Here is a 72,089-nt window from a genome sequence, read left to right as displayed (position 1 = left end):
AGGAATTTGAAGCTGTAAAGCTGTAAAAATTGGGGGTTGGGGTAAAAGATAATCTAAGAATGGGCCAAAAAACGAAATGAAAACTTTGCTTCAGTTTTTAGTCAGCACAGTGACATGCCAAGATGGTGTGACTCAGGTGAATGAGGGAGCATCTGGAGCAGAAAAAAATCTAAGGGCTTAACAATTTCGGACAAAGAAATCCCATCTCTATCCAAAACCTTGACACAACTAACACAGAAACCTGCCCAAACTAGTAAATTGATGTGTTACTTCAGGAAGAGATGCTGGGAGAAAAACAAGAGTATCCTCTATACTTTAGAAAGCATGAAAAATTTTGATCTAGCTAAACACCAACTGTTATTTTCATTTCAACAGCTGGCAGAGATAGACAAAAGAGTACAGTTTAGCACAGCTCAATCCAAGGTAGGTCTCTAACCTGCTCTATCTCTAATAAGCTTAATGGATTCTTAGCAGAGAAAATCCCCAATGTTTTTCTCATCCTAAGTAAAGTATTTCATACGACGTCGCCTTAGAAACAACTAAATGAGGAATATGTCAAAGGCAGGTGAAGAAATGGCTAACATGGAAATAGGAGCTAAAAAAATGATTGGGATAGAAGACAACAATTTAGGGTGCTACTAAAAAACGCATCTTGGAATCAACTATTTTTTGTTTATTAGTGAGCTCAACAAAAACATGACAGTTGTCACTGACAAAGACAGAAGAATCAAAATGCAGCTCAGAAAAACCAGAAGGGCTTTCAGGATTATAAAAATAAGTAAATGATGGAGTTTCAAGGACAGAGCCATGCAGTAATTTTTTTTTTCTGGTTCTGCTGTAAACTTGGAATTAATCTATCGGTGGGGAAGAAACTTTAGTGGATTAGCTGACCACTGGTGCCTTTAAGCCAGGTAACTATGGTGAAGAAAAATGTAAACTTGGTGTTTTCAACCTTAGATTTCTCTAATAGCCAGTGACAAGAAATGAGACACTGCGACTTCCTATTATAAAATGAGAATGACTGTATATGGAACTGACCTTAAACTTAGACTACAAAATTTGAATGTCTAAAGTTAGATTAGATTAACATCCCCAAGAAATATTTGGCATGAAAATCCTGCTTCATGCAGTATTTCATCCTGTGTGGTGTTGTTGACTTTTTCTTGAAGGAAGGCATGGGAGGTAAGCAAGGCTATAAAAGCCAGACACCTAAAGTTTCAATTATTTTTAAAGGATTGAGTGTCTCAACCCTGTCTTTGAAACACTTCTGCTGCCTGCCTTTTGAAACCAGTGGTGGTGGTGAGCTCAGCCCCAGCAAAGTGCTGCTATGGGTGGGGGCCCTCCTACAGGAACATTCCCTAGGTAAGAGTGATGGATTCATGCCATGAACAGCAGCTGAATGCTCGGCAGAGACGTGGAGCCACACCACCAAGGTTTGGGGTCATGTTTCTATGCAGCTGGTGACCCCTATTGATGGCTGATTTGCAAAGATGAAGGTGCTGGACGTAGATGAGGTCCAAGGAGGAGGGTCGGACACGAGCAGAAATTCTCTCAGTTCATATTGCATCGTCTTTTCCTAGAGAAGACCACGGCAAAGAGGATGCAAAATGGAGCTGCTGCCAGCATCCCTTATCCCCATGCAATGGGGCCCGCTGGGTGCTGGGAAGTCAGTTCAGGTTGCAGGAAAAACTGGGGTACATCACCCTCCTCTGCCATTAGCAAAGATTCTGGAGCCACCAGAGGAAAGGTCTGGGCACTACTGCAAAACAAAAAAATTCATTTCCAGGAGAAGGTTTACGGATGAGGAGGAAACACCCAGGATCCTCCAGCGGAAAGTAAGCATTTGGGACTGCAAGTCAGCCACAGCTACTAGACTGAGAAGACAGAAAAACTGTTTGGCATATACCACAGAGAGTTGGGAATAAAGCCATCCTGCACCAAATTCCCCTGGCACAGGGCAAATCCCTCCTGGACAATGTTTAGGGAGAGCTTGGATCTCCGCTGCGGTGTCGCGGTTGCTCTGGGAGCACCTGCCCTCGTGATTAGGCACTAAATTCTGCCTTGAGATCTCTCATCAGGCCAGCTACGACCAACAGGGGCAATTAAATGCTGCAGGAAAAGATAAGGATCACTAATCAACTTGCAAATTGTCTAATCAAACCACGCTGTTCACATCCCACTGTTCCAGTGGATTTATAACTATAATTATCCTATTTTAATTTTTTCCCAATCAATTTTACATGAGTATTTATTTTTGTGCACTAAACATATTGTCCTCCATAGACTCAAGGAGTTTTTTATAGTCATGCTTCTTCAACAGCCACCTTGCATGGCAACTCTTAACCTTGATGCATATATAGGCAGAGACAAGAAACATTTCTAGGGTATGGCTCTTTGCTAAACTGAAGCATTTTTTTGTGTGTGTATATATACATCTTGCTTACATATATATTTACTTTTCATAAGGGATTTTGGGAAAAATCTGAATATTAGTAGTTAATTTAGCTGCACTATAGGATATGTCAGATTAAAAGATATATTAGAAAAGATTGCATGATTTTTTTTAGAATGCCTTGATTTTCAGAACAACTATAACTCTCACATACTCAGTGGTTTAGTTAGATCCTGTGCAGGCCTTCCCTTTTCACATCAGCTAGACCTAATATATTACATATTGCAAGAACAGTGTTAATGAGGAGACCATTACTTAGGTTACCTAATATTTTATATTTTTAAAGTTTTTAAAAAGAACTTTTAGAAAATCTCTCTATTTTTCATGTGGAACAGCATGTTGAAAAAATCAAGAACCCTTTCCTTTTTTGTGTTCCCCAGGGCAGAGCCCCTTCATGTCCCAGAGATGCCATTTCAGGTGGATCCTGTCAGGTGGGATAGTTAAAAATAGAGCTCCTTCCTTGTGGCTTCTGCTCTCCAGCTGTGAGAGCACCTTGGATATGCAGAGAAAGTGAGGCAGGTATAGGTTTGGGCCTATGTGTCTCCTAACTGACTCTTATAGCAACTTGGTTGCTATAAAATGACTTTTGATAGGATCTTGCAGATTACATGAGCTGTTGAATCCTGGCACGAGTTTTATTAGGTAAGCACTGAAATTCTTGGCAAGAAATTAAGAAGATTCAGTCAAAAATGGGATGGAAGCCAGTGAGTTTCTGAATTATCCTTATAGGAAAATGTAGTCCTGTCCATTTACTGAGCCAATGTGCTAAGGACAAAAATAGAATGAGAATTATTTCTATACTTACAGCTTTTCCAAAATAATATTAATGACAGAACATTCATCAGGCTTGCATTGTGTGTAAAGGCATGGAAAATTTTAGTTGTTCTAAGCATATAGGTTTGGAGCAAAGATAGGGAACTATTTTTCACAGCTATAAATGAGTCTTCACCCTTATGGTGCACTATTCAACCTGCTCTGACAAGTACCCCCATGAAAACCCTTGTATTTACCCAACAGCTTCAACACCCAGCTCAGGATTTCTTCATTGCAATAAGCAAAGCAAGGCTCATCACTACAAATATTTGACACTCAGGAAATTACAGAGCTTTAGTAAAAACAAAATAAATCCCACCTTTTAAATCAAGAAGCTTTTTGTGACCATTTGTGTTCCCATTTGTGTTGATACTGTACACTGGGCCAAAAACATCTTTACATCCCCAATCTTAAAGCTGAAGAGGTAGCATCAAGCACAGCTCCATGTTGCTATTGGAATAAAAGCTTCACCAAGCTGCCAAAAATAAAAATAATATAATATATTCTGTATTCCAAACGGTAGTTAGAGATGACAAATAGCTGGCAAAGGCAGCAATTCATTCAATCAGTAGATAAACTACACACATTTCAGCAGAAGCCTGGAGAATGCCATTATGGAAAAATAAAGCACAGTCACTGAGGCACCTCCTGCAGTCAATCATACCACACATTTAAGGCAATTCTGCTCTTCATGGGTTCAGGGAAAGTTGACTAGAAATAAAAAAAAAATGTGGAAGACATACAAAACAGCAGCCTCTGCAAGCCAGATTTTAGGACTTGACAGAGGGTTAACCCAGAGCTTATGGAACAGAGTTTCATGGCTGGGCTCCTCTGCTGCAGCTTTACAAGCAGTAAATTCAGAAATACAAAATAAATGTGGAGACTGTTTAGCCCATAGCTCCCTATCTGACTCATGGCCAGCAGAGCTGCCTGCTCCATGGGATTTACCATTTACCATGGATTCAGCTGCCAGAGGAAGGACCCTGGGAACCCCCAGGACTGGCTGCCAGGGTGCTGGGCACACTTGTGCTGGCAGCTAAATCACACCAAGCTCCCAGATAGATAATGGGATTTTTAAATCTGCTCAAACAGTAATAGTATGTAGTCCTGAACACATTTAAAAGAAATATTTGTTTCTCTCTCTGCACTCTGCTTGGAAAGGAATGTTCCAAACTACCTAGTTTGGCAAAGTTTTTTTCCCTAGGAGCATGATCATAGTTCCTCCTTGATGTTTGCCTCAAGAAAACTATGTGTAAACTCAAAACCACCAAAAAATCCTTACACTTCCAAACTCATAAAGCAAATCAATGTAATAATAAAAAGTTGAAATCTCAGACTGATAAAAACACTGGGAAGCCAAATATATCAAAGAAGTGTCTGCTTATAGTCCAACATTGAAACAGCAGATAAATGCCCTCAGTATTTAAAATGTGGGACAAATTATCTACTGTCAGTCACTGCAGTACAATCCAGATAAATGATGTGTTTAATGGGACAGGGCATGAAAGCAATATTGGAATTCAACTAAAGAAAAAACTCAAAATGACAGTAGAGGATTGCATTTCCATTGATACTTCTTTCATCAGTGATGGGGATAGCTACCTGCACCCCAGTAGGCCCCTGAGCTATTTATATGCCAGAAAGCTGAACCCTTAGGAACACATAATTTGAAACCCCTGTTCCTACAGAAAGGTCTTTGTTAAGGACAAGCTAGGAGATTTTCCAGAATGAGGATATAAAGCTGTACATACACCTCAAGAGAATTCTAAAATGCTTGGTCAAGTGCAAGTAACAAATTATCTGAGTACAATGAGATAAACAGGCTGTTCTGAAAACAGTGGTATTGCATAAGTTAGGAATTCAGCCCAGTTTTCTGATTTAGAAATATGGCAAATAATTGATTACTGTAACCATTTGCTTAAGGGCTCAATTAATAAATATTTCTGCAGGTGTTTCTGTTAAATGTGGTTTATCAGTAGAATGTCAGTGGGTATGAATGATGTAATTTAAAATCATTATATATTTAATGGTGTGTTCAAGGATAAATTCACCTGTATAATGCAATATATGTTACTAATGGGACTTGTTGATTTTTTACTAGGATGCATCCAGATACATACATTTATTGGAAATATAAGAATTTGTTTATTTGATAGTTTACCTGCCTCAAAATAAAAAGCAGAATTTTTATGAAAAGGCTTTGAAGAACGCATTAGTACTTTGTGATCTATTAGGTGCATAATTTGATGTGAAAAAAGTCTATTTCTAAAAACAATATGCCACAAGCATCTTTATTTGCATTGCTTGGAAGTAACAGAGTGTCATTTTACATTGAAGAGTGTGTTGGGAAACCTCAACTTGCATCTCTCTTGCCAGGTGCAGCTTCCATCTCCAGAAGAGGTTCACTTTGAGAGTAACCCCCATGTTAGAGCCCCCACAATGCCCTGGGATCTCTCTGAGGAGGTGACTCTAGCAGAAAGAAGGGCACTGCCTTTGCCATTGGCTAAGGCTAAGATATTGGAAAGGATTTTGGCAAGACCTGGAAAGGAACTGGACTCTGTTTCGAGCAGTCTGGTTCCCTTGCCATCCTTACTACCTGAACTAACCAAAGGCAGCTGTGGAGGGAAGAACTGAAGCTCTCCTCCTGATTGAAATCTTGCACATCTTCTCCAAATGCTGCTTCTGCTCATCAGCCTAAATTCCCCTGCTGAATGCTATAATCTCACCTTAATGAGACAGCATGATTTTTTCTACCTAATTCATTGTCTCACCATAATACAAAGGTGCTTGTCTGCAGACTAGATCCATGTGAGATGACACAGCTCCCAGCAGTAGTAAATGCAGGAGCTGCTGCATGCACATGGTTTAGTCTATCGGTATTTCAGAAGGATGTGTGTTTCTCCACAGTGCTAAAATGCAAAGGTTCCACCATTGCTAATAGTCCTGGGGCTGCACCTTTTTTCCCAGTATGGAAAGAATAATTTATGCATCTTATATTGCTTATGGGAGTGAAACTAGAAGTAGGTACCCACATACAGACGCTTCTTCATTGTTCATTCTCCAAATTATTTTTTATTTTTCTTATTTTTTATGAGGCAAGTTCTCTGATATCTATTAAGCTTTTACTACAAGAGTGTCACCAGACCTCCCACAACTGTTATTTATTAAGGACACACAAAACAGCTCTGATGGCCATCTGCCAGCCTTGCAGTTCCTCTCCAGGGCTGGGCACAACTGCACAAGTTCTGCAAACCAGGGCTACATTTCAAAGCCTGAAAACTCCTTTGCACTGTTTGTATTTGCTTCACCATATTTATTGTTTCTAACTTGGCAACCAACCATGTAAATGTGTAGAAGTATCGACTTTATTGGCAGGCAGTCTGTGTGAAACAAGGCAACATAATGATACCAGCCTCGCTGCAATGCAGCAGCCAGACCCAACTTCTGTCACAGCATAGAGAGCTTCTTGGCTGCTTTATTCCTGGGAAATATTGAGAAGGGGTTTAAAAGTGTACTGTGTGTATCCATACTGATGCTTTATAAACTGTAGCATGAGAAGAAGAACTAGCAGCGTAGGGAATGGGAAAGGGGAACAGTATTTCCTTGGGACAGGTTTTACAGCAGCTACTGCAGCAACGGGAAGGCGCATCAGCAACACCCTGTGCTGCAGCAAACCTCCACAAAATCTTCTAAGGGTGCTTAGAAAAGGAAACGAGAACTATATGAAAATCTTTTCCACTTTTTCAGAGAACTGCAAACTGTAGTAGTTTTTTGAACTATCACAGGCCCTACACCACACACATGAATGCAGCAGTTATGGGAGTATAGGTATAGTGTTTCAGTAGTTTCTATCACTTTGGGAGTAAGAAAGAGTTGTTTATCACACTGCTCACTTCAGGCATGTAACCCAAATATGATCCAAATTATTGAAATTAGGAGCTTTATTATAGATGTTCCTAATAAGCTGAAATTAGAGGACTAGAATGTGCTTCCTGGGTGTGGGTGCTATTGGCACCAAGAGCCTACACAGCAGAAGCCCAAGTACAAGTGAACTTGGATAGCGCTATATCACAGAATAATAGAATGTCCTGAGTTGGAAGGGACCCCAAGGGTCACTGAAGTGCAACTCCTGGTCCTGCAAAGGACAAACCCAAGAGTCCCACCATGTGCCCAAGTGCATTGTCCAAATACTTATTGTGCTCTGTCAGGCTTGGTGCTGTAACCACTTCCTCGGGGAGCCTGTTTCAGTTCCCTACCACCCTCTGGATGAAGAACCCTTTCCTGATATCCAACCTAAACCTCCCCTGACACAACTTCATGCTGCTAATCATGTGAGATCCTAAATACACCTGACATCTCAACGCAGCTGGACAGATGTCTCTTGCCTCAGCAACCTCCATGCCAGAGCACCCACTGGCTCTTCCCCAGCCCTGGGATACTGGTGGGGTCACCGTTGCTTCTCAGCCACCAAGAGCTTTTCCATGTAGCAGCACCTGAGTTTAGATAAGAGATAAGAGTAAGAAGGAAACTGCAAAGGGCTGTCAGCTGTTCTCAGAGGGTCCTATAGTGAAAATCCTCAGTTAAGATACTGCACCTTCAGGTGCTTCACTTTGTGTGTTTGGGGTTGAAAGGCTACTGATAAGACTGACTAGGAGACAAAAGGAGTTATCATTCCTGAGAAGGGCAGGGAAGGTGAATGGAAAAGAAGACCCAGCTTGCCATATACATTCTGTAAACAACAGTTTCCTGCCTGATCACTGTGAACTGACCACAGTGACCATATCTCCAATGAACCTCATGCTCTCCTGATGACAAGCATCCCAGACTAAAAGAACGCGGCATACCCTGAGGTTCAGTGACAATCAAATTGTGATTCATAAATTGAGAGTTCCAAAAAGAAGTAACAAACTTTTTTTCTATAGCTTTCTGCCTCAGAAAAAGACTGAGAAACATATTCTGTCTTTTCTGGTTCTAGTGGGAATGTTCCTCATGATACTGTTGTCAGCTAGGCCCAGAGAATGTTTAAACTATGTGTAAACCCATCCTCAAGGCCTGCTTCTTAATACAAGACATTCCCTGAATGTGATGTTTGAGTGGAGAGCTGTGACAATTGCAGCTACATATTAAATACTGAGATATAGAAATAGTTGATTTTACTTCTTTTCAGTCTCCTCACATATTACTTTACCTTCCTTAATGATGAAGTCTTTGGAGCCAGGAGTGCATAGCAGCATTCATATGGAAAGCACTGGGTGAACCCAGGGAGAAGGAATGGAACAGCCTGGCACATCCCAGCAGCATCTCCCCAGACACTGGGGAGTGCTCTGCAGCAGCTGGTCAGCACCTGCCTGGGACCATTGACATCAGCACCTGCCCCCAGACCATTGACATCAGGGGGTGCTGTGAAGACCTGGATCATATTTTCCACCTTGCTTTATTTTCATAGCCAGAATGTCTATAAATTTTAGCTGTTCTCTCTCTTGGTGGTTACACCCTATCCAAGGAGGGATGGAGACATAAGGATGGATAGTTCAAACATGAATGCAAGTCTCTGATCTGTTTGCCAGATTGGAAGCTCTCAGCTACCCAGCAGAGAGCACTTTTTCCTTCACAAGGATAATTCTGGGCTAGACTGTTTTGTTTCCCTGTGTGCTACAGAGCTACTCCGCCATGTATGTTCTCCTGTGTGGGTGGAGATAATCTCTGTGCCGTTGCCAGCACATTCTTAACTCTTTTGAAGCTAAGGGTCACATATGAGTACTTTCTGTCATTGTCAGCCCATGCTTCAAAGTTATTTCAGACTTGCTTTGTGAATGGATTATTTTAACATACTTGACTATATAATTTTGTTGAAAGGACCTTCCTGCAAGTTTAGAAATAACAAAGCAAGCTAGTAAACCATGTGTCATTTTTTCTCATGGGTTTGAGAATGAATAAGTGTGGAAAGTGGGCAGATTTTCACTTCAGATGTTATTTCTGCACCAGTTTCATGTATTCACCTTGCATATGCAGATCTTTTGTTTGACAGGAAAAAGGTTGCACTGGGCTGCAGTAGAGAATAAAATACAGACAATTTCTCACTACCTAGGCAAAGTCTGAGGCATCTCAAAGACCGTCACCCTGAAATTTCAAAGCTCATGTGCCAGGCCCTAAGTATTAGGGAACTATCTCAAATTTCTTCGGAGAAGATTATATGGATTTTGAAGATGCTTCCAAGACCTTCTTGGGTGTAGATAGGGGAAAACTGTGGTAGCCCCACATTTGGAATGCAGTTGCTGATACAGAAGTTCTCATCCTATGTCTATTTCCCTTTTCCATTCCCCTTCCATTTCCTTACCCCAGAACTGCCCCACATACCCATCCAGCCCCAGGTGTGCTCCTTGGCCTGATCAGGGAGACCACAAAACTCCCGAGAGGGGGGAAGAGAACCCAGGCTCCCTTATTCCACCCTCCCAGGGGTGTGTTTGCACAGAAAGACAAGAAGGAAGACAGTTAAAGGCAACCTGAAACAAATGGGCTCTTCTGACTGAGTTCCTCCACCTGGGAGGTAACCAAGCTATGGCTCAGTGGGACTGACAGCCAGTGCAGCCTCCAGTATCCAGGACAGCAGCACCACACAGGATGAGCCATTGCCTAATACTGTTTGTTTGCACAGGAAAGTGAAAAAGATTGAAAAGTGTATGAGCTAGGGAAAACATTTTGACAACTTGACATGTTTACAATTTTGTGCCAGACAGCTATTTCACTGTGGATTAAAAAAAAAAATTCTCACAAAAGCTTTTCTTACCTTTTTTGTCACCATTTCCATTCTCAAACAGAAAAAAATTTATGAAACGGAGAAAAACATTTCCTTGTCACCATCTCACCATCCCCCAATTTATTTTTTCAAACCTTTATGTATCTACTTTGGCCTTATCTCTCCTTCCTCCATTTTCCTGCCTCTCAAGACAGGAATGCTGATCAGATGGGGTTTCCCTTCCAGACTGAGGCTTGTAGAACTTCTCCCATTTCAAAGATCAGCTCTAGTCCCAGCTAAATGCTAGGAGCTACAGGGAAAAAACCCAACCAGCTAACAAATGTTGGCGAGACCACAAAATACAGATTGTGTCTGTAGGAGGAATATATTCTCATGCTGGGGAAATACTGAATTTTCACAACATTGAAGCAGATAATCTGGAGGAGGATGGAATTTTTTTCCCTAGCACTCCCTTATACAAATAAACACCGCTGAGAAAACAAACTTGTTTAGGTGAGAGAGGCTTGAATTAAACAGCGGTATCCATTTGTGGTCACCCAAAGCTGCTTCTATGCAGATTGCTTATCTGTGTTTACTGCTCTAAATTACCTAAATGGTGTGAGCAATTCTGGGGATGGGTGGATGTTGTTTATGCAGTTGTTTAGGTTTGTTTGCCCTTGTCTTATGGACAGGGATAGACAAAAATAAGACTCCTGGTCTGACTTTGAGATCTCCTTTTTTTTCCTTTCTGATGATTGTGAAGGATAGAGTACATTAGAAATTTAAAATCAGTAATTTAAAATTATCCCTTCCCCATCTTGTGTATATTCTTGAATTAGCATGTAGTGCCTTATGTGTGTGGCTAAAAAGTAGAAATAGAATAAAGATGGTGAAGGCACCAGTAATTTGGGCACGTGGCGTTTTTACCACACATTATATTCATGTGAGAAAGCAAACATCTCTTTAGCTACCATCGAAAAAAAAATCCCTGAGTAAAATCAAGACCCAAATCCCTACTCCATGAGGCCACATGATTCCCCACTCTACCTTCAGACTGTGAGCAGACCACTAAGCAAAGGTGACTTTATTACACAGAAATTTGCTGGATTTTCCTCTGGGCAAGGGAGGGATTCCCAAAGTACTCCCTGTGCTGGGGATTTGCATCCCACCTTCCTGTTTTCAAAGTATCGTCTGAGTAAAACTCATTTAAAGAGGTGCTTTAGGTTGGCAGCAAGGATGGGGAAAGAGAATTATTATTTTTTTAAAAGCTGTATAGCCAAAGTAAAACATTTTCTGTGTGTGGACTGAACCAAGAAGGAGAGGCTGTAAGGCTTTAAGTTATTACTTAAAAGTACTTCACCAGCCAGGAACAGAAAAGCAGGTGTAAATAAATAAAAAATAAATAAGTAAACAAATAACAAAGACATGTCAGGGAGTGAAATCCCTGATGCAATAGTAAGCGATCGCTCCAGAATAACATGCTCCAGGATTATGCATTGATCTGACTAAGACAACTCGTGGTGTGCAGATCTACAGATCCATCTGCAAGTGGTGACAGTGATACTTCTGCTTCCCAAGGGTGAGCTAAGGCTAAATACAATCTTCTGGGATAATTGCTGCTGTATGCATTCATACACCTAATCGGGGTCAGTGTCCAAGTGGACATGATCAAAAACCCGTTGAAATGGGTGAGAAAATTTCCACTGTCTTTTAACAAGTTTTGTGTGGGATCTTGAAGCTTATAGTGTAATGAAGATAAACAGCTTTATGATTAAAACCAGAAAAACAACCACTGCAGAAATACAATCAGTGCTTTTAATGGCATTAAAAGGCCACCAGATGGACAACTTTCAATCATAATTAAATTACTGTCCTCAAGTAGAAACAACACTGTAAAAAAACCATTAAGTTTTAAGATGAAACATAAAAAGCTGAAAATAACATGACTCATCCCTAGGTTTCTTCTTATTGCACAAAAGCTCTTAAAATTTGGCTTCAGCACTTTTCTCCTAATTATAATGCATGATCCCTTTGTCACTGTGAAATTCACCCGCTTAAGCTAAAAATTTCCTTGAACTGTGCTGAAAAAACAGGTCCTCACAGAGTCTCAGGTGCATTCTGGCTTTTTGCACTTTGATGTCCCCATTATATAATTAATAATTAAAACAAAGATGAGCCGAAATGGGTTTAGATTAGAAATAAGAAAGAAATTCTTTCCTGTGAGGGTGTTGAGACACTGGAACAGGTTGCCCAGAGAGCCTGTGGATGCTGCATCACTAAAAGTGTTCAAGGCCAGATTGGATAGGGCACTGAGCAAACTGACCTAGTGAAAGGTGTCCCTGCCCGTGGCAGGGGGTCGGAACTGGACGCCTTTAAAGTCTGTTCCAACCCAAACCATTCTGTGATTCTGTAATGATTCTATGCTTCATCACTGAAGGAGCAAAGCTTTCCTCTGTGACCTCTCTGTGTATCTGCAGAAAAAAAGTTCTTTTAAGTATATTATGTAGTGGTGAGACAAAAAAAAAGAACCATCACAGCTCTGTCCCTTAGTCATTAAAGTCTATTTAGTAACACCACCACAACACATACCCCAATGCACTGGTGAGCTCAAAACAGCACTGAGTCTTGCTGAGACACAATATCTTCTAGGTCCCATAGCATGCTGTAACTTACAGACTTAATCAAGTTTTGAATAGGGATGGTGACCTTTTCTTTCTTCAGAAAGAAAGGGACAGAAAAATAGATGGTGAGAAATAGAGGGCAAAAACCATTGGGGAAATGAGATTGTAAATCAAAGCATAGCTATGCCTCAACTTTACTATATTTTCATTTTTATTAATAGCACCCACTACTATGTTTTATAGCCTACCCTTTAAAAAACAGCTCATGAATTGCAGGGGGTTCTATAAATTTAATTGCAAATTTTTTTTTTATATTGTAGTTAGAACAGAAAATTTATCTTTCTAAACTCTGCTCTTAAACTCCATGAACCTGCATATGTATTTACAATAAAAACTATCATAAAAGCTGTGTATTGTGGGTGGGGAATAGAAATTGAGAAACAATATTCTACTCTTTATTTTAAGGGTGTATTAAATACTATTTTTGGCTTAATTTTCTTCAGAGAAAATTCACTTTGCCAGAACCACGTCTAGTTTAGAACAGCATTTATCAAACATCCTTTGTACCCTTGAACGTGCATGTTGGTTTTGAAGAGTACAGCACCCTGGCTAGGGTGATCCTACTGGTTCTTCTGGATTCTCCTGAATGCTGCTATGTTCCCTTCTTGACAGAGACAACTTAAAAAGTGCAGACTTGAGACCAAAGCTTGGGAACATTCTGAAAACAGGGGATTACTTATTTCTATTTCTTCTAGATTTGGCTCCCCTTCACCTCTACTTAGTATAATGTGGAATCATCTATCATAGTTTTTTTGGAACAAACACTGAAAACCTGCTCCTAGTGCTCCATGCATCCATGTACCACGGCCTCTTGGAAGCATGATGGAAGGAAAAGTTGCAGACTTCTTTGGAGATTTCCATAGTTTTGAAACCAGAAGTTGTTGACTTCTTGCCATGGCCTTGTGGTGTTTTTTTATGAATTTTCTCCTACCTACCACATGTCATAAGTGGTTACATTTAAATTACTGGGGGAAAATTAATACAGTCTGAAGCAACCATTAATGATACCCATAGATATCTCCTGTTTACCAAAACAACATTTGAACAAAGGGGAAAACTGAACTCTATTAAGCATAAAGGATATGCTAGGTTTGTCTGTTAAGACTTGGTCTAAAAAGAATGACCTCTCAGGTTGCTTTCACATTCTACTTGCTTTGTACCGTGTTTTGGGATATTAGTGACTGTCTGGCTAACAGAGATTTTGAAAGTAGTATCTGTTCTGAACTTTAACTTAACTTCAAGCTCTTCTAGTGTGTTTTAAAACTAATTTTAAAGCTTCTAGAACCTAAAATTCACTCAGCAGAAAAAGGGTAAAGCATGTAGGACAGTTGTATCAATAACCAGACTGATTATCAGTGGACTACCAACCATTTGCATCAGCACTGGCTTCTCTAGCACCAGGAGAATGACTTGAGCATCAGAGTCCTGTTTTGTTTTGGTTTGGGGTGGATTTTTGGTTTTGTTTGTTTGTTTCTGTTTTGAGTTTCTTCAGATACTTAAGGTCTACTACTCAGAAAGACTTTTAAAAATTTGTCCTTACATAAAATATATTTTTAAGTTATCATCTATTGTGCTGAGGATAAAGTTGGTGCTGCATAAAGGTCTTGGAAAAGACCAAGAAGATTGGAAAAAAAGCAAATACCTTTTTCTTTGGCAAGACTGTGCGCAGGTATCCACATATCGGTACTGACAAGCAGCTCAGAGTCCATCATGAGGAGTGATGGGAAAGAAATGGTAAATGAAACATTTCACAGTCCCTGCAGCAGCCTCAGAGACTGAGAAGTAAAGACAGCTCTTTACTCCTGTGAAGAAATAAGTCTCACATAAGTTATCCCATTTTTGCTATTACTCTGGTTATGGAGTATTTGAGCTCTGGCAATCATAATTTTCTATGTTAATAAATGACTGCAGAAGAAAATAAACCTGTGCCAGAAATTTATACATAATGATTCCAAAACTTATCAGCATTTTTGAGGTCTTAATTAATTATATGGTGAAAAATGCTCTATGAGCAACACTACCCACACACCAAGGCTGTGTAGGTCATAGTGAGTACCTTACTTTGCTTCCCTGATTCTGCTGCTTTCTGCATTTTTCTGACAGTTTTACATTCCTACTTGCCACTGCCCACAAATGCATTTCTTTGTCACTCAGTCAGCAGAGGAGTTCTGTGATGCACTGTGCACTGAATGTGCACAGATATGTGCATGGTGCATGAGTCCCAGACCGACAATTTCCAGGATTATACTGGATCTGAATTTCTAGCAGGAGTAGCTGTTCCCAGCTATATTATTTGGAACCCCTTTGTGAATCCCAGCTCCACAAGGTGGCTCTCGATTCCTTTAAAAATACCACTGCTTTTGTGGATTAAATATATCCCAGAATGATCTTGAGAACAATCATCATGGCTCTATGGATGCACAATGCTACAGTGGAAGTCAAGATCCCCTGTATTATGTGGCATGTTTTTCTTACAGTAAGGCTGAAAACTAGACAAAGTCTGACACTTCTGAAGTATTACATTTTGAAGGAAGGTTTCACATCAATTGCTCAATAAAAACTGAAAAACAAGAAAATAAAGGCATTATAGATGCCCTTGTGAAATGAGACATTCAAATGCTCACTGCCTGCTCTGTTGCTGTGTGGCTTCTGTCCTACAAGTGTCCTTCCCCCACTCCATACCTCTGCAGGATCAGGTTAACATAATCACCAGGTACTGAGGGGTGCAATCTCTGAGAGCATGGACAGCAGGATGGCAGTGTGGTGCTCCTCAGGAAAGACACCTTGCCTTTGAAGGCCAGGGCACACTAGGAGGTATTCACTTGACTCCAGCCAGGACTTCAGCCTCCCCAGGCTCACAGATCCCTCTGTGGCTGCCCATGTGCTAGCATGGCCTCCCTGAGTTTTGCCTGCTAGAGCACCTTGTCTGAATGTGAGGTCCTGCTCTGAGGTGTGTGTCCCCAAACCCCCTGGCTGGGTGACCACACAGCTGATCACCAGCTCTCTGTGGCAAGGAGAGCCACAGCTGAAACTGGGGCGGGACTGCGGCGCCACAGTGTAACTCTGCGAGGTGAGCTGGGCTCCAGCACACGTGCAAAGCAAAGGCTGATTGTGTGAGCCCCAAACTTAGTGCCTAAGACTGGATCGGTTTGCCTCCCTCTTGGGTACAATATTGATGCTTTTGGTAATCAAAAATTCAAATTCCTGTTGCTTACATCCTAGGAAGATGATGAGAAAACCTGAGTAAACTTTGGGAAAAAAAGATTATTTGCTTTCTGGTGATTTGTATGTTTGAGATCATACTTTCAGGTTTTCCACAACAGGGATAGAAATTTATTTAACTAATAAAATTTGAAAGCTGAAGCTGTATAACAAACACTATTGCAAGGCAATGCTGGGTGTGTCTGAGCTGTAACGTTAAATTCCTTCTTCTTGTCGCTTCCTTCAAAGCTGTGCTGAGCTCAGCCCCTCCCTGGTTATCCTTCCCTGCCGAGCTTGCTGTAACCCCCACGCCTTGCTGCTGTTCCCACCTTTGTCCTTGCGCAACTTGCTGCACCTTTGCCTCCACTGCTGGCCCAGCTTCTCCCCCGACCCCTTCTACAGGGTGGTCTCTAAAGATCAGTCACAGTGAAGCCATCTGCTTCTTGTTCTCCTAATTTCTCTTTTGTTTTCTGTCTGCCTGTAAACATGTGTCCTTCCATGGAGAGATGGAGCAAAGATGAAATTTTGCATGTTAATAACTGCGTGCATTTTCTATAAACTTGAATCTGGTAGATCTGCCCTGCGTCCAAGTGCACAATCTCTGGAGCAGCTGAGGTTGCTGTTCTGCTCTCACTCTTCATAGCAGTTGTCTGACAATGGGTAAAGACTTGAGGGAGAATCTCTTGCTACAGAAGTTTGTATCCTGGAGCCAGCACAATTTCACGAACAATAACCCAAAGGACAGGCCAAGGGACATGTCTTTCAGTCCAATATGTATTTTTTAAATTTTCACATGCAGAAAGTCTGCAGTCAAGAACCAGAAATGGGATATCAGCAATGGAACTCAGTTCATTAAAAATTCAAATCAATGGAAACAACAGGACGTGTTATTTATCTAAGCCTTGAATCAATCTGACTACTATGCATAATGATCTTAATTAGAAAAGTGAGCCGAAGCAGGAAGACAGTCTGTCTCCTGGCTTTGAAATTATCATACCCCTATCAGTATGCTTGGGTAACTTGTAATTAGGGACAAAGGTTACACATAATTTTATATGCTGAAAAACCGGTTTTATACATGTCATTTCAAAAAATATTTAAGAAATAGTTATAAGACTTGGTAACCCTATTATACTTTGATTTTTTCTACCAGATTAGTAGTCTGCACTAATTAATTGATGGACTTCAGAAATACCAATAGAAATTTTGCATTTATAGGGAGCCTGGACACTAAGAAGCAACTAGCAATATCAGCATCAGTCTTTGTAGAAGTTCCTTTCCAAAATTTGTTTGGAAATTTTCACATCTGTTTCACTTGTACGGAGAATGCAGCTCAGAGATGCAGTGTGGGCTGTCCAGCAGAGAGTAAGGGCTTTCCTGTTCAAAACCTTTACTGGCATGTTGCACCAGTACGGCCACAACTATACCTAAACAGCTCCTTGTGCAGTCCCCCACATCTTTCTTCTTTTCTTGCTTATCTTCAGCTACTGCTGTTAAATATGAAGTGATCAGGTTTTGACAAAATGGCAGTCCTGTGATTCCTTTAATATTTTATGGACCAACTGTAATTAGAAAGCAGAAGACCTAAATCTGAGGTCCTGCCTCATCAAAGCAGTCAGTTCCACATTTTATTTAAACAAATTTTTCAAATTAGTTAAATCCACTGTGCAGGCCCACTGCCTGCTCACAGCGTGGAGTCACACATGAGCACTGCTCTCAGCAGGAGCAATGCCTTATCTTCTGCATTGGAACACACCTCTTCCTCTCTTATCACAGGTACAGATGTGATTTTTTTTTCAAGGTAGTATTTAATCTTAGAAATACATTAGAAAAAGATCAAACCCTCTCTGTCACACAAAATGGCCTTGCTTTCCCAGAACATTATTTCCACAAACAAAAAATATGGAAATTAAAAACACAAGTAGGATCTGTTTCATCAAAGTATTAGCTGCGTTTCTGTGAGGCTGACAATCACCTTTTTAACATGGCAGGAATTACATGTGTGATTCTCTTTAATGGGTGTTACAAATGTTCAGCCCACACTGAAAAAAGATCACAGTTGGTATGAGTAATAACTTTTTTCTTAAACATAAACAGTTCCCCTCTAGCTCTCTACATATCCTCCAACATCAATGTAACCACAGCTGTCAAGGTAGCCTCACCTCTTTCTATGTATATTTTAACTTTAATTTTTTCCCATGCTTTCGCTTAGTGGACTTTTTTTTTTTTAAGGGCCTAAACCTGTTCTCCAATTTTGTGGGCAAATTCACTGCAATAACAGATCTTGGTGTTTAGACATCTTTAAACATTATTATTAGCATGTAAGAAATTAGAGACCTACATCAAGATCTGGAGGTTTGGGTGTTGTTTTTTAATTGAAAGTGGATTTCAGATTGTAATTTCCCTCATTCAAGGATCTCCAAACACTCTTACATAGTTAAATGAGGTTTTGTGGCCTTCTTTACAGGCAGCAGCAGCCCCCTTCCCACAGCTTTGACACAGCCTTGGTGGTCACCAGCTGGGGCCACCAAGGTGATGCGAGGATGAGGATGAGGATGCAGGAGCTCTGTGGAGAGGACGGCGATGGGCTGAGGCTCAGAGGGCACACATAGTCTTAGTCTTAAGCTGCACATAGTCATAGTCCTAAAATGTGGCATGGGAGGTTTAGGTTGGACATCAGGAAGAATTTATTCACATAAGTGGTGATTAGGCTTTGGAACGGGTTGTCCAGGGATGTGGCAGTGTCACCATCCTTGGAGGTCTCTAAAGAAGGCCTGGACATGGCACTGAGTGCCCTGGTGTAGTTGACATGGTGATGGATAATCTCAGGAGGTCTTTTCCAACCCAACTGATTTTGTGATGGAATGTACCCTCCAGTCCTTGGGACACACCACATCCCCTTGAAGCTGCTGTGTCCCCTCCGTGGCTGAAGCCCAGAAGCCATAGAATCCACTCTGTGGATATACAGGATATGAAGGGGCGGGAAGGGATCCACCGATCTCCGAGCCCCAGTCCCCCCTGCCATGGGCAGGGACACCTCCACCAGACCAGGCTGCCCAGGGCCCCCTCTGATGCCTTAAGTTTAGCTTTCGTACTTTCCAGATTCTGTTCTGCATTAGTGTGTAACTCTGAATTTCATATAAAGTGCTAACAAGTTCTCCTCACAGCTTAGTTCAGACACAACAATCCTTTCCCAGCCAAGAACCAAGGACGCCGTTGCAGCTTCAGGCCCAAAAAGTGTAAAAAGGAGAGAATTGAGGAGAGCAAACTGGGAGGATGGGGCTTCATAACCTGAGCCTGAATTGGACAATTAACCCCAATATGTAAATGGAGCAAAACTTATAAAAGTGTGAAAACTCGTGACTTGGAGTCCATCTTGGGTGGAGCCATGGCCGGGCTCTTGCACTGCCCAGGGTGTATCCCCTGAAGGCCTTTTAGTAAATCCCTGCTTTATTCCTTTAACAGAGCCCAGCCTTTGTTCAGGGAGCCTCCCGAAGCATCAATCCAAGCCAGCCTTGACCAGTTCCAAACGTGCGGCGTCTACAACCTCCCTGAACAGCCTGCTGCAGTGTCTCACGGCCCTCACAGGACAGAATTTCTTCCTCCTATCTAATGTCTCGCCCCTGGATCTATGTCCCCTCAGTGAGGCACGCAGTGACCCCTTGGAGCGCCCGTGTCCCCTGGCTGCCGCGCGGCGGCCCGGAACGCAATCGCCAGGGCCGCGGTTTCCAGGCGGGCCGCGGTGCCGCCGGGCGCGGTTGCCATGGTGCGTCCCCGGCGCGGCCGCCATGGACGAGGAGGACACGGTGGGGCCTGCGGGGTTCTCTGGGCGGGGGCGCTTCCCGCCGGGCGGCGGCGGCGGCTGCGGGCGGCGGGAGAGGGGGAAAGGGGGAGGCCCCGGCGGGCGCTGCCTGCCCCGGCCCAGTCCTGCCCTGCCCGCGGCGGGGCCCGGAGGCGGCGGGCGAGGCCGTGCCCGGCCCCTCGGCGTTGGCCGGCGCTCGGTCCCGGCCGGGGCTGTGCCGCCGGCCGCCCCCCAGCCGGGCCTGGCGGAGCTGCCTCTCCCCAGCACGCACGTGGGCGTTTGTGGAAACCGCTTTGTTTTCATCTGTCGGTTTCCCTCTTCTCCTCTCCGGTTTCTCCGGGAAGCACCGGCTCGTGCGAGCTTTCTCGCGCCGCGTGTGTTTCTTTGCAGTTCTAGAAATTTATTTTTCTTTTCGCCTCCCACTCGAGTTTGTGTCTTCTTTTTGATTTCTGATGGGTGGCTTTATTTAAAGCCCCGCCACGTGTGTGCGAGGCGTGGATCACCATTCCTCTTGTTCTGACGCTCACACGCGGGAGCCGGCGCTTTACAGCTACAATTGCGTGTTCGGAGTTACCTGCGGCTGATGGCAGTGCGATGATCACTTGATGCCAGCCAGAGCCAGCAGAAAGGGTGCAAATCCTCTCCTCTGTAAACAATCTCAGAAGCTGTGCAGTAGCCTAGCAATAATGCCATTTGTTTTATTTAAGCAATTGTGAAAGTCTTCTGGCTTTTCTTTCTTTCAGAGAGATTTTAATGAGCGCTGTGCTCAGTGTTCAGAAGTGAACTGGGGGCTCACTGATGGAGGCAGATTTTATTGTAGATCTTGCCACAACGTTACTGAGGTAAAAAGATGAGTTATTGCCTTGGAAAACTTCTTGACTTTATATAAGAAAATTACAGATTTTTCTTCTCAGCATTGAGGGCATTTCCTTTTTCATGCTTTAGCTGACACTATTTGAAACTAATGTTCCTTGAAATCACAACATTTAGAATGAGCCATCCTGGCCTGCTGTGGTGCTATAGCTGTGGTGTCAGTGTGCTCTCTAGATGCCTTAGAAGCATTGTCTGGGTGTTGCTGCCTTTTGTGCAGTCCAAATCTAGGCAAACCCTGATGCATGTCACCTGTGCATCCATGATAGTAATTGTCTATTTTTGAAATTTCTGAATGAAAATTTCAGACTCTCTTGTCTTCTGTTAGTTAAGGAAATTTGAGTGAATTCCTCCATTATGTTTTATGATGGGACAATCTGCAAGTTAGACCTGGCTCTTTTTTTTTGCTAAGTTTTATTCCTCTTTTGCAGAGAACTAGAGAAGTTGTAAACACTGATTTTATTACTAATTCAAGAGTCCAAACAATCTCCAAAGGTTTAAAAAAGCAGGAAAAAACCGGTATGTATGAGTTTCTGCCTGCATTTTGCAAAAGGGTGGCTGTTCAGCTGCTGTTCACCTAGGCCATTATGTCTTTGGCGGAGAACAAAAGCAGATAGGCAAGAAAGACTGTAGGAGTGGGAACAAAATGCACCTCCCTGATGCTGTCACAACCTTCAGAGATCGCATTTGGGGACTTCCTGAGCCACAGGTGACCTCTGGTGAGCCCAGAGGTGGGGGTTTTTTGATTTAATGGAGCCATCTGCTACTGCTGCTTTGACTTCTGGAAGCAAATACTCACTGAAGCTACTGGAGGCATGCATTCAGATGTGGTGATCCTTTGTTCCTTCCCTGTGATGGCTATCACAAAACCAGAGAGGCTGTTTGTCTTGGCAGGTGAGGTGTGATGGTGGTCCAGCTCTCAGTGTCAGTCTGGCCTGTGTTACAGGCACTGGGCCCTGCAGCTTACACACAAACTGCACAGAAGAGGTTTCAGTCAGTTCCAGTAGCTGAACCAGTCTGCATCTTTCATCCAGAGTCACTCTTTTACTTTTAGTGTCATGAATATTCAGAAGAACAGTGGTCATTACATAGGAGGATCTGGGCCATAAGGATGTAGTGGTAAAGCTGCTGCTAGAGCTGTGTGTATATTCGGTGTTGGCTGGATACATCTCTTACTGTTGTGGCCACTTTCAGAAAACCAAACTGCATTAAAATGCCAAATAATGTGAGGGGTTATCTTTCTCTCTGATATGCTCATCTACCTTTGCTCTGTTGCAGAGGCAGTAGATTGCTACATTACTTCAAAAAGAGCAGTTGTGTGGAACTGAAGGGAGGTGTGAAAAGGACCCTTCCACTTTTCCTTATCCTGTATTGCTTCTAAAGTCTGGACCACTCATGCTTTTAATTTATCCTGTTGAGAAGGTCATTAGCCAGCCCCAGCGTTCTTAAGAAAGAAATCCTTATCTTCACAATGCAGTCATGTCACACTGTATTCCATGAATGTATAGGAGTATGCTGTGTCTGTTAGTACACTGGTTAGCAGTTAAGGGCAGCATCATTAAAGCAGGGCAGAAGCTTTGGGCAGATAATGTCTAAGATGGTGAGATGCAAGGTGTGTTTTGGAGCAAAAGTAGTGAAAACAGGTGTGGAAGGAATGAAAAGGGAGTTGAGAAATGCAGAGAAGATTTCTAAAACCAAAAGCCTGTAGAAAAGGTTAGTAGTGAATTTAGAGAGGTAAGGGTGAAAGGTAATTGTAATACAGCCTGAAGAAATAGTGAGTAGATTGGAGCAGGCCCACTCCCTGTGAAATTCATGTTAGGATTCATAGGATTAGTTAGAAGTTGGGATATTCTTTTATTTAAACATGTATGATTCTGTGGGAGAGAATGGTAAAGCTCCAAAGTAGTATTGGTTGTTTTTTGCCTGACTCATAATGTTCCAGTTTTCTGTGTCGGGGTGGGAAAGGAATGTTCATATTTCATTTTTAATGGCAGGTTCTCGGTTATTTTTAAACTGGTAATTTAACAATGCTCCGCTCAATTACAAATGCCACACTAGACATTATAATGAATTATATTATTCTTGGGAAATGTGTGAAGTTCTTGTTCAGTAACTTTTTTTCTCGTTTAAGGCTGTGAATAAATGGAAGTTAATGGAGTGTTCAGTGTAGCTGGTTTGTGCACTAGGGTCTGAAATTATTAGAGATATGGGGATAAGTGTGCATAAGGTTAAAGAAACCCAAAATAGTACAAACAAACATAGTCCCCCTTTTTTTTTCCTTAGATGGAGGTTGTGAATGGTATATTTGTGAAGGCTTTCAGCTTGTACTCAAGAAACAAGTGGAAGCTCTAGAAGCATTAGGAGTATGTCCACAAATGAAGGTACGTAGATGTCAGTGTGAATTGTACACTCTGTGTGTGTGTTACAGAAAGTGGGATTTAAAAAGATTTTCATTTTTAAAGTGAGTCACACAAGTCCCTGTTTAAAATCATTGAGCATATGAAATAAAAATTTGTTTCTCTAGTAATTTTAAAATGTATTTTATAAATCACAGTTAATAAAATTAGAGATGGAATATTATTCAGATTCCTGAGTTAGAAATTACACTCTGTTCTCTCAGCAATTAATGATCTTGTAAACATTGTACCATTTTACCATCCATTTGTGTTTATCAGGATGAAATTCTGTGCAATTTTTGGAGGCGTTACCTTCAGAAGAGCAAACAGGCATATTGCAAGAGACCAGCTGGGGAAACTGTCAAAGCATTATCAGTAAGTGAAAGCTCAAATTCCATAAGACATTTGGAAAAGCAACAACAGAAATCTTCTTTGTTTAGGCGACATACCTTGCTGGTAATAATGTCACCTCAGTATGAAGGAGATCATATAAACAGGCTTGCACATGTCCATTTTATTGGGTTTTAGAGTTTTTTGGAGTCTATTTCAAGAGATGAATATTTCTGTGACTAATTGAAACTACTTATTTCAAAGTTTTGCTTTGTCTTGACATAGATAATCAGTAAATACAAATGGCAATGCAAACTGTATCATCAGCTACCGTACTGAAAGCCTGCTCTCTTGAAGTTACTCATTTGCTCAGGCTTTAATTCTGTGTGTTGCCAACTTTCTGGTCATTGTAGCAGATTAAAATATAGTCACTAGAAGTTTTTTGATCTTGAGAAATCCTTGAAAAATACATGCTTTTTTTCTTTTTTGCCACTTACTGGTGATTCGTCGAGTAAAAATGTGAACAGTTTGGGTTTTAACTTTTGCTGTTCATTTTGCATCTGTCATGCTTTATGTGGTTTGTTAAGATCAAAACCGTACCTAAGAGTAGCTAATAGAAACATTTATTTACAAACCCCAGGTATGTGAGAGCAGTACTGATGTGGACAGTGATCCAGAGAGACCCAGCCTTCTGCACTTGCTGTCTCTTTCTGAAAGCGAGGGGGATCTGCAGACTGACTGCAGCTTTGCCTCATCAATGAGCAAGGTCTCAGGTAGGAGCAGTGAGCTGAACTATCTGAAAACCAGTTTTTTTGTAGTTTTTAAATATAAATAGATTTAAAGTGTATTTGTGTACAGTGAATTGGAGGAACTGGTTGGAAGTTGTAAAGTTTTCAGTTTTGTGTGACACTGTACTGCTTTATATTCTACCAGAAATAAAAGACTTCCTCCTCCAACCACCACCCAAGGAGATAAAAGTTGAACAGGACCTGGAAATACAGTGGGAAATGCAGGAGGAAGTTCTGGTTTATAGCAAGTTTGCTCCATGCCTCCTGTTTGGAGTAGGAAAAAAATTGCTGTTATATCTGCCAAGCTAGATGTTCACAAACACAGCAGCTTTGAACCATATTTAACCATTTTTTTTAACCGTATTTGACCAATAGCAGAGCTGTCTGTCATGACTTTGATGTTAAAAAACATCTGCTTGTTCTTTAATGGGGTGTATTTTTTTCCTATCCCATAGATATATTTAGCTTTTTAATTCTTTTCTTTACATTATTTCTTTACATTATTTACTGCTTTCCCAATGACCCCTTCTATGAAAAATCATATTTTACCATTCCATCAGTTTCTCTTTTCTGCTCACAGTAGCAACAGGAAAATACCTACAGGATGCTGAACTTCATTAGAATGTCGTAGAGAATTGGAGTGTTAGTTTCTGCTGGGCAAGTGTAATACCAGACAATGCTGCAATGCCTGATACTGGAAATGCATTGCAAGACACGTTTGAAAGCTTTTGCTTGTGTTTTAAACTTAGGATGGTTTTCTTTCTTGCTTTATTCTTTGCTTACTTTTTCCTTCTTTATCTGTCTCTGTGTTTCTTATTTCCCTCTTATGTAGTATCCACCTTATGGCATGTTTCTGTTCTTCTGTGATACTGCCTCTCTACTCTCAGAAGAATGCAATCTTGCTTTTTCAAACTTTTCTTTTTATTTTGTGAAGTCCAGAAGTGGTAATAGAGTAAGAAATTTGATCAGCAGCTATTAGAAAACTCCAGACAGAATTAGGGAGGGGGAGAAAAAGGTATAAAAATGGTGATGCAAATTTTTTAAAATATTATGCTAGAACCTTACATCCTTATATATTAAAATGACAGCATTTTGAGGTAAAGGATCACTGGATGTTTGTGCATGTAGAATCTTGGGTGTTATACAAATATAATACAAAAAGGAAAGAATTGAGTGAAGAATTTCTAGTGAAAATATTCCCTTGAATTTTCTTCCCCTTTTTAATATCTAGGGTAACTCCTTTCTTCCTCAGTACTTGTGCCTTTTATAGATCTGCTGCTTAAAGTTTTAGAACAGCAAGGTAGTCCTAAGTAGGCCATGATTTATTGTCTTGCTTAGCTGTTTCAGAGATTGAATTCAGTTTCCTGTAGTCATCAGTTTCACTAAAATCACTTGAAATTAGTTAAGAGTTTAGTGATACTTAAAGTAAATTTCAGTGAAATCAGACAAACATTGAAATTTAACATAAGTAAGTGTTTTCTAGTCTATTGTAAACTCTTGTGAAGATTCATAAATATTTTCTTTGGAGTTGTTTCTGCTGAGCTGTTATTGCTACAGACTAGAAACCTCAACACCCTTCTTTCCCTAAGAGGCTTGTCCAGACGGCATTTGGTTTCTTGGGTTTTTTGGGGTTTTTTTATTTTCGTGTAGGGTTAATAGCAAATTCCAGAGTATAGCACTGAGATATTGCTAGAGAAGCCTATAAAACTCTTAAATTATTAGCTGTGTGTAACTGTGTGTTGTCATGCCATGCATAAGCTGGAAGAAATAAAAGGAAATTGTGTGCCATCATTAAGGCCACAAATATAATGAGGATTATTTTAAATAAATTGAGTTGAATGTGAAATTAACAATGCAGCTTCAGTCACGAAGCTGCCTTTAAGCACAAGTATCCATGTGAAAGGTGAAGCAGTTGACTCCAGGGATTAGACCGATGTTCCCGTCTTTGTTCCCTGACGCACCTGTGCGTGCTGGGACGCTCTGCTCTGCACCGGGCGTTCGGGCCGGCTCTGAGAGCCTGTGCCGGTGCCGGGGCTGTGCCGGTGCCGGGGCTGTGCCGGTGCCGGTGCCGGGGCTGTGCCGGTGCCGGGGCTGTGCCGGTGCCGGGGCTGTGCCGGTGCCGGGGCTGTGCCGTGCCCGCAGCGCCGGCTCCGGGGCCGGTAGGTGGCACCGCAGCCCGGCCTTGGAACGCGCTGTGCGCGGTGTCCCCGTCCTGCAGGAATTGGGGACCTGCCTCGCTGACCCTGCCACCTCGCAGGTGTGGCTGTCGCCCGCCCGCGGAGCTGCCAGGCTCTCAGAAGGTCCAGGTTGTTTCCAGAGGGCTCTTTGCCCTGGCCCTGCAGCTCCCAGCTGGGGAGCTGTGGGCCCAGCTCTCGCCATTCCTGCCTGAACGGGTGAAGAGTTTGTGGGGAAGTGAAGTGAGGAAAATCTCTGCAGAGTCAATGCTGACAATTTCTGCCGGTGTGCTTTAAATACATTTTCCTTCATCCTGGCTGGGTCATGGTGTATGGAAGAGGAGCTTACAGATTTTTTTTTTTTGATCCTCTTTTCCTGAACTCTCAGGTTTCATTGCTGAAAAGGTTCCAAACTCATAAATCACTCTACTAAAGAAAATTTTCTCTTTTCTCTGTTTCTTTTAGTTTTTAGTGATTCACCTGAGTAAGGAAGTAGAGAGGTTTGGATGTTAATTTATTTGGGGTTTTTTTTCCCATCCTCTTCACCATTTCCTACATTCTTGTTCTAAAGTTATTTCTTTGACATTGAATTTATATACATTTTTTTAAAAGAATACCTTTGTTTCCACAGTTAGAGATTATATATTCATTGGGCAGACGGATTCAGGGCAGACTTTTAACATCAGTAACATTTCTGCAATGTAAATGACTTTTTCATTAAAGTCCTGCCTGTGTTGAAGTTTAAAACCATGTTTTAATCCCAAACTCAGAGGCATCAATTTGAGTACATCAGATTTTCCCTTGTTTCCTCATGGTTTCTTTATATCTCAAATGGAAAACAGTATTTCCAGCTGAAAAGTACTATTAGTTATATGTTATATAGGAGTTAATGTCCTAGTCAAGTGGAGTAGCACTTTGTGAAACAGGTTCTCATCTCATATTGTGGTAGATTAATAATCTGGGGTTAAACTGTTTCATAGAAAAGCACACAAGCAAAAAATTCAAGGCAATGATTTCAGAATGTTACTAGTTGCTAAGCAAGTCTTGTATGTTCCTTTATCTTGATTTTTGTACGCATGGTTCATGTATCTATCATATCAATTGCCTTTTTTCTTTTCTTTTAACAAAAACCCAAGAAAGCACCTCTGTATACTCTGGATCAGTAGATGGCAGCTTGTATTTAATGAAGAACCAAAAGGAGAAACTGAGGATGACAATGCCAATGACACTTTCGCTTTGTTACTTGGCTTTACTCTGGGTGAGAGAGCCAATTACATTGTCCGAGCTCTTAAGGTATGAATGGTCTCTAGTGAAGAATTGTTGCTTTTATAAATAATAATAATTTTTTCAAAACTAGATCTGTACTATTGCCCTCATATGAATTTGCTCAGTAATAGTGAGAAGTTCTTTATATTTAGTTGTCTTCTCTTTCCTTTGTCATAATCATTTGTGCAGCTGCTGTTGGAGGACATTCTCTGTTGATTGCAATGAATTTTAAAGACCTGTAAGGAAAAAGGTTTTGAAGTTAGAGAAGTTTTTTATTCTTCTCCTTTAAAAATTCTTAGGACTTGCTGGAATACATTGCTGGAGGTGTGTATGGCCATACTTCTGTGATATTTGCCGTTGTCAGCATGTCAGAATTAAATGAGTAAACATTCTCCAGGACTTACATCAGTGTCATCATGCAAACAATACCAGCAGTATACAGTGATCTGAAATGCAGCAAAGTAACTTCATGCAATGGAGTTAAAATTAATATAAGAAGATCATTTTGTCTTCATATCTTTGTATCTGTAATTATCAGAGTTCAGAATAATACCTTTTAATATGGTAGAAATAAATTGTTCTAATAATAGGGTTTGATGCTAAATGGAGACTGTCAGGCTACTGCTGACAATGCAGCTCCCTTTTCTCTCCTACAACAAGGCCATGAACACTTTCCTTATGGACTTTACTTCAGGAATGAAAAATAATTCATCAACTCTTCTTGTTGGCAATAAATATTTTAAATCAGGCCAAAATAAGTTCAGGAATTCCTAGATTTTCCTTGGAAAACCTTTTGTATTCTGATACCCTTTCTTAACAACTGTTGAAATACTGAATATTTTTAAACAGATGATGGAAAAATATTACTTGGCCAAAATATAAGGAATAGAAATACTCAAGTAAATACATTGGCATATCAGATTGAAAACTCAGACAAAGTAAGGGGAAAACTGATTTAAAATTCAGGGCTTTAATTTTCATTTTTCAAATATGTAACCTGTGAGTTAAAAGGCAAGGCAGTGGGTACATTGTCCTCCACCTGTGGTGCTTACATCTGCTGGTACATCTGCTGAAAGTGTAATGAATGCAAGGAGCTTTTTCCCCCAGAGCCTGATGTTCCATTGTGGCCTCTCTCCCCTGGTGTGCCATGTTCCACGTGCACTTTTCTAGCTTTGTACAAGCTTTCCAAGAGGAATGGATAATGAAGGATGTTTTTTACAAGTACTTTCCAAAAGGGGAGTTTTTAATGTCTTGAAGTATAGTAGTTACTACTAGATAATCAATTGCTATGCAAAACAATTTAATCCTTTGATTTTACTTTACGGGTGGCTGTTGCCTTCATTGATCAGAATTGCACAAACCATTCCATGTTTGCATAACTGGATATGTCATTGCATAAAAGATGCTTGTAAAAATTTCATTAAAATGCTGTAATATTCAGAATTCAAACTAATACCCTGCAATACAAAAGTATTTATTGAGTAGACTAAGAAATAGTAGAACTCAAAAGTAGTGTTCAATAACAAGAGTTTTACTGGCTACATTCTTCCTTAGGAAATTCTGTACGAGTCAGAACTACCATAACATACTCTGTAGTTTTGTTAATGATTAGCAAATAAATAATGTAAAACCTGTCTGATAATGTTTGTATATGGCAAAAATCCAGGTAATAAGGTACAATTTCTGGGGCAGAGCAACTGGTTCACACTAAAGAAATATTAGTTACCCCATTCTGTTTGGAGAGAAAAATATGTTCTTTGGTTATTGTATCTTGGAAACTGTCTCTGAAAGCATTGTTGGCTCATACCAGGCAAAGACATCTTCAGATGTTTCTGTCTTAGTACAGTGGTGAGGTTGGAAGAAAACCCAACCAAACAACAACTGTTGAAGTCAGCTGTCAAGAGGGAAGATAGATAGATAGTTTTGTTTGCATATGAATGGTAAATTATTGTATTTGGCACTTAAAAAATTTGAGACTGCAGAAAAGATCCTGGAAAAAGAACCTGGAGATTATCCTTTGGACTATATCCTTAAGAGATGAGCACACTTGAATGGATTTAGAGAAAAGATGAAAGCAGTAAAAAGGTTGGAAAAATATTTTTAAAATCAAGTAGCAAATATAGCACAGAAAGGAATAATCTAAAACTAATAATTGGAAATTGAAATAAGATTATTTGAATGAGAAGATATAATGTAATTAGAAATGTAATTAGATACAATTTATGTGTGTAAGACTGTGTAAATCACAATGATTCAGTAACTTTAAATGCATTGAACATATATACTTGATTAAGTACAGAAAGTGAAGTTTAAAAGAATGTTATTTGTATTGCAAAGTTTTACCATGATATGATAGTTATATAAGATTGTAATTATGTTATCATGCTTCCCTCCCTACCCTTAAGGTCTTTGCCTTTCAACAAGTTTGATGAAGAAGTAGAAAGAATTTTAAATTGCATGAACTACCATAAAATACTTGTTTTCTGACTTCTGAATATTTAAGTTTAAAAAATCAGACAATGTTCACATTTTTGCATGCATTAAGATACAAAATAACGACAGACTGAAGATGAAAACTATGCAGAGAAAGCATTAAGTATTCAGCATTACCTTTTAAGTCTTTGTAGGCAAATTGTTTTATTTAAACCAGCTGAATTAGAGTTCTGTTTAAAGTTCTGCCTTGTTTTTTCCTCAGTTTGGTTTTCTCTGTACCCTGAAGTCAGCTGACTACCACTCCTCCCTTGTGATACATGCTTAGGCACTATGGTCGGGCAATCTGCCAACTTTTAAAGGATTTACAACACAAAAATATACTCCTCCTTGCTACTTGACACACTTAGCAGAAAAACACTACAATTACCTCCTCTGACAGGAACATTTTGGTTTAAAAATAACACTTCCAACAGCATTCTGCTCATGTCTGTGCTACACGTTAAATCCTCTTCCATTACGAATAGTCTTATAATATTCCATAAGATGTATATTATTCATCTAAATAATAAAATAGTTGGGTTTTGGAAAAAGTTTCAAGATGCTAGACTTTTGAGATTCTGAGAAATAATGCCTTTCAAATGAGGTTATACCTAGTTGTGCTGGCAAGACTAAACTTATAATCAGTTTGTGGCATTACTGTGGCTTTAACAAATGCATCACTTCCTTCTAGCATGCTGAGGACCTAGGATTTTTTTCATACTTGGGCCTTATTAGTGTATGTTGCTGCTGTAATTAAAAGAGCATGGACTGTGTACTGCATCTGCTAGCCAAGTTTTCAAGCACCTCCCTGATAGAGCATAGTCTTGCAGGTGTTTTGACCATCTGTCTGTTAAATGAAAGGTTTGGAGGAACAGCAGACAAACTCTTCTGAAGTGCTATTCCAAATCTGGACTTCTGGATTAAGTGTTAAAACTTGCATCATCAGCACATTCTATTCACAACAGGGTATTTGTGCTGTAGTTTTAGAGTGTAAAAACAACTTTTAACCTGAGAGGAAAGAGCATTCTTTTTTTTCTGGAGACAGTAATTTTAAGTTAGAAGAGATACTACTTTTAAACAGTTGCAGTGCTTTGACTTGGTACAACCAAATTAGTGAAAACTTTTTTTTTTTAAATATTTTGGTGGACACTGCTTGTCTCCTGCAGTGTAAGGATGTGGTTCCAGCATCAGTTTAAGCTGCTCCAAATTTTAGTAGTTGTGGTCTTGCATAAACATTCCTGTTATTTCTCTTGCCATGGATGCGCTTTATGGTTTATTAGGGTAAAGAAGTAGATCTATAGAAGATAAATTTTGTAAAAAATCATGTTTCACTGGACATTTTATGGCAGGTTAGTGTGCTTCACTGCTGTCCCTTTCTGCCTTGTGCTGGCAGTAATCTTCCTGCAGTCATCTGGATCTGTTGGAGTGAAACCCTGAAGAGACTAATTCCCAGTCTGATCTGCTGGGAAGTCACACAAGTGCTTTTGTCAGCAGGGAGGAGTGTGCGGCAGGGGACTGAAGGAGGGTGGGATTTCCCATTTCGGGGCAGCAAGCTGGGAGGGTGGTTTGGCTACATCACCACTCCACCACACCCGAAACAAGGTCCTGATTCTGTCCTCTTCCAGCTGCTGCTCTGCTGGCTCAGGTGTTTGCTGCTCTGAGTGTCTTGGTTCCAGGCCTTCATATCTGACAGCTAATGGTGTGACTGTGCCTTAATGTGTGTCAGCCAAAGCTTATCATCAGCTGAGCCAGTAATGCATCACTATTGCTGAAAGGGGAAGGTCCTGCTTCCCTCTCCTCCTGCCTGTGTGATGCACCCCCTTCCCTCTGGCAACTGTTTCACTTGTAGAGCCATCTATGAGCCTCTCCACAGTTTGTTAGATGATGAAAGAAGCCTTGCTGGCAATAGGGTAACAAGTGGTTTTCTGCTGCTGTTGTGATTTACGTTTGGGGAAGAGATGAGCAACAGCAGCTCATGGCTGGTTCACAAGGAGGGAGGTCCTACTAGTTGTGTTGAGCTTTCAGTTTGGCTCAATCAACTTTGTAAACCATACCTGAAGCTTATGTTCCTCAGTGTAGTGGATAACTAAAAGGAGCTAAGGAACAGATGTGCTAGCTGCTCAGCAGGTCAGGCCGGGTGGCAAGGACCAGCAATGGGGGCTGCTCATGGGAGCCAGTGCACATCTCCACTCAGGGTGGGGAAATGCTGTTTCTGCTGCTTGAGGAAAGCTACTGAAATTTCATTAGCAAAATGGTCATTAGACCATTTGATTAGAAAGGACTGTGCACTACCTGTTACTTCTTCACTTAAAAGACTAATAAGCAGAGCTTTGGAAGAAAGGCAGCATGCTGGGCAATACAATTTTTCATATTGCTGTTATTTTTCAGGAATCATTATAAACGATTCTGAGTTTCAATGAAATGCACTTTTTATTTTCATCCTGGGTTGAACTAATTTATTTCAATTAAACTGAACATTCAGGTAAGACTGCTTAAAAAAAGTAGACTGTAACTAAACTTTGCAGTAACTAGCTTTTAAACGGAATTTTAGTCAACTTCAATAGATACACACTACATAACATGGAACAAATAGTGATGAGCACAGAACAGGGAGATAGCAGGTGAGCTTGTGAATTGCTGTGGGCTCAGAAGGGACATTAAATATTTGTAGATCAAGAAGTTACTAATCTATGTAGCAAGATCAGAGAGATAACACTCATCAGCAGGGGAGAAAATTGTTTTCAGTCCTGATATTAGAGTTTTCTCTGTTTTTAATGTTAATTTATTCAGGTTTAATGTACTCTTTTAACAAAATTGGTTTGGAGAAGAAGAGATGGGAACGCATTTCTTGCTTAGTCTTATGGGAGACTACCAGTGTGCCTTGGTGTGGAATGGGTGTGTTGCCTTGTGAGGATGTGTGCTTGTTCATTCCTTGCTTGTCCTATTGTGGGTGTCTGCTTAGATGCTGGATAAGAGGAGGGGTTTGGAGTAGTGGTGGCTTTTTCTTGGTATCTGTTGTTAGGTCTCATCTTTTACATATATATGTGTGTGTGTGTGTATTCAAGAAAAATATCAAATAATACTGTCAACCACTACCAAAACCAGTTTTTAACAACAAAGATGCATTATTTGTGTGCAAATAAGAATTAAACTATTTTTATTTATTAGTATACAAAACAATTTCTATTCATCCCTCAGTAATACTGTTTTTGAAAAGTACCATCATAGAAATGTAACTAATGTGGCTTCAGTTCTCTGTATCCACTCATCATTCTGTGATTTTCTTCCCAGTCATGTGACCTGATTCAAACTCCTCCAGCAGAAAGTCTGTGTTTTAAAAGTAAAATTTACTTAAAGCTTTAGAATTTTGAAAAAAAAATCATGCCATTCAAAGGAGGCTTAAAGCAGTTCAAGAAGTGCAGTAGTTGAAGAATGTGCAGAGCAAACCCCTTGTAAGCTTGTTGATTGTATGCTTACTGCCATAACGTTGTCGTTTGTCAGTCACATCTGAGCTTGAACTTAAAAGCCTGTTAAATGATTGAACTGGTTTTTGTTCTGGGGAGATTTCCAGTGTGTAGCTTCAGGTTGAGTTGCTTAGGTAGCATAATACTGATGTTATTTCAAATCAGAAGTTGAATTGTATATTAATTTTATAATAAATATATGAATTTGTTATCTTACATATTTTTTTGATTTTGTCTTTATTTTTTTAATGCAGGTTTGTTGTTGAAGGGCATATTCCATATATGAATGTTTTCCAGCATTTTCCGGAGAAAATGAAGTTATGTGGACTTGATCTTAAGATCTTTTGTGTAGAGGTAATTCTTTTCTTAAAGGAAAAGTCAAAAAAACCCCAACCAAAACCTAGTTATTTAGTGGTATTTCAATTATTTTGGTCACTGTACTAAAAAATTGATTAAATCTATTGTTATGTAATAGGGTTCATGTTTCACAGTATTGGAGCCTGGCAGAAACTAGTGCACTTGGAGTGCTTTAATCTTTAACCAGTCTTATTAAGCTGATTACTTAAGTTAGAATGAAATCAGTAAGTACTTGTGGAGAAAAGGCTGTTCAGAACTGCTCTCAAAACACTCAGAAACAGGGTTTAGCGTCAAGTGTAAGGGCAATATATTATCCCTTTTGGTGCTTATTTGAAATACCTTGGAATTTTTTTGTAATTCAATATTCTTTTAATAAAATATAGTTTAGATGCTGTCCCTTGTTCTGTTCCTTGCTGTACTGATTGAAATATATCAAACCTAAAATCTGCATAAGGGGATACAGCTCTTCTAGGAACTGAATAGTAATGGACAGTCTTGAGTGAAATTTAATTTCCCTTATTTAAGATTCTTATGTATTGTGGTAGCAATTGCCCAATGACATATCTATTACAGATAAAAATTTATTACGGATTTTTGAAGTGTGCAAATCAAATCTTAGTTTTTAAGAGCAGATAGCAGCAATTCTGCCAAGCCTTCACTGATGATGTTGCAAGTAACATTAACATTCTCCAATATGTAGCTTATATTCAGCAGGTCATGAGTTGTTCAGGGGTTGTGCCTTCAGAAGTTTTAGCATTTTTGGTTTTGTGTTGCTGCTTTCCTGTCTGGATAAATGAGAATTATGACCTCAACTTCTAAAAATCAGGAGTTATATTTAATATAAAAGCTTTTGATTTCTTTGTCTTAGAAATTTCCTTAACAGAAAATATGTTAGGTTGAAATATAAGTATAAACTTTGTTTCAAGTCTTTGTCCTCCTTTGCCTCCATCTTCTGCATGAGTTTTTGTTTTGTGAATTGCATCTGTAAAGCTTGTACCATACCTGAAAGTGGGAGAACTGGTTTACCGAGAGGAGATGAGTTTCCTGTGAAGGATCCTACTGTTTCCTTTTAGGATAGGGCTGCTCCCTTCACTTCCAAAGCATAAGTAGAAATGCACACTAACCAGGTAATCTCTTAACTGTGTTTTCACCGAGGTACATAGGCACAGTTCTGTAAGCTTACTGTACCATTTGTTTTCCAGCCACTCCGTTATTATTGTGGCTTCCTCTTTTTAGAAATATCTGCTCCTTACTCTAACTTCAATGTTACTTTAGTAAGGCATACCAGTTGTATTTAGTTTTAATGTTTGTTTACTACACCATGAGGCTGATAATTGCAATCCTTACTAGCTCTTTCCTACATCTCATGTTTCTCACTGCAGCACTGAGATTACCAATGTCTTACTGTGTCTAGTTTGTCATCTGAGTTTTGAGAAATTCAAGGATGAGGTTATTGTCCTGGAGCAGGAAATGAGATGGTGTAATACTCCATTCTGAAAATATAGCTTACATTCGTTTCTGCTTTGCTCTGTTTTGAATATTTTGTAGACAATTATCTTAAAAGCCTTTATGGCTGTTATATCTTTATGGCTGTTATTATCCTAAAAACCTATGGCTGTTATAACCAGGCGTGTAAGTTGCTCTAATGCCATTATTTGTTGTACTTCAAGTCTGGGGAATATAAGCTGCAAACATGTTCCAAAATATTGATAACTGACAGGACTATTCCATATGTCTCCTTTTTAATTTTGAACTGATTTTTAGTGCATTTAGTTGTGTCCTATGCATCCCAAATTTGAATCAAGAAGTAATTTTGTTACAGTAACTTGAAGGATTCAAAATAATACTAAATATCACTTTATCAGTTAAGTGCAGATGAAACCTAACTTGATGAGGCTCATCTTGTATATAAATATCCTCAGTGGCTTAAAGACTTTTTTTAGTAACAATTTCCCACATACCCAAAATATGCTGAATTTATACAAGGTTGAAATTGTTACAGGTGTTAGGAAAGTAAATGCAACATTATTATGAAGTGAGTAATCTACTTTCTGTGTAGTGGCATGTGTATGTGTACATGCACAAAGGGTTTTTATGACTTGTCACTTAGGAGTAGTTTTCCATTCCAAGGAATGGGACTACTTTCAGGATTATCTGTGATAAAGTTCTGTGTTGTGTAGTTCAGGAATGGAGTCTGTATCACTGACAGATTTTCCTTGTGTTGCACGCTATTTAGCAGTTAGAGGTGATTGCAGTGTCTGCTGTACAAGGAGAGGCTGAGAGTTGGGCGTTTATCACTGGGGACAATGTCAGAAATGTGTATAAATGTCTGTCAGGGAGGAGTGAGGATGGCATTGGGCTTTGTTTTGGTGGTGTGCAGTGGAAGGACAGCACTCAACTGAAATACAGGGCACAAATTGAAAACCAGGAAATTCCATATGAATATTAAACTTTTTCACTGTGTGAGGGTGATTGAGTGCTGCAACAGGCAACCCTGGGCCACTGTGGAGTCCCTGTCTTCAGAGGTACACAAAACCTGATGGGACACAGTCCTGAGCAGCTTGCTGTAGTTGATGCTGCTTCAGCAGAGGTGTTGGACTCCATGTGTCATCTCCAGAGGTCCCTTCCAACCTCAAGTATGCCTTGTATTCTGTTCCACCTTTTCAGTGTAGGTGGCAGATTGGCCCTTCATATTCTGGTAGTGAAACAGCTAACAAGAAGGGCATAATTCTTCATTCTGCTAAAACTGAACTTTATTTAAAATATCTGCCACAAAGGTATGGTTGTATCTGGACACTTCTGTCCAGAGGTCTGGGAGCTCTGGGCATGACTGTCTCATAAAGAGAAAAGGAGCCTCCAGCTCTCCGTATTATATTTAATCATGATGTATAACTGTTACACAGGTGTCAGGGCCTAGCTGAAGATAAGTACTACTCAAAAGTGTTTTCTGAAGAATAAAAGTACTTTATAGAAGATATTAAGAAAAATTAGTTGTTTATCTTCCATTGTATTATCAAGATATGTATTTATCTTTCCATTGCTCCAAGTCAGTTTTCTAAGCTTTTACTTAATTAGTCATCTTATTTATCCCTTCCTCTATTAAATCATGTGTATATTAGAAATTAGCCCTTGGAAAATAGGTTTTACTAAAGGTACAATGGGAGGGTTAACAGGACAAACAGCAGCAGCAGCAAGATGCTCCTGTTTTGTTCAGAAGTTCTAACTTCCCAGTACAAGGAAGGAAAAGCAAAATTTCCTTTTTCTAAAACAAGTATTCTTATTCCATTTGATTAAAATCTTCTTGTATGTATGAAGGAAGAATAAGATATGTAAGTTTTTGGTTTTGTTCTGTGCAGGAGGTCAAGGGTTTTTTTCCTTGTATTTGCAAGTTGTTTAACTACAGTAAATCTCTGCTCATCCTAAGGCTTGTGCCAGTAGCCAAGACATCTTTGATAATTGTAGTCATCTTTTCTCCTTTTGGTGGAAGTCACCTTTGTTCCCTTTTTAATGCACATAGGATATCTAAGATTTTAGGATATCTATTTCTTTAAAACCCCTTAGTGTAGGAGTTAAAATGTATTTTGTAAATTACTAGTAGTCTATATAAAATTCACTGGACAATTTGTTTTCAGCTTGTATTATTTTATTGATATAATCTGTCCTTCAGCTGCACACAAATTCCCTCTTTTATTTCTGCATGAAGTAGGGATACATCTTTAAGATACACATCCTCCACTTTGCTTTTAGGGATTTATCTTGATCTGTATACAAAATTGATTAAACCATCCCTTTTGCCTTGAACTGTCAACAACTTGCCTTTGCCATTGGTCTGTCTTGCCATGCATTTCTGACTTGGGACTGTATACCCAATTATCTTTCAAGTATTATTTTCTTGGGCTTAACAGCTGGTTGTGCTTTGCTGCCTCAAATTTACCTTTAGCTTTCATTACTTTTATAAAACTTACTATTTTTCTGTGTATTTTACCTTTAATGCATTGTAAGTGGATTTTTTTTAATGTCCAAAAGTAATGCTTCGTTTTCATTCTCACATTCTTCATGCACACACAGATTTAAATATATGTGTATATATAGGTAAGCAGGTCACTCCCATGGTTGTTGGGCAACATGATTTACTAAAGTACTGAAGATAACAACCACGTCACTTTGCAGTATGTGCTGTGTGCAGCAGGATAGGTGTAGTCTCATAAGCATCTTTCAGATCCTGTTGTGCTAAAGAGCTTTGGAAGTTATTGTCTCTGGATGTACCAAGTATCTGGACTTGGAAAGAAGCATGTGTGACCTCAGAGAAGTTCCCTTTTCTCAATCTTTTCTCCGAATTTAAAAGAAAACTTTAGGAAGAAATGAGTTAAGAATCTTTTTTTTTTTTTTTACCCCAGGGATGGGGGGGGCCTGGAGAAAGTTGAACTTGGTGGGTTAGTTGAATTCTGTTCAGACCCGTCTACCCCCTTGTCCCTGAAGACAAAAAGAATGGTTATTTCCTGAATTATCCTTGCTACTGCTACTTCTGCCCAGGGGTGTGGTCATGGAATGGCTTCTCTCTATAAGCCTTTCTCCATTCCCCCTTCCCTTTCTCTTAGGTGGAAGTAGCTGCATAATTCTAAATCCACATGTTTTACAAGGACATTGAATGTTTTAGTGTTGACAATGTTGTTGAAACACCTTGCTGCCTAGGAATCTGTATCTTAAAAATACTTCCTTTTTTGTTCTGTAATTCAATTCCATCCTCTCTTTTTTCGAGTTTTTTGTTTGTTTGTTTTCATAATCCAGAGTATTGCTGCCTATAACAAGGAATGTACTTACTTAAAAAGATTTGACCTTGCCAGCATGATAAAATTACCATCTATAGTTTTTGATTGTCTTAGTATAGCTTTTTTTGTTTGTTTGTTTCTTTTTACACATGCAACTTCCAACTTAGATTAACAGAAGCAATGTTTAGTTTGAATTCTGCTCTAATTTGCCTACTTCCATCCCTGGATGTCTTGATTCTTAAATGACTCCTAGTGTTACTCCTCAGAATTTTCCGTGATACAGAAACACTTCCCAAACTTCCAGCTGAGAATGATGTCAGCATTCTTCCTTATGTTTGCCTGAATGCATCCGGGTAAAGCAGCAGAAATATTCTCTGCTAGTCATAAATCACTGTTGTGGACAAGAGAGATGAATCGTGAAACTCAAAATCACGTCATGATTTTTTCCCTTTTATCCCACCTAATTGGAAAGCTTATTGTTCTTACCTTCTTGCTGATACCTTGTTTCTTTCAGGTTTAATGGCTTGTCATTCTACATTAAAATTGTTTCTTTCTTGTGTTGGATTAGGCCAGTAGCTCTGGGCAGCTCAGTTGTGTTCAGTTAAACAAGGACTTTTAATAATGCTCCATTATGAACTGATGTTGGCTTTGATGGAAAATTGAACAGTTTGAAAAAAATGTTTGCTGCTCTATAATTAATTCAAGGCTTTCCTTTCCCTAGAGGTGTCCTGTGATAGGTGTTGAAATAGATGCTATAATGTATTTATAAAGTAGACTGGAAGTCTTCGGCTCTTTTGAGAATATGCCAGTTAAGCATGAAGTGTTTTGTTCTGTATGATGCTTTGGCTTTATTTTATTTGTATTGGAGGAGTACATATCTTGCTGTTATGCAGTTACACACACACCCTCCCCTAGCTTGGATTAGTACATTTCTTTCCTCTTTTATTTAGGAGTGAAAGGTTTCTCTGAAGAATTTGAGAGATGATCATTCTTCTCTATTCTGCCTGGAAACTTTGCAACTCTTTTGTTTCTTCTTTTACAGTATTCTATAGTACGTATTTTCTTTTTGTTCTTCTTTTCCATTTTTTAAAATGTTGCTTGGTTTTATTCTTGTCAGCACTTTGGTATCCATGTTTCTGTAACGCTAATCCTTCTGTCTCCCATTTTTCTGTCTCAGCTTCAATCTCACTTCTGATGATGGTATGAGAGATCTGATTTCTGAGACAAATTTGCCAGGCTGTTCCTTTGCTAGCAAATCAAGCATGCTTCTGTTTTGCAGCTTTGTTCTTCATGATGCTCTTTCCTGCAGAGCAGCTCTTGCGTTTTGATTAAAGTTTGAGTTATGTTCTTCCAGTGAGACTTAGTGGTAATTTTGATTTGGTTCCCCTTTAACTTTACTGTGAAAAAGGAAAAAGGGTTTTCGGGTCAGCTTCTTATGGGAGCTGGAGCTTCAGTCCACTCTCTCCTTGCTTCTCCTGACCTTACAAAGGTTGCTTGACTGACAGGATATTTTTAGCTTCTGTTTTTCCCATTGCCATAGTATTAATTTGTTCAGGATCCATGCCAAGCTAATCATTCTACCATTCCTGAATCTCCCCTTTTACATTTTTTTAAATACTGCATATTAAAGTGGAGAGCCCTTTGATGTTTAGAATTTCTTAAGATTATTTAAAAAACAACATTTGTTTTTCAGAGAACTCCTCAGTTATTTCCTTGAAGCTTCTTGTGTGTAAATTAACTGGGCCTCTCCTTTGTAAAATACTCCATTTTATCAGATAGTGGTTTACTTTTTTGCAGGCATAATTTTTCTCTTCCTTACACGTGATTTAATGCAATGGATTCGTATTCTTTTTCTAGCTACAGCACAGTCTTGCTTTTCTTCCTATTTCATGACTTACCTATTTACCTGTGGCATTGAAATTCAAGATTTTTGGGTTGTTTGGGTTTTAAGTTTCCCTGCTGCTTACAACTTAGCCACCTTTATATTGGGTTTCATTGCAGAATATCTGTAGTTTCTTGTCTCTTTTTTTTTTCATCTAGGATATTGTCTCTGAGCACTGCAGTCAAATGCCTCCCCATGCTTCAAAAGGGGGAATTTTTTTTGTGGTTTTCCCTTTATCCAACTATCCCACAATAAATAGAGGAATATGGCAGATCTGTCTGGGAGTGTAGTGACCTACCAGGACTGTATTTGGAAAGGTCTACATGAGAACAAGTTTTAAACTCAGGACTTGTATCCTTGTGCAGTACTATCCAGCGTGGAACTTGTCTTCCACATTATAAATGACATGTAATGTTAATCATTTATGTTACATTATGATTATATGTTCCAGAATTTTACTATTGCAGATGGGTTAGAGATATGGAACCTCACATTTATATCCTTTCTCTCATTCTCTTCATCACAGGCAATATCACAATCAGAATATGGTTGTTAATACTTGTACCATATAAACACTTTGTGCCTTGTGACCGTCCAACAACTCAGTAGCTCAGTAAAACTGCTTTGAATTATATGGGGATGTGCCACAAAAATGTATGTGAATCAATTCAGCTTTGTTCAAGCATAGTCAAAGCCATTTTGTTTTGTAAATTTAGCTGAAAAGTTTAAGTAATTTAAGACGCCTCCTGATTTTGATTTCCCTGTGAATGTTGGGGGCAGAAGAACTGTCAGGTAGCCTGGAGGAAAACATAAAAAAGGAGGGTTTCTCATGGATTAAGGAAAGACAGTTGCTCTGTGATTTGACCTGCCATATACAGCCAAAACCAGGAATTGGTTAGTCCTTAGCTTTCAAGCATAATGGCTCAATTTTAGAAAGAATTTGGCATTCAATCCCCAGTAATTTGTAATAATCTCTACCAGTTTGTTACAAAGTGTGAGGGGGTTCTTGTAAAATAGGCTGCTAGGATTAGTTGAATAATTTATCTATCTTCTGACCAGAAGTAGCATCAGTATTATGGGTTTATTGAAAACTAATTCTTTGAATTTACAGTATCTAATAGCACAAAGAAACTATCACTCCTGTATCTAAGTGTATTGCTTGGCTTATTCACATTGGAAACATTTGTTTGCATTTTGGTTTAGATACTTGAGCTGCTTTTGTTTTGTTTCCTGCAGTCAGAAGCATATCACAGATATTTTACTGTGTTTGAAGTGTATAAACTTAGATAGGATCTTCCCTGGGAAGCTTTGAAAAGTAGCTGCTCACTCACTTACTGAGAGTATTTTTTCATTAGGTGACATAAATGGAGATAGCAAGGAAGGATAGAGATTAGCAGAGGGACTGTTATTAGAGTGCTGATACTTCTCTCTTCTTGCCTACACTCAGCTCTTCTGGAGGTCTGTGCAAGTTTGCAAAGCTTGAAAACAAAGCCTAAGGACTTTTCCATCATTCTTTTCAAACTGAAAGAGTTAGTAATCTTCTCACATAATAAAAGATCATTGGTGACCCTCATTGCACCCCAGGGAAGAACAAGTTCTGTCCTTGAACCATGAAGTGCTCAGGGAAAAGCAGAGAGGATGGTGTTGCTTAGGAATGTCTGTAGAGTGCTCTGCTCATAGGTCATGGCATAAATTCAAATGAAACTGTAATATTGACCACTGAAGATCCTTGGAAATCTCACTATGACTGTTTTTAGCATCACTAAAAATATAGGTACTTGTCTTGCTCTTCAGGCAAGTGTGTTTTCTCCTGTAATTCCTTGATTTGTACCCTAAATTAGATGGGATGTGGCTGACTGCTTTCATACAGCAAATGATAGTTCCTTCTTTGTGAATGTTTTATATCAAAGATGCTATTTATGGTACTGTAATTTCATCAACTTAAAAGCAAAGGATTAGAATTTGCTCCATTACAGAGTTTGAGTATGTGAATAGAAGTTCATAAACTTGAGAGTATTTCTTAAGTGCTGGTGTTTCTTTAGTTGTGGGTGTGGATTTAGTCTCCTAATTATAGTACTCTTCTAGGAGGGACAGGTGAAGTGAATCACTGTTCTAAGGCTTTGTATTCCTTGTCCCACTGTCTAAGGAATTAAATTCTCTGTATACTTTTGTATTGTGAATATTGTGTGAGGTCATTGTACTGAAATTGTTATTGTGGAAATTATTTCTAATGTTTGGTGACTGTTTTAGTGTTGCTGATTTGGTAGATGATAACAATGCTATGCTAGTAACATGTTAAATAATTTTCTAGTCTGAAGATGGTTTTTTAAATAAAATGGTCTGTTGACCATTTTTGATGAATAAACCATGTAGGAAAAAGTGAAATGCATGTTGCTGATAGATGCAAAGATTACTTACACAGGCAGAAGGAATTTTTAAAGAAGAATGATAATTTTTGAAAAAAAAATCCAGTTTAAATAAAGGTATACCTGCAAGTTCCTTAGTTTTCATCATTCTGTAAAGTCTTTGTTTTTTTCACTTTTCCTCTCTTTTTTTTCCTTAATAAAATTCTGAATTCTGTGTGAGCAGTTTGGAACAAGTCAAATATTCCCCTTGTTGCATCTACTGAGATATATAATCTTGTAGCTTTGTAGATATGAGATTACAGATGGAGAAATATTGCTTGAAATTTCTCAGACTTCATTCTTGTCCAACAGCTAACATGAATATCTTTTGTCCCGGTGGAAAAAATAGTATTAAGTAAAGAAACACTGGTTTGCAGTGTTCTCTGAAAGCTGGTGTTATCAATGCTGCTATGTTCAGGTACCAGCCTTAGTTTAAATACCTGTGTGATTTTAATGATACAGGTTTCTGTAATCCCTTTATGATGCAGTTTTTTGAACACACAGTTGTTTTAGACCAGCTACATTTGAGTTATTTTCTAATAACTTGTGACATCTAATGAAGAATGGAGATGAAAAAAATTTATGTTAATGTATGAATCTAAATGTACTGTATCTTAAATACTATACAGAGATTTGATTGAGTGTTTTGCTTTTCTTACCTTCCTTTTGTTGCAGAGTAACTGAGAGGTACAGAGTCACAACATTATCAAACAGGGACAGTTTTCTAACAAGAAGCAATATTATCTACTTATCTTTCAACCTAAAGAAGAGGTGACTAAGAGGAAGATGTGGTGATAGTTTGTAGAACATGTTCGGGAGGCAATTGTTCAATGTCTCTTCCTATTCAAGGACTGGGAGGTGTCAGCAGAGGTTGCTGGTTTACAGGTTCAGAATCAAACAGCAGGAAATGTGGTTCATACATTTTGTGGGTAACTGGTGAAACTCCTTGCCTTAAATGATGGTCTGGATGTTAAAAGGGCCAGATGCTGACTGTACAATGTCATGGAGGAATAGAGATCTGGAACAAAAGAATAGTGAGATCTCCCTGCTGAGTCAGCCACAAATGGACAGATGTTTGGCAGTGTTGTGGCTTGCTTGGTTCTTCAATTCCTCCTTGCACATTTTGCTTGCTCGCTTCTGGGTGCAAGGCTAAATAGATTATTTTGATTGATGTGGTACTGTGGTGCAGCCCCTTTTTTTTTTTTTTTTTTTTTTTTTTTTTTTTTTTTTGTTCTGGGGTTTCAGTTAGGCTTTCAGTTTGTGGGTTTTGTGTTCTGGGGAGACTTTTTTAAAGATCGTAAAACTTCATTTTTCATTAACTAGTTATCTTAGAACAACTCTTTTAAAGTCATAGTTCAAGCCTTTGAGTTAAGTGAACTAAATATGGTCTGATAAAGTTTCACATTTAGAGATCTCAGGGTGTTTCTTATTCAACTTGAAAAATGTTGAGGAATGATTAAATGATAAAAGTATACAAAATGATTACATAAAAGGAGTATGTCTAGCCTGCACCAAAGAATTCTAAGCAATAAATATTACACATTTTTCTTAAGCAAAACTTTGCTATTTGGAAAATAGCTTGTATTTTTCTACTGACCTTTTGGTTTGTTTTGATGGAGGAACTATAAAGGAATTGCTTGTTTAATAACTCACAGTGTAAAATTCCTCACTGTTGAGTAGTGGTGATGATCCCAATGTCAGGAGGAAGCAGGAACACTTGCAAGAAGCCTGGCCTGAAAATGTGGCAAGAAGAGAAACATGAAAAGCCATGTAAGAATAAATAAATTCTAGGTCATGGGGGAGCTTCTGGGCTGGCAGGGACCGCAGCTCAAGGGGTTTTGCACTTTACCCTTATTATTTTTAAGTCTTCAGTTCTGTGCAGTCCTCTTTTGGCCCTAACAGCACGTACAGGTCTTGATTTGTGAACAGATTAAGTTAATACTCTATCTTCTTTTCATTTCTTTGAATGCTGATTAAAGTTTTATGATTGAGCATATGAAATTTAGGAATTACTGAAGAGAACATGCATTTAGCTGAGACTGTAAGTGCTCTAGGGTGTAGTCATTACAATTTCATCTCATATTGTTTCTAAACTGAGATAGTGTCTGAGTTCAGCATGCAAGAAGTAGGGAAGTGCTGCATTAGTACAAGCCATGTGAAACCTACTCAGTTGCAGTATATTTGATCCTTTCTCCTCCTTTGATGCTGGTCATTCCCCCTGATCACAAGACTGCTGCTCTTGCTGGGCTGGGCTCTCAGGGCTGGTGTTTTGCTGCTCTGTCCCAAGTGGAAAACTGGGACAAAGACACCTGCCTGAGGGACTGGGGTGGGTTTGTGCCACAGTCATGAAGAAACCTGAAGATTTTCTAAATGCTGTAAAATGGTGTCTGTATTTTTCTTTTTTCCCCATACTGGCTTTTTGAAGGATTTTGTATCCCTTAATAATCTGCTACTGGCTAAGGCACATGTCTTCAAGTCATCACAGAGCTCTTAGGAAACTGCTGACATATGGATTGTCTAACACTCTTAAGTTTTGGTGGATTGCATATATATATTTTAGTTTGGGTCTGATTCAGACAGAGTAATTCCTGACTAAATCTGCTTCATGAACTCATAAATGCAGGTCAAAATATTTGCTGTTTTCTCCTGGAGAGTTTGGACTGGAATGTTCACAGCTTTCTGCTTCCCTGGAAAGCTTATCCATCAAACTAGCTTTTAGACATGTTCCTGAAGTTTGCTGAAGTCTTCCTCTCAAAATATTCCAAGTCTAATGTGTAAGAGCCTCTTTCCCTGACTAAAATTTGAATGACCTTAATTGCCATATGATTTTTTTGTTTCTTGTTTTCAGTGGTAACTATTTAAAAAATTAAAATCTTTTAAGAGGGATAAAATTATATCTGTACAAATTCTGCTAATCAACTATGCTGCACTTACTTTCCCAAACAAGGAGGGATTCCTGCTTTGGTCTGCTGGTGTTTTGAGATACCTTGTAATCTTAAGGTTTTTTGGGGTAGGTGTGTATCTGTCAGAGGGGCTTTTTTTCTCTGCCTAACTCTGCATTTTTTGTGCATTTTAGCAGGTGCATGCAGTACTTGTTCAGGATAGAAAGTAGTGCAGAATGAAAAGAAGCAAGGGTGAGGCTTTTATTTGAAAGAAAAAAAGCTGAGGAGGAAGTTCACTGCTGAAAGGGTTATTGTAATCAAGTTTATCATGAGAGCTTGCTGTTGTGTAACAGAAACTCTAGCTTGTCCATACCTGTCTTTAAGCATTACTTAATGAAGAAAGAAAACAAACCTACCAAAGTATTTATGAAATTAATAAAATTGGTTTCCAAACTCTTAGATTTCAATACATTATGACAGTTCAGTTCCTTATTGGAATTCTCTATGTGTTTTTAGTAAGACTGCATTTTTCACAAAAGTGATACTTGACAGAGTTTGCTTGTGAGCATGAACAAGGTAATGCTCAAGCACGTGTCTCTCGTGGTTTAATAATATTGAAACTCATTTATTCAAAAACCACTTTAACCAGGAATCATGTAATGAAAAATATGTCTTCCTCTGAAAGTAGCCCATTTAAAAGCCTGTTAGGCAGCCAATTTTTTTTTTTTCCTTAGTAAAGGAGTACATCTTTAATAGACGTTCAGTTGGCTTTTTTCTTTGTATGTAGGTTGCTGGCTCATCCTTTTGCCATCTTGAATTCTTCTGTAAAGACTGCCTGGATCAGTTTAATGCAGTCTAATACCCTAGCAACTATTTTTTTTTCTCTCAAAAAGGCATAAACTTTGTTTATTGAGTCATTTTGTACAATTAATCTTTTTGCTATGTAAAGGCCCTTCTCACTTGCTCTACAGCAATGACCAGAAGTAATTTGGGATTTTAGGATGTAGTAGTTGTTGCAACTGAAACAGTTATTAAAAGGAGAGAGGAAGTGAGAGCCTGCCAGTGTGACTTCTATGATTTTTTTTCTTTCCTTCTGCCCATTTGTGACCTGACAGATAACTTGGGCAACCTGTCTGCCTGTTTCTCAGGTGAACAAATTGATTTCCTTTTATTTCTTCCTTCTGCTTGATAGCAGGCTTGTAAAGGAGCAGCTGTACTTGTGTGCTTGGTCTCTTTGTCTTTTCTAATGGAAGAAGTTTCACGAGGTGCATATTTCTTTGCAGTTACCTAAATGGACTTATAGCAGTTTCACCTGTCTTCTTCTTGTCATTTGGTTGCCTTTTAATAATTCCAGGCACACCTTCTCACTGTTACATCAGCATCTGTATGTCATTCATGGATATCAGGGTTTGGAGAAATCTATCCACTCATTTAAATGCTATCCACTCATTTTAAATACTAATTTGGGTGTAAATTTCGCAGTTAATACAGTCCATGTAAAAATGAGTGCACTGAGTCAGACGTGGGGCTCATGGAGTCTGTTCTTCTGGTTCAGATGTGACCAAGGGAAGGAGGTAGGAGCAAGGTGCAGGGGTTCCTCCCTGTCCACTTTCACACTCACCAGCAAATCACAAGCCTAGGGTGTTTCATACAGCTGTGCTGACAGTGCTGACTATGCCACGGAATCTCAAGATGGTTTGGATTGGAAGGGACCTTTAAAGTGTCTCTTCAAACATTGCTTATGTCTTTTTCTGTGTACCTTTTGCTCTGACAAAGAAGGCTTTCCTGAAAAGACAGAATCTAACCATGTTACAAAGTTGACTGCATTATTTTTTTTTCCCACTAGGTTAAATGGCAGAAAAAAGTTTCAGTATTTCCTATTTTTTCCAAGTTTGTATTCATCATAATACACAGTGTTAGGTACCTTTAATTTGTGTTTGATGGCTATTGTATTCATTTGTGGCTGTTCCAGGTGTGATGGTGGTTGTGCCTGAGGGGTAGATAGAGGTCAGGCAAGGGGGAAAACCAATGTTGTTTTAAAAAAAATTGGCAGTATTTGTTGGTGTAGGTTTATATGGGAGGTAGCTAGATTAGTAGCACTGTAAGAATATACAAAAAACATGAAAAAAGTAATTTGTGACCATGTTAATGATCTAGTATGTAATGATTGGACCACAAGGTAATTTAATTCCATTTTAAATACTAATTTGGGTGTAAATTTCACAGTTAATACAGTTATTGTCTGTACTGTCAAGTCTTTTATGCAATCTGCATGCACTGTGGCTGCTGTCATCCCACATCAGGCTCATGCTGCAGATGACCAGATATATCTGAACCAGTTTAGCAGTAGAAACAAAGTAAGGTGAGCCAGGTGCCATAGAGAACTTGACTGCTCTGCTCATTATTGGTACCTGATTTTACCTTATGTAAATGTAAAGCCAGCCTAGGTTCCTGGGAATGTGTGTTTCAATCCAGGCAGCATTCAAAGATCTTTACATGCACTAGGGCAGCCATTTGGTTTATTATTTTTAAAATAAATATATTTTATTTTATGGGCATACCCTGCTTTACACAAGGTTTGAAGCAGAATTCTGGATTGTGTTGCAAAAACCCATTCCTCAACCCTCATAACTTCTTGTTTCCCAAACCTACAAGTTCAATGGCTTTATTAATTCATTTCCTGGTAAGTTTAGTACACTCTTTTTCAAACTCGGTCTAAGTTGAATTTGTCATCTTAAAAATGATGAAGTCTTGCATATCCAACTCTAAACATTAGAAGATTCCCTGAGATTTACAAAAAGCTGATAATGAAAAAATGAGTCAGACCTTACTTGGTTCCAGTATTAAATAGTCATTAAAGAAATCCCTTGGGAAAAATGTCCACTGTGGAATATAAGCAGCACAAAGTAGGTAGAAATTCAGAGAATGTGCAGGCATGGGGAAAAAAGGGTCCCAGGATGGAAATGCACAGGTAGAAGGATAATAGGGAATTGTGCTGCAAAAAAAGTACTGAACAGGAAAGAAAGATGGAAGGGGAAAATATAAAATTAAGATTTTAGAATAACTGTGTAATTATTTATTCTCAGAAATAATAGAACATTATCATTATAACATAGGCTGAGTTGTGAATATTGTGAATATGTAAGTAATGGGATATTGTTCTGACATGGGTGAAGGAAATGGCTTATCCAAGAAGAGAGTCAGTCAGACCACATTTAAAACAAGAAACTCTAGAGCCTGCAAATTGTTCTAGAAAGCCAGCCAGTGCATACTGTTTTCTGCTTGTTGATCAGCAATATTCTGATATTGTCCAAACAAGTAGGAGAGACTGCAATCTTGGCTTACTCAAAACAATTACCTGTTACTTGATCTGATTATCATGCTAATAGTTTAGCTCCTCTGCTCCTGAAAACCAGTTTGTTGTTTTCTAATACAGGTGAAAAATGCCATGTAACTTTGAAAGATAAAGACAACTGATTTAAATAGTTTAATGAATATTTATCATTATGAAAATCTTGTTATAGACACTTTTTCACTGACTACACGATGTGTATTTTGTTCTCCTGTGATCAGGGGGCAGGGGAAAGTACTCTCAAGTAGTACTAATCTTCTGTACTGCTTTCTGGAGTGATCTTATTTGTCACATGTGGGAATAAGAGACAAAGATTTTAAAAACAAACCTTAAGGAAAGGTCTTGGCAACCTCTGTAGCCCATCTGGACAAGTTACAGACTGTCAGTGTTGTTGATCAGTCTTGAAGGAATCCCAGCTTGCGAAACACCTGAAAAGTCTAGCAGGTGGAATAGCTTTAAAAGAGTTTTTTGTCAGTCTTCCTGGAATTATTAGGTGCCCTTGAGGGTTTGTAACTTGAGTTTTATATGTGGTTTTTATTGTGTTTCCCAGATTCCCAAAACAAGGTGAGAGCTTAGTAACTTCATGTGGTGATGGACAGGGGAGTTGTCCTAATACATAGCATAGAAATAAATCTTGAATTTTTAAATTTATGATTGGATAAGTGAAAGTGGAGGATGTATGGCATATGATCTAACACTGTCCTCTATTGTCCAAGTACTCCTCCCTTGGGGTTTAATCATGGGTTGCTGGAGGCCGAGTTTTTTAACTGAAGGAGGGAGGCCCTGGCTCTGGGTCTTGCTTTCCTAGTGGATTTTCTGGTTGGCTTCCAGGGCAACGTGTTTTATCAGGTTCTTTTTTTTTTTTTTTTTTTTTTCTTTTTTACAGTCATACATAGCTGGGTAGAAGGTGGTAATTTTTATTAATTTTGAGGCTGCTTGTTTGCTGCATCTTCCCTTTTCTTAATGTTGTCTCAACATTTCAACATTTGCTGTGTTGGTTGTGTGGAATTTGGGAGTTCTTTCTCTTTTAAGCCTCCCAGTATGTTTGAAATTTGGCAGAATCAAAGATTTTCTGTGTGAACTCACAGCTCTTTCAGAGTTAAACAGCGTATGAGCAGGGCATACAGTGACTGGTGAAAACAGCCAGTGCTTGGTTACTGCAGAAACCCTTCAGTGCCCTTAGCCCTGACTCTTCAGCCCTGTGCTGTGTCCCAGGCAGGTGTGACCTTGTGCTGGATGCAGCTGTGCTTGCTGGAAGCAGGGGTTTAGTTCAGCCTCCCCATTAATACACAGTGCTGGGACTACTACAGGGAGTGTTTTCGAGTTTAGGCTTTAAACCTTGGGAAGCAGCAGTTGATTTGGTTGATCTTTATCTTCTATTAGGATGCACATTCCAGTTGTGTTCAGATCTGTTATGAACACACATCAGCAAAACAGTTTTTGTCTGTTAACACTGTTTTTAAAATAATCCAAGTGGTAGCTCTCAGTCTTAATTTTTATTTGTAGTTTTTATACCACTTGCTTGCCTTCAGGAAAAGGAAAGCATTGGTTGTCATTGCAAAGCTAAGCATTCTCTAGCCATTTTGAAAAATAACCAAAGTGCCGTCTGTAAATTGCAAACAAAAGCTGTGAACCAAAAGCAGATATTGGGCAGAGGGAAAAGGGTTTGATTCACCATCACCTAGGACAGGAAAGCTGTCTGCTCACCCTGGTACAGGGAGAGAAGCTCAGGTAAAAGGTGATAAAGGTGTCTATTGGAGTTAAGATCTATATTCCTTAAAGTAGCTTGGTGTCAGATTAGATTTTGGATAGTTCTGGTGGTCATAGTTTGATGTTTGAGAACAAGAATGCTTCAAATGACTAAATTCCCAGTGTCTTAATTTATTTTTACCTGTGCTATATTATTAAGAAGCTACTAATTCAACTGCTTTTCATTTCCTTGCTATCTAATTATGAATAGTATTCATGTAATGTTCTTATTTGAATTATGTGGGACTTTAATTTTTCTCCCAGTACACTCAAGAGAAGTTACATATGATTCAGATTTTGTTCCAAGATGGGTTTGGTATTCAATTTAGCACTGCTTTTTAGAAGGAATGGGAAGTACTGTGAGCCTGGTCTGCAGAGCTCTGGTAGTGCAAGTTTTTCTTGTTTCTCAAGATAGTCCTGGAGCAGTCTAAGCCAATTTTAACACTGTTTAGAAACTGTAATGAACATGATACAACTTCCTAACTGTTACAAAAAGTTACATGTGTAATAGTAGGTGACAGCAGAATTATTCATTTGCCTAAGCATGTGTTCATGCAAGTCTGAACTGCAGTCTGAGGGGAGATCATTTTAAAAAAGACTGTAATGTTGGTAATCACTCAAAACAAAATTTGAGCATTGGCTACAGAGCTTATATTAAAATAGATGAAGGCAAATTATTGAATAAAACTACATTAGGTCACATCATGTCTTGTTGTAAATACAGTTAGTCTGTTTGTAATCTGAACCAAAAAAAGAGCAGAAGGCTGCATTCACTCTTATTCAGAAAAGTTTTGAAGCTGTGCATAAAGTGTAAAGCCCTGCTAAGTTTCTTTTAAAGGAAGGTTCCATATGTTAAAATTGACTTTATAAAATATGAATACATGATAAAGTGCTCTGCTGAATTAGAAAAATCCCTGGCTAAGGCAGAAAAATCATTGCTTTTTATACATTTAAAATGGTAGAGTAGCCTGGACAACTGAAATTGTTGCTTTTACAGGTAAAGTAATCATTTTAACTACAGAAAATTAAGAACATTTAATGAAACAGCTCAGGTATTGTGAAATGGGGGTCAAACCTTAGATCCATACTTACGCAAACTTCGGGTCCTGTTGAGTTCATTATGAATAAACATGTCAAAATCCTTCTGTAATTTATATTCTCCTGTAGCAGCAAACCTCAGTATAAATTGTGAGAACTTTCTCATGCAGCCAGTAGTTTCAAAAAGAGTATTTCAGATTTGTAGTCACTAATAAATATGCAAATATGGATTTTTTTTTTTTAACTAAAAGACATGAAAGATTCTGTGGAAGCGTTCTAGAGAATGTGGGCCTGGTGCTGAATGGGAATATGATCACAAAGACCAAGGAGAAGGCTGAAGTGGTGATTGGGGTTTTTTGCCTCAGTTTTTAAGAAGCAGTTAAGGGAATACTTGAATGAAGTGGACATATGAAGGTCTGTGGGCTGCGAGGAGGTGCTGCACAAGTGTAGAGGCAGCTGGCTGGTGTCACTGCAAGGTCACTGTCTCCAAGATTTGAGCTGTTCTGGTGACTGCGCAAGTCCTCAAGGGAGGCAGGGCATCCTTCCTCTCTACTGGCATCTGGAGTGCTTGGTGCTGCTCTGGGCTAGCCAGTAAGAGGGAGACATGAATGCAGTGGAGTGAGTCCAGTAAAGGGCTGTGGAGATGGGGGAGTGGGGCCTGACAAATGAGGGGAGCTGAGAGCGCTGTGACTGTTCATGCTGGAGCTGGAGGATATTCAGGGCAGGTATGATGTGGTACCTGCAGGAAGCTGCAAAGGAGGAAAACCAGATCCTCCTTAGGGACTGGATGAGGAGAAATGGGCACAAATTGAAATACAAGAAATTCCATTTAAGCATAAGGGAAAACAAAAATTTTCCTTTGTACATTGGAGTTGGTGAAGCACTGGAGGAGATTTCCCACAACCCGTGGAAGCTGCCATCTGTGGAGATGTTCAGTATCTGACTGGATGTTGTCCTGGGCAGCCTGATTGAGCTGACCCAAGCAGGGGCTTGGACCCAGTGGTCTCAGGCAGTCCTTGCCAGCCTCCACCTTCTGTGCTTCTCTGACCTGTTATCTATTTAGACAGTTCACCCTCAATTGCATCTCTATCGTTTTTTTCCCAAAGCTCTCAGTTTTGGAGCATCTGGATGCATGATGAGCATTTCACAAGAAAGGTGGTGAAGTGGTAGGAGATCTGAAGCAACTTTCTGTTTCTTCCTTATGTATTTCATGGGATTTAAAGCTAGCAGTTTCTCTTTGCAGTACTGCAATCTGGCTGATGAATGGGTGACATGGATGAGGGTTTAGAGTCTTTCATTAGTAAATTTGCAGATTACACTAAGCTGGGAGCATGTGTTGATCTGTTAGAGGGACGGAGGGCTTTGCAGAGGACTTGCAATGGTTGGATGGATGGGCAGAATCTAATGGGATGAAGTTCAATAAGTCCAAGTGCCGAGTCCAGCACTTTGGCCACAATAACCCCCTGCAACGTTATAGGCTGGGGACAATATGGCTGGACAGTGCTCAGGTGGAAGGGGACCTGGGGGTGCTAGTTGACAGTCGGCTGAACATGAGCCAGCAGTGTGCCCAGGTGGCCAAGAAGGCCAAAGGCATCCTGGCCTGGATCAGGAATAGTGTGGCCAGCAGGAGCAGGGAGGTCATTCTTCCCCTGTACTCGGCGCTGGTGAGGCCAAACCTTGAGTATTGCATCCAGTTCTGGGCCCCTCAGTTTAGGAGGGACATTGAGATGCTTGAGCGTGTCCAAAGGAGAGCAACGAGGTTGGTGAGGGGCTTGGAACACAAGCCGTGTGAAGAATGAGGGAGCTGGGGTTGTTCAGCCTGGAGAAAAGAAGGCTCAGAGGTGACCTTATCACTCTTTTCAATTTCCTGAAGGGTGGCTGTGGTGAGCTGGGGGTCAGTCTCTTTCTCCGGGCAACAACAAACAGAACAAGAGGACACAGTCTCAAGCTGCGCCAGGGGAGATACAGGCTAGAATTAAGGAGGAAGTTTTTCACAGAAAGAGTGATCAAATACTGGAATCATCTGCCCAGGGAGGTGGTGGAGTCATCATCCCTCGATGTGTTTAAAAAAAGACTGGATGTGGCACTTGGTGCCATGATCTAGTTGAGGTGTTAGAACATGGGTTGGACTCGATCTTAAAGGTCTCTTTCAACCTAGAAATTCTGTGATTCTGTGGCTCCATTCTTGCACGTGTGTTTAGTCATAGTGTGCTAAAAGAATCTGTATGGATAATCCTATATTAAACAATTCAGAATTTAACATCAATAATTTTAAATAGTAACAAATATGGTAATAGAGCAAATGTATAACACCTCTAATCCTGTCTTTCAGTCATGGCCTGTATATGAAGAAGTATTCAACAAAATGCATGAGCTGGCAGCATTTTTAGACCTGCCTCGTTTTCCAGATATAACAGAAAGCTGCTTTCTTCATCCAGACATGCTGTGCATGAAGTACTTGATGGAAGCTAATTTACCTGGTAAATATTTTCCCTAGCCTGAACTGATAAAATTTTTCTGTGGTTTATTAAACTCTAGCAAAAAGGCTTAAATTACTACTTCAAAGTGCCTGCTCTTTTCCTTCTAATTTATTCCCATTTCAGTTTGAACTGAAAGATATTCTTTCTATAGAAAGCACCTTCCTCAAACATTTAGAGTACGTGTTATGGGCCCAGATATGCAAGGGCACTCTGATGTTGGCTCTGTAAGGCTGTGGAGTGGATCCTTCATTTTAAATCTTTCAGTATCCATGTGAACTAAGAGGCAGATGTTGAATTCATGTGATATATTAACTTTAGCTAAATGATTCATCTAGTTGAGAGCTGATTGCTTAGCTCTGAAATTCTCATATGTAGTAATGGCTGTATATTCTTTACAAAGAATATATTTTGTGTATTATATAATATTGTATATTACTATTTATTTTAATATTAATTGATGATGTGTGACAGAACAGCTTGTGTCTCACTTGATTTATATTTTGGTTCTGAAATCATATAGAAGTATTGACCTTTTTTGTCTATCCTAAAATGAAGTCTTGAATATTTTGTCAAAGAAAGACCAGTATGTCCTAGTATGTGAACTCTGTTAAGTTACCATATTTTCTGTCAAATACCATTGTGACTGAAGATGAGTTACACAGACAAGTGGCCTGTAAATATTTTTCTCAAAACATTCCAACAGTTCATAGTAGGGGAGGGAGTTATTGTGTTATTTTGCAATTAGTTACAATGAATAAAAGTGTTTGGTGTTTCTATTTAGTCACAATTGAATGAAGAGAAGATAGCCAACAGGTTTAGGGCTAAAATTCTGGAGTGGTAATTCTGATTTTGTAGTTTTACACCAGTGTTGTGATCCCATAGAGGATTACATTATTTTACAGATTGTGAAGTGTCAATTGAATCAAAAAAAGGCTGCAAATTTGTCATTTTCAGATCTTTTACAGAGAAATGCAAAGCTAAGTACTCTTTGACAATTACTGCAGAAGAGGAATATATTGTCCTTTTCCATGCAACTAAGATTTTTATCATGTGTAAGCATTTTTTAAAAATTGAAAAGGGCTGCTGCTGTTGTCTAACAACTCCTAAAAAAAGGCAATGAATTGGGAATGTTAAAGGACATAAATACCAACTAAGAGGCTATTTTATATATCTGAAATTAAACTAAATATGCTTCTAGTAGTTATAAGAAAATTTCTTTCCCACTTTTTTCCTAACTTTTACTGTTATGTGCAAGAGGATTAAAAACGAGTTCCTACTGAACTCTTTGTGAGCAGCAAGAGGGTATAAGTACAGCTGGATTAAGGTTGTACTTAGTCATACATTGCTAACCTTTGTGGAATCTGATGGTGATGTAATCAACTCCTGTATTTCTTGCTGAACAGGAAAGGTGAGAAATTTGGGGGATTTGTATCTGTGAAAAATAAGCAGAGTAATAAGAGCCTGTATAGATAGGTTGCTGTGTACCTTGTGGAGCTGCAGCTGGATCTCCCTGGCACAGCTTCTGCTGGGGGAGCAGCAGTGCTGCCCTGCCACCACCAAGCTGCTCTCCATGCCCAACCAGCTGCTTTACAGCCAGCCCTGTGCCCGCTCTGTGCAGGGCTGATTCCTGCCAGGGGTGTTCAGTCAACATGCAGGAAAAAAGTTTGTGACAAGTTTTTTGCTTTTGGGAATTTTTTTGAAAACATATTTATGTGGATTTGCAATAGGCTTTCCTGCAAGAATATTCAGGATGATCTCACTATAGTATTCAAGTAACATCAAAGCACTATTAAATAGTGACTTTTTTATTCTCCATATGAATATATAAGTCACAAGTGTTTTCCATGTGAGCAAAGTGAAGGTTGCCTAGTATTTTTATAAGTATCCAAAAATACTCCTCAGCCCAAAAAATACGGCTGTCAGATGGTCCTAAAAGACCTAAGCAGTGTTTTCCTCAAATGGCCAAAATATTTGCACTGTAAAAATATTTCTAGCTTGTCTTAACATTTTATATTTTTATTTATGTTAATCAGATGAATTGCATAATTGGACTTGTCGAGTGGTGAAAAAGATTGGTATTGGAGAAGTGGATTTCCTGACTCTAATGCCTGGAAATAAGTCAACAAGAAAAGTGAAATATGATGTTCTTGCTGCAGCAGTTATTGTAGTTGTGCTCAAATTATTGTTTTTATTAGATGATCACTATGAATGGTAAGTGTACAGACAAATCTGTAGCAACCCTCAAATTTCAAATAGTGCAAATGCTTGTCTCTGTTCTTTCTTTAGAGTTAAATGTATACTACTGGAATTTCACTTGAGTTCAGTAGCTTAAACCATACACTTGAAGGCATTTTAGACATGAAATATTAATTACTTTTAAAACTCATTGGGTTTTATCTGATACTTGGAATAAAATTAGGATATAATTTTTGTCCCTTGTATTTGAACTTCATGTGAAAAGTGCAGTATTTGGATCTACAAAACAGCCTGATTTCTAAAATTTTTTTACAGGTTACTTTCAGAGCTTGCTGAAGAAAGAAATAAAAATAACACAGAAGGTATATAAATATTCTAGTAGAAGCAGTGTTATGATTTTGTAAATGAAACAGTTTTGCAATCAGGGTTAGGAAGACTTTTCTTATTGATCATGAAAATGTGTTTTTGTAACTCATTAAGGGCAAATTTTATTTGGAGAAAAGAGTAAATCTTGTTCATGTAAAATGGCCTCAGTATACCTGCACAATTCTTATTGTTTGGGATAGGAGAATTTGCTAGGTGCCTCTCTACTTCTACTTGTGCATGTTTGCCTCTTGGTTTAGAGTTTTATGTGTGGTAGGTGGAGATGAATGGATATGCCGTGAAAAGGGAGCACACTTTGATCGTAAATAGCAGATACTTACTAGGGGCATCAAACCACATTTATGATAAAATCCAAACTTGTTTAGTCTTGTTAAATAAAATGTCTTAGTGTGTAACATATTTCAGATGTAATCTAGTTTCTTAGTCCAAATAATCCTGAGAGAGTGTGGAAAAGCTAGCAGCAATTAAGATGGAAAAGATAATGGTGTGAACATGGTTCTTTGAGGGCAGAAAGACCAAATCAAAGATTAGAAATTTTCAGGAAGATGTTCCATGGCCCGATCCAAATCGCAGTTGAAGATAAGATCCAAGATGTGTTGGTGTGTGGTGTGGTTTATCTGTAAGGCCTTTTATCCAGTTTTGGGTCATTTTGACCCTTCTGATGCTTTGTTTAAAATTTAGGTCCATAATAACATTATGATGTTAGTCATGTGTGAGCTCAATTACTGCTGCAGTCATCCCCGTTAACTAAAACTGCTAATTTTCACATTCAGGTGGATATACAAACTTATGGTAGATTTTTTATTTTCCTTTTTACTTCCCTTGAAAACTTGAAGTACATGAGAGTGACAGGAGTGGGGAGTTGTGCAACTGCTTTACAAGCTGAGGCTCATTAATGTCTTAATGGGGTTTCTCCCTTATTAACAAGTCTCATTGCCCTTGGGAATTAACAGCTCATTCTTTGCCCACTTTTTTACTTTAAAATCTGCTGGTGCAAATGATCCATGTGCTGTGTTTTGTTGTCCCCGTGCTTGAGATTTCGGGGTGATGGTGAGCAGCTGCACAGAGGAGCTGATGTGAGAATTTCTGTTTAGATGACTGATCAGTGCCAGAGCTCAAAACTGCCTCTGGCATTTTCCCAAAGTTAGAGTGCCTAAATGAATAATGGTTAATACCGAGTTTTAAAGATTCAATTTACGTTGACTCCATTTTCAACGTAACTATCCATTGTCTAGTCAATTTTTTTAAATTAAAAAATAGTATTTCATCTCCTACATTTCTTCAAATCACCCTGGAAGCAGTACAATAGATATAGTTACCTACTGTGTGTGTTCTGTGAACTGCACACATCCGCAATCTGGGTTTTGTTCAAATAAAAGGTGATTGAGATATATATAGATGTGTATGTATGTGTGTATCAGAGCTGTGTATTTTCCAGCCAGCTCAGCTACATGAATGTCTGACCAGCAGTACTGGCCAGGTAAAGGGTTATTACACTGTAGCATCATGTCTCTGACAATGTGTTTGCATGTGACAGATGTTAGTAATTCATATGAAGTTTAACACCAATTTCTACCGCCTCCCACACTGCTCTCCCAGCAATTTAGGAGTATTTACTTAAACCTCGGGGTTTAAGAGCTGATAAAAGAAGTTGTATCCAGACCTTTGAATTTCAAGGACTGCTGAGGGGTCTTTGTTCCTTTCATGTGTCTCTTGCTTTTTGAGACCATCTATGATTTTAGAATCTAGACATTCTGAGGCAGGATAATACAAACAGCAGAAATGCCAATAATACAAAAGGTATATATAAGTTTGATTGTAAGAACAGTGTATTCACCTTCAGGAGAGTTTGAACAGCTGGCTGGCAAAGCTGAGCATGACGCAAGCATCGCATGCAGTGCAGCTCAGGCCATGGGGAAATGCAAAGTCTGGTTAATTCACAATGCAGATATTCCACCCACGGGGATAAGAGTTGATTATTTTTAAATATATAAGTCTACACCATATTTCTGTTTGGAATTCTTATCCTTACTGTACCCAGTTGGTCTGCTTCAGTTGTGTGCATCTTTGGAGGATCAGTGATAATGGTGCTGCTAAATGTCGTATGTCTTCATGTTTTAGCATATGCTGATAAATACTTGTTCACATATCAACAAGTGAAGTTCCTGTGCTCCAAACCATGAGAGGCTGATATGAAGTGAAGACCTTTGTCTAGTTTATCTTTCCAACTCTGTAAGATTTCATAGGTGGTGGGATAGACAGTGGGGAGCTGATGAAGCTATGTGATATTTTGTATCTGATAATCTTTAGTTTTTATTTGTTTAAACTTAAGCTTGGTGCACAGTTTTATTAATCCCTTGAATTCAACTTTGAAACAGTTGAAGGCCACTCCACACAATGGAGAGCTAGTTGATTTGGTAGAGAGGAGGTAGTTTCTAGGCTTACCTTTCCAGAAGAGGGGGAAAAGGTTTGACTTGTGCTAAATCAATGAAATCTAAGATACAGGGCTTCTTTGCACTTCCTATGACATGCTGTTCTTTAACTCCATTTCTGTGTTTCTCTTTCTTACAGAATTATTAGATCAAGTATGTTTTCCTTAAGCACATAGCATTTGGGGTAGTTTGTATACAGGTGCAAGATGCAGGGTCTAACTGCTAGGAGACCATCTCTGTCATTTCTTTCATTTCTTCCCGAACTAAAGTGTGTATGTTTTATTCAGGGGGCCCATATTTTGAGTTCAAGAAGTGGTATGAAGTGGTAAAACATTCCTTGGATGTGAAACAAAAGAAACTGGATGAAGAAAAAGCCAAGTAAGAGGTTTTTAAGTACTTCTTTTTTAAGGTAGACAGTTCTGCCTGAATGCCTGATCCCTATAGAAATAAAAAAAAGATAGAATTTTGTTCCACATATCCATTCACCAAGCTTGAGTGAATAGAATGACTAAATCACTGTTTTAATTTTCTATTTATACTCATAAGCTTTATCCAGGTTATTTATTAAATGCTCACTTACTGTGAAAAATAGCTTATACAGCTGAACAATTAACTGATTACAGTAGATCTAGGCTAACATGTCTTGGTTTGCCTGCTCAGAAAAAGATTTCCTTTATATGTTGGAGGGGCAGTGGCTTTTAATAGCACTAAACATTAGATTATTTTGATTTTAATTTAAAACTTTAGCAGTATTTGTAATAAGTTATTATTCATTTATTCATTTGGTCCAGCTTTCTTTTTGTTAACAATTCTTACATCTCTTACTGGTAGGTATCTTTGGAGATGTGAAAAGCCTTTGTTTTATTCAGTCAAGAATAAATCTAAAGTTCTGAAGAGAAGACGTGAGTAAACTTTGCTTCTTCCCAGCAACGCAGAAATCTGCTCCAACTTTTCCCATCATAGATCTTCAGCTGTGACTGATAACATTTACATCTTAAAATATTTTGTCTCCTCTCTTTCATCTCTGGGTACAATTAATGTAGTACTGTTTTACAACGCATGGCTGGAATTTTTCAAACATGCACAGCTGAAACTGCCTTTGCCAGTCTTCCCAACAACCTACTGAGCCATGTCTCATTCTGAGTGCTCTTGTCCTCATCTTCTCTAGTTTGCCTTTATATCAGTGTTCCTCGTGAGTTGTGGGTCTTCCATAGCTTTCCTGTCTGTTCCCTCCTTTAGTTTCTTGAAAGCTTTGGTATGAATATCCCAGTATGTCCTTTAGTAGATCTTGCATGTCCCTCCTCTCCCAGTCCTTCTTGCAATCCTCTGCAGAAAGCAAGGAAGGTTTTAGTTGTGTAGCCGGCTGCATGTGGTGAGAATGCAGGTACAGCTGCTAAATTTTAGTAGCTCTGGAGGTACTTGTGAGAAGTTTCTGGGGTTTGTGTTGACATAAAAGCAAAGAAACAAAACCACAAAACCCCAGTTGTCTGCAGAAATAAGGAAAACCAGAATTTTATTCAGCCAAATTAGATCTGGAGTTCTTCATTCTACATTTTATGTTATCCAGAAAGCAGCAGGTATTTGGAAATAGATATTAAGTATGGCATGTGGTATTTTTCCTTTTATATGTTTTCTCAGTTTCTGGAAGCGACTGGTTCAGGGACTTCTAAACAAGTTGTATCATCCTATTTGGCTTGAATTACACATGTTGGATTTCTACTTCAAGAATGCAGTGGGGTTTTTTTAATTACTTACTCTTCAAAATCCTGTTGGGGTGATCCTGCAGTCAAGTCATGTTCCATGGAAAACCATGTTTAGATGTATTCATTTCAAGCTGATTATTTACTCAGATGCCCTTTAATTCCTGCATTTATAGGAAAAGAGATTCCTCTTCTGGCTCTGTTTCTCTTGGAGTTAGAAGAGGACCACTTAGATTACAGAGCTTTATCATAATGTTGTGAGCAGGAATGTATCACATAATTGCAACTGGGCAGGATTCATATTAAAACAAATGTACCATAATAGAGACAGTGCTCCAGAACACTTATGTGCCAGGTACAGATTTTCAGAAACCTTCCTAAAGCTTTGATTTTGATAATAGATTTTAGTATCATCTTGAAAGATAAACTTCCCAGTCCTTGGATTATTTTAGGAGGTTTTTCCTGTGTTTTGGTTTGTTTTTTTTTTTTATTTCAGTACATGAATGAGTTTATTTAAATACAGCTCATAAAAAGAAGTTAAAGCTCCCACAATGTCTTTTAACCTGCTTTTTATCCTAGAAAAACAAGGCATAGGCAGTCATACAAGATGTGCTGATCTATCATACCTTCTTTCCCTTCTCACCCTCAGTAACTTAGGAAAGCTTATCATTCATCCACTAGGAGCAGGCAAACATGGAGAGGGGTTTTTTTGTTGTTGGGGTTTTTTACCAGTGGAAATTTGCACCATGAAAAGCTTAACCTTCAATCCGTGTGTGTATGAATGTGCTTTCTATCAGCATAAAAATCCTGGTAGTATCAAATGGATTTTACAGGTTTTGATTGCAGCAGTGTTTTAGAGTGCCCCACTACTAATATCATTAGGTATAAAAAACATGGTTTGAATTATGTTTCTCAAAATGTGTCACTAAAACCTGTAAGGAGGGTGGCAGAGATAACCTAGAGACTTCCAGGATTTCTCAGTCTTTCATGCAGAGTTAAAAAAAAAAAATTAAAAAGCACAAATACCCCATTTTCTTCTTATATTAATCACTTCTAAACAGTATTCTTGTACTTAATACTTTTACATTTGTTTCTTTTGTTTCTCTTTGCACAGAAATGGTTGTGAACTTACAAAATCAGTTTGGCAAGCTGTCTGGTTCAGTGCAATGTGCTGAAAAGCCAAATCCTTCAAGTTTTCAGTTAAGTTGGTCTGAAGAAAACACAGATGGGAGTTGTTTTCACGGGCATAGCCTGAAGGGAATTTTGCAAGAAAAATGTGGTTTACTGACACCCATGAACCCTGACTATTGGCTGTGTACAGTTAAACTATGTAATGAGAAGTAAGTATTCACATTTTTGCTAAATAAATTTTGAAAAGTTCTCCTGAAAGTAAAGTCCTGTACATATATTTTTGCAAATGACAAATACAGGGTGTGTGCACAGCTATGTGCTCACTTACAGTTACAGTCATTTCTAGAAAGGGGTGTGTGAGGAATGGATAGTCTTGGACTGTGAGTAGACAAACTGTAACATGAAGAGTGATCAAAGTGAGCTTATGAGAAGAGAGGAGATGAGACAAAATCATCAACTAGAGTCACGTGGCAAGAGTAGCAGCTAGGTGCAAATACTCACTTTATTCCTTGACAGTGTTTTATAAAAGTATTTGTGATGCAGCTCTCCAGAGAATGGAAAAACAGTCCCCTTCCTCTCCTCCCTGGCCTCTAAAAGAGCACAGAAAATTAATTTTCTAAATCGCTATACTGATTTTTTGATGGCCTTAATCACAATCACAATGACTTCTGGGTCATATACCAGGCTTTGGTTCTGCTGTTGGTTGTATTATGAAACCCTAACCCAGAAGAGGAATGTACCGGTGAATATCAGTAAAGAAGATCAACTCTGTAGCTGGCTTGGAGTCTCTTGAATTTCTCATGTATGCTGTTGGAAAGTGGGGTTTTTTTGAAAGAAGGTTGGGTTACATTCATGTGAAATGAGATTTCATTTGTCTGTTGAGTAACATGTGGAATCTTTATCTGGTATATAATTTGAAATGGTATCCAGAGATCAATATCCCCTATGCAGTCTTAGGGATACGGTCCTGTTTTGAAGCATTCCATTCCCTCTGAAAATAGCTGGGGTTTACACTTTGCTGTCTTTTCTGTCCTTCAGTGCATTTATTTGCTTGTCTTTATTTTCCTTTTCACGTTACTTTTCGCATACCCACAGTGACATAAATGGGTTGGAATAATGTAAGCACAGTGTTACATTACAAGAGGTTTGGTTGTATGGATTCATTCTTTTGTATGAATAAGAACTTTTTTTTTTTTTTAAAGGGAGTAGAGGTAATAATCCTTTTACCACAGATTTGCGTAAATCTTATGTACACATTGAATGAGTGGATATTTCGGTGTATGTTTGTGTGAATAATCTTCCATGCAAAGTCTGTTTTTAAACCTACATTTTCATATGTAATATATTAAAATGTTAATGGCAAACTGTCATAGCCTTCACGAAACAAGATTTGAATTTAAATTCTTACCGGTTAAATTTCCCATTATATCATTTGCAATGCAAGTAGTTAAGTATACATCTAACACTTACTTAACATTGGGAAACAACATCTACTCTCTCAGATATGAGGGTTTATCCTCTGTGTATGTAGAATAGAACTAAAAAAAAAAAATCTTACAAATTCTCTTTATTTAAAAATCAGCACGGCCTAACAGGACTGCTATAGTGCTTTATTCCTGGGACTAAAGTATTATTACAGTATCAGCAAAGCTGAGATCAGTCAAATCATTGGTGAAATGCTTTTATGTTTTATTTTAAAACTTTGTTTTAAACTGGATTCTAACCTGATTTGCTGTTCTATTTATTATTTTCTATTATTCTATTTTTTATACTCTACCTAAACTATTTGCTATTACACCTAAGTCTTTAGGTGACAGGAGTTGTACTCAGTGTTCATAAAGGTCTTTTCCAAGCTGAACGACTGTATAATTCTACAGCTTGATGAGGTACTACAGTGTATGAAAAATGTTGTAATGCTTTTGGGGGCTGTGAGGTAGGGCAGAGGATGGGATGTATGGAATGAGAGACCTAGCTCCAGGTTTCCAATGTGCCAGACTTTGGGAGGCTTTGAACAGACTGTGCTCCCTGAAGTGCAGCTTGTCTGGCACTCAGGACGGGTCTGGCTGTTCCTCCAGTTTGAGGTAAAATGTAAATGTTTGCTGGGCCAGAGGGAGTGAGCAAATGACTTTATAGTCTAGTAATTAGCACACTTACCTGTAAATTGGGACAGACAGATCCCAGTCGTTGTTCTGGTGAATATTTAAGACAGCTACTCTGAATCAGACACAGGGAACATTTTAAACTGCTTCTCCACATCCCAAGGCAATACCTAGTAAGTTAGAAGATGTATAGGGTTTAGAGGTGAATATAGCCCCTGAACCCCCTAATTAATGTACAGTGTTCTTATTTAAAAATTGAAGCTTTATAGTATTTTAAACTAAATTTGAGCCTTATCCAATTTGGTATTTTTCCAACCTAAGTTGGTGAACTTAATGTTTACAGAGCTATCTCTGCAGCTTGTCCTCTCTGTCATCTTTTGTTCGGTCTGACACTTGTTACCAGCAAGTCTAGTCTGCTATTTTTATTATATACTTCATCAATAAAATCACCTCATCATTTTCATTAACATTTTGACCACAAAAGCTACAAAATAATGAAGCAGAAGGCTGCTACAGCACTAATTACTTTCTGTTGACCTCATCAGTGTTTGCTTGAGTGTTTCCTATGTTACTCTTTTACTCCATTGACTTAATTTAGCTTTTCTCCCTTGTTTCTAGACATGTAATTTGTATTTAGCACACAAAGGCAATGGACAATAAATGAATGGGTTATTATCCCATGCATAGTGTGAGGAAGATGAGAGGGGAACCCTATGGAGAGAGAAGAACAGAGTAAAGAACCTAAGGTGTCTGAATTGAATAGTCTTAGAAATTTAAAAGATAGGGTGAGGTACTCATTTTAATACTTTGCAACATTTGCTAAAAGCTGGAAGAACAAAAGTGATTCCATTTAGTCCTGAAAGGCAAAAAATGTATTCTTTGCCTGGCTGAGTAAGATCCTGATTCATAGTGCAAGAAGCTATAGTGGCTTTCTCTTCTTAGTGTGTTTGCACCAGCTCTGAAGATATCTTGGTTCAGTCCTATACTTCATGGTTTTCCAGGAGTGGATCACTTCACAGGAATCAACACTGTAAACTAGAATTGTGATTTATGCTGTTGGTAAAGTGTAAACTTTGTCTCTAATTACAATTTCATATATAAATGCTAGCTAAATACTAAATGCACTTGTAATTTAGGGCTTTTGATTTCTCCCCATTTTTTTTCAGATTGTGTGGTCATCTGGCTCATTACAGAGAAGTGGAGTTTCCCCAGAGTTACCATTTTGTACTAGGGTTGTTCTCTTTTCTTCTGAGGATTCAACCCTCTTATATCCATGATGAGGTGTGTATGATAGAACACAAACTTTTTAATAAAAAACTCTGTAAAAAACTAAAATACAACACAGTGCTAAGGAAGTTAAAAAGGCCTAAAACCTCCAGTATTAAACCCAAGTAAATTAGTTGGTTGGATCCCAAACCATGGTATTACGTCTAAACTTATACTGATTCTTTTGTCTCATGGACATTTTTTGTAAAGATAGCAGTGTTGAGATCTACTACTGTACTTCAGTTTTAGTGTCATTTTATCTATAATTTAAGTCACTGACACTAGGAAAGGAAACTGCCAAGGAAACTGTTAATGACCAGTTATTTCATTAATTTGCATCAGAGCCAACAGGAAGCTGTGAAATTACCATTTTTTGGGGCATAATCGTACATGTTTTGAGTGTTCTGGACATGGCATTAGCATCTAATTACATTGTGAGATTTTGCAATTAAAATACCTATTTTTTTACCTACCATTGTATGACAGTAAATATATTTCTAGAAAATAATGTTTATTTTGTTTTTAAATACTATGTTAACAAATAAAAGAAGCAGTTATTTAATGTTGTCATTGCAGTAAGTTTTTTCTTTATTATTTCTAAACAGCATTCCAGTTATTCTCCAAAAACTCTGGCGCTGTTTTCTGCATTTCCTTGCATGCTGTATATTTCCCAGTCTCTTGTTGTGCCTGAGACTCTCATTTAGGTTAACACCTTTCAGGTCCAAGTTCCACTTCAGGCTTCAGAGATTTTGCAGATACTTCTGTACCTAGTATAAAATCTGATCCTATTTCTTGTGCAGCGACAACTGCCAGGTCCTCCTGTCATTCTTTTTTTGCAAGGCTACTGTTGAAGCCTTGAATTTCTTCTGACCACTTGATAACACAGCATCTTCAGCAGCTTGTGCCCTGGCCATTCCACCAGTTTCTCATGCTGGATCTTATTTATGCACCATGTTTTTATACTGTCCCAGACGACATGTAAATGAAGTTGGGTGATGCCACTACATGAAAGACACCATAATAATATACATACACATGTTGAACCTAGATGCTGTGTAGATATCCGGATGAATAATGCTGCTTTCAGCTGAATGAAATTAAATTCATCATTTCCAACCATCAGTACAGAGTACAGAACTTACCAAATCTGTTTGATCAAAACCAACAGGTATTTCTAAGCATTATTATAACTAAGAAAAATGGTGCCTGCAGACTTGACAAAGAGTAATGACTTCCTCCCTGAGCAAGGGCTTCAGTGAAATGTAATGGAGGTAATTGGTTCAGTGAGTAGATTGCGACGGGTTTAAACCGTGAAGTTGTTTAAAAATTGGGAACAGGTGAATGATAGGAGAGGTGATGTGTCCTACCTGTCTGGAGCAAGTGATAAAGTGGTATTTCACATACAAACAGGACTATTAAAAGTAATTTTTAATAGTTACATGGAAATACTGGCAAACCAGGAGGCTTCGCTGGCTCAGTAGAGGCAGGAGGTAATATGGTGTCCTGATTTGGGATGACACAAAAGATACAGTTTGGGTGAAAGTTTTTGCTTTTTCAGATATTTTAGTTATTGCAGTGCAGGGATTCAAAGCAATGGTCCTATAAAGTGACTAACAGGTAGATGAGAAGGCATAGTTTTAGCCATACAACGCTAAACTGTGCTTGATGTGGGAAGAGGAAAGAGACTGAATTATTACTTAGTCGTATGTGTTAAGAGATTTCGTAAGTGGGCACAGGGTAGTATGTCTAAATCTATTGCCATGCTGTGCTAGATACCTCAGACTTTTGGCGAGGTGTGTCTGAACTGATGTTTACATTAGTGGACTTGGAACATACCAGTTTAAATCTCCTCTTGTGTCTGGTGTTTGTGTTTTAAAATTAGCCATTACCTATTATGTTTGACCTCACCTGAATGAATTACTAATATTTGTAGGTATTTGGTAAAGTTAGTCTTTGTACTTTTCTAGATGAGTGTTTGTATCAGTTAAAAATCTACAGAAGAGTAATACACATTGTCACGCTTCTCAACAGTGCTGGCTCAAATGACTGAAAGCGTCTCATTCTTTTTACTGTAATATCTGTTAAAGTTTTGAATTAACTATCTAAAAAACACCTCAGTATACTTAAAGGATTAATTTAATTCAGAAGTCTTTATTTGAAGGACTTACACACTTAATTATAGGTAGAGCTTTCTTCTAAAACTACTGTAGCAGTAAAATCTGAGCTTCACAAATTAAAAATACTGTGCTCATTGTTCAAACGTAAGAAAGCTCCCTTAGATGTTAGACTAAATTAAGGCTGTACTTTAATAAACTGGCATAAAGCTTGCAGTTAATCATCAAGAGCCGTGTGCCTTCTGGACACATAGGCTAAGAGTCAGATTTAAAATAAAGGGTGTGCCCCAAAAATGCTTTTTGTTCGTTCTATGCAGTTTAATCAATCAACACTTGTGTTGGAGTAATGGTGTTTGAGAAGCTGACGAGCCCCAGGAGTGCCTGATCTTGGGTGCAGAGTAGCCGGGCTCTCCTGGGCCAGCTGCTCGCAGGCGGTGAGCACCAGGTGAGCACCAGCCGGAGGCGGGCCGGACAGACCGCTGCGGGCACCGCCGGAGGGCAGGGTGTCTGCGCAGCCCAGCACTTCCAGTCACCTCCTCTTCGGCTTGGAAATCACAGCTCCTTTCTCTAACTAGTTGCTGAAAGTGTCCAGGTAACGCTCAGCTACTTTTTTGTACTTAATCCCGTGAAAATTTTGAGGAAAAGAGGCTCCCCTTGTTTAGTTTCTTACTCTAAAAATTGAATGACAGTTCTTAAGTACGTAGATAAAGGCAGGTGGGGATTTTAGAATAAACTTTTTAAACAGTATATACTTAGAGAAGACTTAATTAATTATTAACTGAGACAATAGCAAATCAGTTATTTTAAGATCTTTATGTGCCTTCCAAAGCAAATTTTTACTTTTTCCTACCTTATGTGTTAGGAAAAAAAAGTATGTTTAAATGGGCGAAAGCAACCTGGCTTTATGAATTCTCCTAAATGCGAGCTCTCTGTTGTTTTGCTGGGGAAATACAGCAGATGTTTAATTTTCTTTTGAAAGGAACAGCCTTCAGCAGAATTGGTATTTTACCCTTACTAGTTTTTCACTACATCTGTGTGTCTGTGTTCTCAGTATGAACTTAATCTCAGTCAAATACATTTTTCTTTTCAAAGTTTAGCTGTTGTCCAGATGTGAAGGGGAGGTGTTTGACTTACACAGAGTGAAGGGCCTGAACCTGATTTAACCAGAGAATGAGAAACAGTAAAGCCCAGTGCCTGTAAGCAATGCTAGTCTAATTTATTTGCCATAGTGTATTGCATGGGCTTCACTGCAATTTCATCTTTTCTAACCCATTTTTAGCACAACCCCTGAAACAATTGTGTAGAAGATTTTAAAAAATTTCATGCAGTATTGCAGGCAAGGCAATGAGTATCTTGCTTTCTCATCGCATCTTGGAAATCTCAAAAGTCCCTTCCTCAAATGGCTTTTCTCCTGTTTTGGACAAATAAGACTTCTGCTTGTTCTGAATAAAAAATTCAGGACATTGTAATAAATTGTCAAGAGGATAGTCTTGCATGGCTGGGAGCTAAAGAGCCAGGACCCACGGGGCCTTTGGGACTGGTAAAGTCTGGATATGTTAAATCCCCAAATAAATCCCCAAAGGTGTCTGCCCCCTAGATCATCTGTCCTTTCCCCATGTCAAATTGAGTACGTTTTATTCTTCACAGGTGGAGAAAAATCAGGATGACTCTGTGTAATGAATCTTCTATTTTGATCCAAAAGGGAATGGGCTTCCCAGCACATACGGTTGTAGATATTTCCTGGCTAAGCATGTTAGTGTGTGGGTGGTTACAGCAGTGTCCCTCGCTGCATTAGTCCTTGTGCTGAATGCAGGATGCTTTCCAGCATCTCCTCCACAGTTACTGGTCCTGTAGCTCCTTATGTGTGAAGCTCTTTGTTCCTGGCCAGGTTAGATGGGAGAGAGCATAAAGGAGATGCCAAGATGTGGAAACAGGCATATGTGGAAGATCTGTCACTGTTCCTTTTGCTAGGATGCTACTGAAATGGTGAACAAGAGTAAAGATTACCAGAACAGGAGATGTAAGCTGGTGTCCTCACGTGAGGTTACTGCTGCCCTTGTACAACTGCTCATGGCAGCATTTCCAGAGCCAGGGCACACCTCCCCCGCCCTCAGCATCTACATTCTGCCTCCAGCAGTCCGTCAGGTGCTTTTAGAAGAAAATACAGGTACAAGCACTTTCCTGTGGTAATCTCATACAGCTGCTCACTGTTGTGGAAGTACTCTGTGTCAGCTCATAGACCATCCCATTGTCCCAGCAGGGGCTTTGCTCACCGGCTGCAGACCCTGCCATAGCTTTGTAACAATGCCACCGTGTCCAGTGCCTGTGCCTTTGCAATTGTGGCAAACAGTTGTTTCCTGAACTGAGACCACCCGGGGCATTAGTAACTCACAGCTGGGCAGCTGGTGGCTTCTGTGCTGCGGAGCAAAGTGGGTTGGGCAGGGAACAGTAGGCAGCAAAGGAGCTGCTCCCACTGTCCTCTCACAACACCAGTGTGGGCCCGTGTGGCAGGACCCACGGGCACAGCAGTCAGCCCCAGAAGAAGCACAATATCGACCAGAGGTGATAAGTGCTCAGTGAAACCAGGTGACTTGCTAAAGATTTTATCGTCAATAAAATTTTAGGTTTTAGGCTGACTTTTTGTAATATGTAGGCTGCTGCAAAATTCGTGAATTTATATTGTAGTAAATTCAGAGTGTCCTCAGTCTGGCTGATGGAACTACATTTCTTGACCCTGAGTAGTTTGTAACTACTTGTCCCTCGTAGTTTGTAACTAATTTTAACAATATTTACATTATCTTTAGGGGTAAATACAGAATCAAAAGAGAAATCTTTAGGGAATGCATGTAGGGATATGACTGAAGTGGAAAGCAAACTGTTTCTTTGTTCGATATTTCACACATTGTGCTTTCATTTTTTCTATACCTTTTTTCCATCTCTTTCTTACAAGGCATTTCCAGCTTCCTTTTTCACTGTCACTCATCTGTTTCTTTCCCTTGTGCCTTCTTTCGCCTCAGTTTCCACTGAGTTTGTGGAAACTCTGTTTGGGCCTTTTTTTTGGTTGGGGGGGTGTTTGGTTTGTTTTGGGTTTTTTTGTGGGTTTTTTTTTTTTGTTTTGGTTTTTTTTGTTGGTTTTTTTTTTTTTGGTTGGTTTTTTTTGTTGTTGTTTTTTTGTTGGTTTTTTGGGGGTTTTTTGTTTGTTTGTTTGTTTGTTTTTTGTTGTTTTTTTTTTTTTTGGTTTTTAATCTCATCGATATCTTCAGGCTTATTCTGCAAGGGTCAGTGATCAGCTTTGGGTTCACTTTTCCAGGTCTATCCTTAGGAACTACAGGCCTATTGGCAGAGAAGGAAAGCTTGCCTGGTGTGCTATGTGATGGAAAGCATAGGAGCTTCCCTGCTCTTTTTACCAGCTCTGCAGCCCAGCTGTTGTATCTTAGGGTTTCAGATTAAGCAAAAAGTATCTTGTTTTGACTCCCTGCCGTGTTTTGTGAAATCAAAAGTACTGCCACAAACCTGATGCAACTTGTTTGTTTATTACACAGGTGTGAATGACCAGAGCATGTAGATGATAATTATCAGGTATGAGATTTTAAACCCATATTTGTTAGGTAAGTCATAACAGTAGCTAACTCTTGTCCAGAATAAATCCCAGTTTCTCTACACAGCCATGTCAAAAGACAGACTGGGAAGAGGGGACAGTGCTCAGCCTGATGGGCGCCAATGATGTATGAGTGTGGTGGGGTTCCTTCCGTGTTGTGAGTGGGATTCATTTAAAAGGAAACAAGTGTGTGAAGAGGGGAAGGGGAATGCTGAAGGAAGGACCGAGGCAGTTAAGGGAAGGGCATGAGAGGTGGAGGAGAGCAGTGAATTTAAGGTGAAAGGGCTGAGAGAAGGAAGAAGTTGGAGGAAAGGCCAGTCAGCACAGGGCAAGGAAACTCCTGCCAGAGCACTGCCCCACCAGGCTGGCGTGGCTTTATGCCCCAGCCAAAGCTCTGCTAAATCCCTTTGTGCTTCTTGCCTGATTTTACTTGGTGGTGATGCAACCCAGTTAGTGACATCACATAAATACACCTACAAGTGCTGTTGCAGAGTCTAGATTGTGACCGGCAGATTAGTCAGCGGTGTCACAATCCGGTGTTTATATCATTGTCTCCTGAATGTGGAAGCGATTGCTATGGTGATAACCAAGTTTTCATCAGTGGATCAGGCTGTTAAGAAAAGGCATCCCTTTGGCAGAGACAAACAGCTTTGAGTTATTTGGAATAAAATCATGGTAAACTTAAGTTAAGTAGAAATATCAAGTGTGGCACATCACTAAGATTTTAGCAGTTGGGGTGCAATATAAACATGTGACTGAACTCCAGCACGTCCTGCATCTGGGTCACCTATGGCTACAGGGCAGTATTAT

General features: G+C 39.1%; 1 protein-coding gene across 1 annotated transcript; it reads left to right on the top strand.

The window, feature by feature from the left end:
- The first annotated feature begins 19,640 nt into the window (after window positions 1-19,640).
- TAF1B (TATA-box binding protein associated factor, RNA polymerase I subunit B) lies at window positions 19,641-66,134 on the top strand. Its single transcript, XM_084202725.1, has 15 exons — window positions 19,641-19,689; window positions 20,429-20,527; window positions 20,987-21,074; window positions 22,839-22,936; window positions 23,231-23,326; window positions 23,922-24,054; window positions 27,380-27,536; window positions 33,700-33,799; window positions 54,212-54,359; window positions 56,393-56,570; window positions 56,871-56,917; window positions 59,659-59,749; window positions 60,203-60,273; window positions 62,186-62,411; window positions 65,468-66,134. Exons 1-15 carry the CDS (start codon window positions 19,672-19,674, stop codon window positions 65,694-65,696), a joined length of 1,779 nt encoding a protein of 592 aa, XP_084058851.1. The 5' UTR covers window positions 19,641-19,671; the 3' UTR covers window positions 65,697-66,134.
- Window positions 66,135-72,089: the final 5,955 nt, after the last annotated feature.

Source organism: Fringilla coelebs (genome assembly GCF_963513975.1).
Source record: "Fringilla coelebs genome assembly, chromosome: 3".
Lineage (NCBI taxonomy): Eukaryota > Metazoa > Chordata > Aves > Passeriformes > Fringillidae > Fringilla > Fringilla coelebs.
Note: the sequence above shows the minus strand (reverse complement) of the source record. Positions and strands in the feature narration are given on the sequence as shown.

Coding starts and splice junctions, on each gene's coding strand:
- TAF1B (XM_084202725.1), top strand. Junction 21,075..22,838: donor AAAAAAGCAGGAAAAAACCG/GTATGTATGAGT, acceptor TTTTTTCCTTAG/ATGGAGGTTGTGAATGGTAT. Junction 24,055..27,379: donor ATCAATGAGCAAGGTCTCAG/GTAGGAGCAGTG, acceptor CAAAAACCCAAG/AAAGCACCTCTGTATACTCT.